Below are 70,391 nucleotides of genomic sequence, written 5' to 3' on the forward strand. Positions count from 1 at the left end.
TGCAAACTACCCTGAAAGTGAGCTAAATATAGAAAAACAGGTAATAACAAGAATTTAGGGAGGTTTCCTTCTTTCCAGCTCACAGAGCATCCTGTTTGTGATTAGCCTGCTCTGCTGTGCATGGACAGGATGATTGCCAGCACTGCTGCTTAAGGCAGGGTCCTCAGTGCAGCTCCATTGGCCACAAACCAAGCCTTAAAAACACCCCAAAAAGGCCAAAGACAGTAATTTTGATTTGTGTAGAAATGGGGTTTGCTTTCTTGGAGAATCTGCTGTCAGCTGTGCATCAGGTACTGCCCTAGTGCTGGCTGCCTTTTTTCCCCTTGGTATAAAGGGATTTCTGCTCCCCCAGAGCTGGTGCTGAGGTAATGGGACAACTTGGAGCACAGAATTCCTGGAACAGGGTCCAGGCAAGATGTTTGCATTGATAATTGGGGTCCTTCCAGCCTCTAAGTGGAACCAGACAATCTCCACAACAAACTCACAGTTGTTATTTGTAGAATTCGGTGCATGAGTTCAGCAACCTCCATCTGCCTTTTTGCTTTTTAAATTCTCTTTAGGGAGAGTTTGAGTGTCTGTGATGTCCCAAAGGTGTAACCCAGGGTGCTTGGCTTGCACTAAGGTCAAATCCAGAAGGTTTAGGCATGGTGTGAGCACCTTGGGAAAGGCTGGTCAGGAAACAACACCCTGAACACAAGCTCTGAAAACAGCTCCAGATTTTTCTGTGTCAGAGCAGGAATTTTTAATTCTGGATCTGAATTCCTTGAAAGCACATGAGATAAGTGCTCATTTCTTTCTCTCCTTCTGCTTTTAAAGAAAACTGCAGCAGCTCTGAGCAACATCAGAAAGCCAGTGGGAATTACAGAAGAGGTAATTTGTGGTATTTACACAAAGGGCAGTGACAACCCTCTCTCCATGGGATACAAAATGTTCTGGGTTTGGTTTTATGAAGGTTTGTTGCCCACTTTTTGCCCAGGGAAGCTGTGGCTGCCCCATCCCTGGAAGTGTTCAGGACTGGGTTGGAGCAACCTGGGATAGTGGAAGGAGTTCCTGTCCATGCAGGGTTTGGAGTAACATGCTCTGTTATGTCCTTTCCAACCCAAATCCTTCTATAATTCTATTACTTAAGTGCTTCCTTAGTGGAAGGAAATATGGAAGGAATAGTGGTTAGACTAACATGCTCTGTTATGTTCTTTCAAACCCAAATCCTTCTGTAACTCTATTATTTAAGTGCTTCCTTTTGGTGTTATCCTTTGGTCTCTACATTGTGATGTTTTTAAGTACTTACAAGATTATAAAACAAAACTACAAAAAGTTAACAAAGGTTTATTTGATGTGCAAAATATTTTGAAAACTATGATTTTTTCCCCATTTAACTTGGCACTTCCAAAGGTATCCATGTTTCCTGCTGAATGGCAATGCAAGTGTCTTAAACCTCAGTTGTGATGGCAGGCTGATGCTGACAGCCCCCGCTGTTGCAGCTGAAAATCTGGCCCCTGTAACCAGAAATGTCACTGTCAGTCACTCCCTCCCGGAACGAGGACAAAATCCATCCGGCAGAAGTTTTGGCACGCTGGGGTCCCTCCCAGGAGCTCCTGGTGCTGAGGATCCCTCCGGCAGGGCTGGATCTCACAGCCGAGGAGCTCCAGCTCACGGTCCAGCCTCTGGCCGTGCAGAACTGACAGATGTGCCTCATTTCCCAAAGCAGAGGGAGCGCTGCTGTGTGTGTGCAGCTGTGAATGGGAGTGAGCGGGGCTGGGCTGCGCTCAATTCATCCCGGCCACTCTCGGGGTGGGAGGGAGCCACCACTTGTTGCTGCCTTCTAGGAAATCAGCCTGCAGCCTGCCGGACAGAGATTTCATTTTATTTCGTTAGCAGATTTATTTTATTTCATTGCTCCTGCCCGTAGGAGCGGCCTCCTGCTTTTCACGCTTCTTTTTGGCCGAGCCGTGCGTGCGGAGAGGGAGGTGGGGGAATCCCATCCCTCTCCCCCTGTTCTCCCTCCCCTCCCCGATCCCTCCCGACCGCTGGAGCTGCGATCTTGAATCGCTCCGAGGAGCGGAGGAGGCGCCAGGGCAGCTCCTGCCCCTGTCCCACGATGTAGCCGGAGCTCCCAACAGGTCTGTGCCTCCTTCCTTCCCCTCGGGGCTGGCTTTGCAGGGATGCCCAGCAGGGGTTTGCTCTTTTGGGGCATGTGTGGGTATGGCAAAAAGGGAATTTCGGCAGGGTTTTGCTGTCTGGGCAGCTGGTGCAGTTCTTAGTGCTGGGCAGGGGGGACAGGACCCATCCTTTAGGGTGAGGTGGCTTCAGGGCACATTCCCTGACATCAGCCTAAACAAACCAGGATCTGGGGCTCTTCAGGGGCTGTGACTGTGAGAAATGCACTTTCTTTGTTGGTTTGATCTCTTTTTTCCTTCTGTTTTGTGGTTGATAGTGCAAAACTGTATTATCCTCTAGGATACTGTAGAATATCCTCTAAAATATTGTATTATCTATCTGAAATACTCTACTATTTAGGATATCCTCTAAAATCTGTACTATCCTCTAGGATATTGTAGGATATCCTCTAAAATATTGTGTTGTCTATCTAAAATACTCTACTATTTAGGATATCCCCTAAAAACTGTACTGTCCTCTAAGATATTGTAGGATATCCTCTAAAATACTGTACTATCTGAGATACTCTACTATTTAGGATATCATCTAAAACCTGTACTATCCTGTAGGATATTGTAGGATATCCTCTAAAATACTGTATAATCTCTCTAAAATACTCTACTATTTGGGATATCCTCTAAAAACTGTACTTTTCTCTACGATATTGTAGGATATCCTCTAAAATACTGTACTATCTATCTAAAATACTCTACTATTTGGGATATCCTCTAAAAACTGTACTATCCTGTAGGATATTGCTGCCAGAGAGTGCTTGGAAGGGTTTGTCACCTGTGTGTGTTTTTCCCACCTGGAGGTGTGGGGTGGGTTCAGGCTGATGGGCTGGGGGAGCCGCAAAAGCTCAGCCTACAAATGGAACTTTTTCCTGACTTTCTTTTCAAGCCTGGTGCTGCTTCCACTTTTGTTCAACAGGGGAACTGAAATAGAGGAAGTTTCCAAGAGAAACTAGAAAGGAGTTGATGAATTTGGGGTTTTTAGTCTGTTTTAGGTCCTTTGACCAGCAAATCACTCAGGGAATGTGGGACAGATTTATTCCCTGCCTCGGGCAGTCCCTGTCTCCTGCAGGGCTGTCCCTGGCACTGCTCCTGTGCCCAGCAGTGAGTGGGACACGAGGTGACATTGCTTCTGTGCAGAGACAGGGATGACATGAGGAAATGTCCCCAAACTGTGGCTGTGGAGGATGGAAATAATTCACAGTGCCTGCAAATCCTCACCTTTAGTCCTGATGATTCAAATATGTGGCTGACTTTTTTTTTTTTTTTTCTTTAACTAAAGCGACTACTTCTAAAATTTCCTGTACAAAAACAGACTGCTTTGACTGCCTTAACCTCCAAATCTCCTCTGAGCACACAACTGGAGCAAGTGGAAAGTGGTGTGCTCCCCACACACCCCTATTTTCCAAGCTCTGGAAATACTCACCACTTGCTCCATGTGCTGCTGTCTCCACATTCCTTCCCTGGGGTGAGTAACAGGAGAGAGGCACCAGCGTGCTGTGGGCTCCCTGCCTGCTGTCCCTGGGCTCCCCTCTGCCCCACACTCAGCCTGGCTGGCTGCTGGCACCACTGAGGGCAGAAATGGATGGGGAGGGACCACAGAGTCCTGGAGTTTGGGCTTGGGATGTGGGAACTCCTCCAGATGTGTGACTTCCACCACTTCAGACAGGTGCATTTCTAATTCCTGATTTACAGCTAGGAAAATGAGTGTTGGAGAAGAGGCAGAGTGGTGATGGGTTTGCCTCTGAGATGGCAGAAGAGGTGAAGTCTCTGTTTCTTGCTTTAATCACAGAAAATATCCTCACCCTGGGGTCTAACTGTGCCCAATCTGGGTTAAAACCAGGATTACTGTCAGGGTGGGGAGCACAGGGTACCCAGAGCAGCTGTGGCTGCCCCATCCCTGGAAGTGTCCAAGGCCAGGTTGGATGGGACTTGGAGCAGCCTGGGACAGTGGAAAAATGTCCCTGCCATGGCAGGAGTGGGATGAAATGAGCTTTAAGGTCCCTTCCAGCCCAAACCAGTCTGTTATTCTATGATAACACTGAACTCATCCATAGTGACACAGCAGGGTGGGAGCTCCTGCCTGAATCAGAGCCTGCAGTAAGCCCAAATCAGTGTAGGCTGGAGAAGTTTATTATTCTGCACTTTGGATCCCATATAACCCTGGTTAACATGAAAAGATCCCACACAATCCTGTGCTTTTGCCAGAGTTTGGTGTCCTGTTTGTCAGCAGTTGCACAGAAGTTTCAAGGAAATCAAGAGCAGTTTGGTGGCATTGCAAAATGAAATTTTAGTTCAAGGGATGTGAAAAATGCTGACTTTTTGCTGCTGTTTGGCACACACACCTCTGCAGCCAGGGCAGGCTCTGCTTTCCTGGAGGTGACAATCAGGGTTCTGAAAGCCACCTATCAAATGTTTGCTGTTTTTTTATAAACAATGACCTCATTTTATTAGCTGGAAAAATAAAGCAAGTGTTTCCCATGGCTAAAGGCTCTGGTTACACTGCAGTTGTTCCATTCATCTTCAATAATAAAAAAAAGAAACCACAGACAGAGAAGGGTGGTTAACAACTCCCTGTTACAACTTGCAGGTTTTTCCATTCATTCTTCCAGCAATTTAGATCTGATTTAAACAGATCATGCCTGGCTCACTCATTCACTCATGTGCATATTTATTTCTCCTTGAAATTGCTACCAAGCTGCTGTGTTTGGGGGAATCAGGCATTTGCCAGGAGCCTCTGCATACCTGTCCATCAAGGTGAAGGGAAGGGAGATGTCCCTGCAGGAGGGGGTGCAGGGCTGGTTCTGCCAGAAGCAGTGAGGCTGAAATGTGGAGCACAGAGATGACAAAAGGCCAACAACAGGCTCTTAAAACCTGGTTTGCTGGGAGCCAGATGAGGGGGTGGCACTGCTTTCATCAGGGGGGTTTTCTGCTGACCCAAAATTCCTGACCCAAAGGGAACAGCGCTGAAATCCAGGCTGGAAAAGCCAACTGTGGGTGCTCAGGGTCCATGGGCTGAGGCTGGCAGTGAGCTTTGGCCACTCTGCAGAGGTTATTTCTGAGTCAAACTGATTCAGAATTCTGATCCTCTGCCATGGGTAAGTCTGTCCTCTCTGCTTTCAGTCTGTTCAGGTGAACAAATTAAAGCACAACTATCCCAACAAATCCTGGATATATCTTCTTGGGAATGAAAGAAGAAGTAACCCCTTCTTTGTAAGCTGCTCACATACAAACTCCTCTGGGTATGTGGATCCTTCCTGTAGCAAAATTGCTTTATCACAGCAAGTGATGTCATTAAATCTGTGGTTTGAGGAGCCTGGCTGCTACAGAGTGCTCCTCTCTGTGCTTTCCCCCTTGTGATTGGTGTGTGCATGCCAGGGATATGAGAAACGTGCTGTCTGTACACCTGGAATGATTGTGGGCATGATAACCACAATTAATTACTTCTGCACAGTTTAAACCAGAGGTTATTCTGGAATCTCTGTGTCCAATCATGTGCCAGGGTTGTTGATTTCCATGGTCAGAGCAGAGCCCATCACTGGGAGTTCCAGTGCTGAATTGTCCTGCCCAGAGAGCAGTGCCCACCCCAGGCAGGGCTGGAGAGGAGTGTTCCCCACCAGGTTTATAAACACAGTTAAGCCCAAGGCACTGAGAGCTATACTGGAGGGACCAAAAAGATAGAATAATGTGTAGGAATTGCAGGAAAATCTGTGTGCTCTTCTCCCCCATCCTTTCAGTGCCATCCATGATGCCCAGAGTTTGCGGTGCCTTAAATGAGGATGGACAAAACCTGGATTTTGATGTGGTGAAACACAACTTTTACTTCTCCTCCCTGACATTTGCCCTTTTGCAGGTCCTGCTCACAATGCTGATCCACACTTGGTTCTTTCTTGCCTGCCTGCCTGTGCTGAGCCATGTCTGGGGACGAGTGGGCCAAGGTAAGGAGCCTGCCTGCCCTGCTGGGGCTGTTCCTGAGGTTTGTGTGCCCTGGGGCAGCCCAGCCCTCCCTGCTGGCAGTGACAGCACTGTCAGGGGCATTCCCAGAGCCAGGCATTATTCCAGGGAGCTGCTGTGCTCTGCTGTGTGCTGGTGAAGCTCCAAAGAGCCTTTCCCAAGCATGAAGAGCAATGAGGGCTGAGGAGCCCCATCTGGGAGAGCCCCTCCATCCCTCCCCACCCTGCCTGGCCTGTCCCCATCCCTGGCAGCAGTTCTGCCCATCAGGGATGCATTTCAGCCTGTGCAAGCGATGAGGGACTTCTGTGATCTGTGGGAGCCTGAGAAATAGGAAGGAAAAGGCTTTTGCTTCTTTAGACACTGCACCTTCCTGCTTTGGGTATTTGTGGTGAGATGTGGTGCAACATCTGGGTGAGAAAGCATGAGGTGATTCATCCTGCATCATCCTGCTACCCAGAAAATGCCTACAGCACCTCAGCACAGCCTTTCTGATGTGGAAGAGCCACCTCTAGGTTATGTCTGAAGAGCACAGAGGTTTCTAGAGAGGTGGTGGCCCTGCAGGGCTGGGACAGATGTGTCTCCCTGCTGTGTGTCTTCCAGACTTCTGCAGTTAAGCTTGGGTTTAACTCCCTGAGAGCAAGGTTACAGCATCAAACAGTGCACATCTAACACAGGGCAAGGAAACAGTGGAGCTTTCATGGCACTGGGGATCATTTGCATCCAGCACATAATGGTGCTTTAGAGGATGATGTCCTTTCTGGTCTGTCTGGGGACATTCTTGTCTTTTTCGCTTCTGGGCTCCTAGAGTGATGCCCAAGGAGCTGGACCACACTTGGCCAAAAGAAGACAGCTCCATGTTTAATCTAACTATGAATTCCCCTCATTGTTCCATGATCTTTTACCATTTCTCTTAGGCGTGATTTTAGGATTTGCTTTTTGCCCTTCACCCCTCTTCCCCCTGTTTTCTTTCTTCCTCTTCAGATTTGCCTGGGGTGAGATGTGAATCTGAGCTTTGTTTCTCCAAAATAGTTATCTGCTTGTTGGGCAGCCTGCAGGAAGTCTCTGCAGGGAGAGGTTAAGGCCCAGACGTTGGGCTGAGACAAGCAGGACCCTCAGTGCCAGCTCTCACTGCTTTCCTGGGGGGTGACATCATGGCAGGGATGTCAGGAGGTGTCAGGGATTAGTGCAGGACCAGATTAGGGAGCTGAGGAGCCCTGGGTGGCAGTTTGGCAGCACTGAGCAGAAACTCCAGGTCACTCTGAGATTTATTTTTTTATGAGTAATTGTAAAGGGAAAAAGATTGGTGACAGCTGCAAATGAGGGGGAGCCCTTGGGTGCAGATGTTTATGGTGTGCTCACTCACTGCAGATTAGGGCATCCTGCTGGAAAGGCAGCTCTGGGCACAGTGTCACAGGGAGGGGAGAGAAATCTGCTGAGTTGCCATCCTGCATCCAGCTGAGTGAGAAACGTTCATATGGTGACATTTGTGTGACAGGAATCGTGGATTCAAAGAGTGACACAATGGGCTCAGCCATCTAGCTGGGTTAACAGATAGCTGTGAAATCTGGAGCTGATAAAGGAATGTTCTCTTTCTTCTCTTTACCTCCTTGTCTGATACTATTTTTTCCCTCAGGATTTGTCATTTAGCTTGCAGCTCCCTGCAGCAAACTGATACAAGCTGGTGCCCATGAGTTATGGTCCTGCCAGGAGCTGTTATTTACACTTTATCAGCTTTTCTTTCTTTTTATTTCCTTCTTTCTAAACCCAGCTGGTCCTTGGAGCTGCCTCTGAAATGATCATTCTGCACAAGTGTGGGATCCATCACCTGGGGAATTCCTGTATTTCTGAGCATCCCAAGCCTATTGAGGAGCCTTGCTTGAGCCCATTTGCTGCCCTGCCATTTCACGTGTTTGCACTGAACACACTTGCTGTAAAATAACATTCACCCTGAAAGCTCCTGGGAGAGCCCTTCAGGGCATGAAAGGTTCAGAGAAAGCCCCCACCTGTGGGGAGGCTGCTTTACCTTTCTGCAGGGGTATAAATGAGAAACTCCTCCTTGCACTGGAGGCTCCAGGCCTGCAGAGGTGCAAGGGGATGCAGGAGCTTCCAGGGGATGCTGAGGACTTGCCTGGGGTGGGGAAGGCTCCCTTTGTACCACAAGCACTGCCATGTCCTTGGGGGAGGCAGCGCAGTGGGGTTTGTGGCAGGAATTGCAGCCACAACATCACGGCCACGTCTCCTCCTCCTCCTCCTCCTCCCCAGGGTCAGGCCGGCTGAAACTCACTGTCCTCTCAGAAGACAGGCTGCAGATGAAGTGGAAAGAGACTGAGGGGAACATCAGTGGCTACAAAGTTCGGGTAAAGCCCATGGCAGGTACGTGCTGACACCCTGGGCTTGGGCCCCAGCGGAGCTCAGTGGGACTGAGCTCCACCTGGAGCACAACAGGACCTAAAAATGAGAAGTGAGCATTATTGAGACTTCAGGGGAACAGAGACAAGGCAGAGGGAGTTAACCCACAGCCTGCTCTGGTTCCAAGGGCTGGTTTCACGGGGCAGCTCATACAGCAGGGACAAGGAGCCTCTCTGGCCACCGTGGGAGCAGTCTGTAGTGCCACCCAATGCAGGGACTGTCCCTTTTTCACTCCTTCACAGGAAAGGGAGGAAATTCAGCCCTCTTCATCCTGGGGGAAAGGTTTAGCCAGAAATGCTGTCCTTTGGGACTCTGTGAGACAAAAATGAAACAGGTTCCTTGCCTGGCTCTTCTGTGGAGCTCCCAGCTCTGCCTCCACTGCAGGGACATGGCATGGGAAGCCTCTGACCCTATTTGTGTGGGTAGGCTCATCCCTCCAGCTCCCTGCCCCTACTCCCTGATTTCAGATATTGAACCTGGTGCTGTAGGAAGGACACAATGTCCCTCAGTGGGGAGGAGGGGCTGAGCCATCCTCAATCGTGGCTGGCATTTGGTTCCCAGTGAGCCGGAAAAGGGAGCAGGAGTGCAGGGCGGCAGCTCCTGTGATCATCCACCCGATTTTAGCTCAGCCCCCACCTGTTTCCCGGCCTGGAGCAGCAGGTTTCTCATTCCTTGCTTGCCCCCAGAGCCTCAGCTCAGCAGAGATTGATGAGCATCCCAGGAATGCAGGGAATCCCCACAGCACATGCCTGAGGCTTTCCCTCTCAGGCTGGGGAGTTTCCAGCCCCAGGCAGGAGCACAGGGATGGCTGGGGCAGGAACACATCCATCTCCATCATTCAAAGCTCCAGACCTTTCTATCAGAGGGGTTTAGGGAGCTGCTGTGCCCCTCTGTGCTGGGCAGCAGTCACTGCCTTGCTCCCTCTGCTCATTGCCCTTGGCTGCTCAAGCCATCCCAGTCCCAGGACAGGGTCCAACAGCTCAGAAACAGCTGTGGAAGGGTCTGGAGGCAGTGCCAGCCCCAGAAATGAGCTGTGCCCTGCAGACAGATGGGGCAGAGGCAGCACAGCTGGGATAAGATGAGTCCAAGGGCCAGCGGTGACCTCCAGAGGCTCCGAGTCACTTCCTCATTGTGTCACACATGGCCTCAACCAGCTGGGTGTTTTCATAAGCATTGCCAGTCTTTGCACTCTCAACACCAGCTTTTCACTCAACAATCCTTGGGAAGCTGGTGAAAGTTGTACTAATACTGGGTAGGAAGTAATTCTCTAATTTGGGCACGTACCAGGGATTTAAAAAACCCACCTCAATCTTCCCAGCTCTACATTGAAGAAAAAGAGTAAAAAATTAGAGCTCCTCAAAATTTAAAGCATGAATAGGAGCTGACTGCAGTCCCTAGGCAGACATTCCCTGCATTTCAGTGCTGCTTTTGCTACTGTCAACTCAAATTTAAGCTCTGACAGGCTCTGAGCTGTGGCTTCATCCCACCTCAGGCGACTCGGAGCAAGAAGTCATGCTGAAAACCAAGACTCCCAAAGCCACAGTGGGAGGGCTGAGCCCCACCAAGGAATACACCCTGCAGGTCTACGTGCTCAACGGCTCCCAGGAAGACCTGTTTGCCAAGAGGAAATTTGTGAGTAAGTGGAGAGGGCTAAATTTCACCACTCAGAGCTGCTGAGGCTCTTGGGGATGTGGCTGCTCTGGCGCACGCCCTGCAGAGTGCTCGGCAATCCCAGAGCCTGGTACTGTTTTGGTTGGAAGGTTAGAAAGGGAGATGGGGAAAATCCAGGGGATGAGGGAGGGAACTGTGGCTGTCTAGATGTGCAATTTCTCTATTTTTGGTCTTCCCACAGTAGAGGAGCTCAGAAATGCATCCCAGACCAGAAACAGCCGCAGGAACGCAGGAGCTGCATCAGGAAAGAATCTCACCTCCTCTGCAGCTGAGCACAGTGGGGTGGCTGAGGACACCCCACCACCCCTGAACACTGCCCTGCCACACTCAGGTGGGTGCCCTCACCATCCTGGAGTCACACAGGGTTGATTTTGAGCCATGGCCTGTGCCATGCTACCATGGCATTCAGCTGTCCCTAAAACCATCCTCATTTTCTCCCTTCATCAGAGATATTCTTACAGTGAGCCTTGCTAGCCTGCTGTCATCCTTTGCACACAATTCTTAGCTACAGAAACACAGTAAACCACCTAAAAATATTTGCCCCTCATTCCAGCCAAGCTGAAAATGCACGTCCAGATATCCAAATTCAGCAGATGCAAACCCATCCTTTGACTGAATGTGGATCCTTTGAGAGCAAGCTGCTCCCTGAGCAGCTGATGGTGCTTTTTCCCCTAAGCTCTGTGTCCCAGGGCTGGCTGCAGGTGCTCTACAAGAAGGATTCCCTCAACCTCCCTGGCTGAGGACTGTATGTAACTACAGTCTCGTGTTTCCATGGGCTCAAAAGGGAATTCCACCTGTTGATGGGAGAAAGATCCATCAGGGCCATTATCCAAAAAAGTCTTGCACTAGCTCAGGGTGTTTGCAGGTCACAGATTGCTGAGCTCTGGAGAGGAATGGGGTATGAGGTGCCATGGGATGTTTTTCCTGATTTGTATTTTATAAACATTCATTGTTTTTCATCATTGATGATAATGGGAACACCACACTTGTTGATGTGACCCATCTTTAATATTAGCTCCTGAGCACACATGCAACCCTCTCAGAGAGGTATGAATGAAGGTGGGGACAATCCACCCACCAATTTCCATAAAATTGTAGGAATTTACCCTTTCTGAGTCCCCTAAACCTGTGCTAAATGTGGCATAAATCAGCTGAGGAGTGGGGTTGGATGGGGATAATACAGTTTGGGACAATGGGATTTTTATCTTTGGAGCACAGCAAAGGACAGAGCTGAAAGGAAAAGGCAGAAGGGGGTTCAGCCAAAGAGCTCAGGAGAAATTACAAGAAACCAGCCCAGTGTGGAGGCCAGCATGACAGAAACAGCATCAACGACCCCAAAATCATCCCAGCACACTCCTGCAAGCACAGAGCGAGAGACTCCAGGAAAAGAAAAACCCCCAAAGGATTCACTGAGACGAGGTGAGAGGGGGTTCAGACATGTCCTGCTCCTTCTCCCCTGCTGTTTTCCCTAACACTCACTGAATTCCAGCTTTCCAGCCCACCCTGTGCCCCCCCAGAGTACAGTGCTGCTGGTTGTGCTTCCAATCCCTAGCTCATGCTCTGGGAGCTGTCAGAGCTCACTGGAGAAATTTGGAGTCCTGTAGAACAACATGAATTCTCAGGAAAGCTGGAGTTGGGCCAGAAATTCCTTCCAGATGATTTAATTTATTGATTTTAATTGATTTGGCACCATTCTCTCTTCACGTTGTCATCTCCCCCTGCTTCTGGCAGATTCATGTAAGCATTTGTGTTCCTCAGCAGAGCACCCCCAGCCATGGACCTTTGCAAGGTGTTTCCTTTCCAAGCACCAGGGGTGTTTGTTACCCAGCCTGCTCCTCCTTCTGGGCTTGTTCTTTGTGTTTCACAGATCCATGAGGATCCTTCAGATTCAGTTGAGATTGTGATGGCTCCCAGCTCTGCTGAAATGGTGGCAATGGGATGGGCCAGAGCATCCCCTTTGGCCCAGTAGAAATCCATATCTGTGAGAGGAGACACACCTCCTTGGAGCCTGATAAATCTCAGTGGGATCATCTGTTTCCCCTCCACCAAAGATGGAAAATTCCCCATCTGAGCAATATTCAAGGAAGATGCATCCAATTAGCAAAATGCCTTATCTTATCCTCTGCTGAGCTGAAGGCCTGGGGTGGGGAGGGAGGCAGAGCTGGAGTATCCATAGTGCCAGCAGGTTTTTGCTGAGAGATTGGATTTAATATAAAGCCATGAAATAATTGTAGCCCACAGGGGATCTCGTGATGGAATGGAATTAAGCAATCACCTGCAATTCTTGGAGACTTAAGCTAGATAAAAGGAAGCAGTGGGCTGGGGCAGAGATGGAACGGAGCTGACAGCTTGCAGAGAGCAGTGCTTGGGTTAGCACATGCTTCCTGACAGCTTTAACCCCTTCTTTGCAGAGGTGCAGCTGCACACCACTCCATTTTGAGGTGCTGAGATGGGTTATCCTTGGCTCCATGGTTTTCACAGGATGCTGACATGTGCCAGACTGGCAGATGGTCCATTCCACCATCCAAACAAGGCCTTGCACAGCAGATCTGATTTTTATCTTAAAGCTGAAGCAGGTTTTCCTCCTTACAACCGCTTCTCTCAGAATCCAACCTTTCCCCTGCAGGCTCCCAGTTTCAGTGTGACACTCCTGCCATGACTGACATTGTCCTGCTTGTGGATGGCTCCTGGAGCATCGGGCGCAACAATTTCAAGCTCATCAAGGAGTTCCTGAGCAATTTGATTTCCCCATTCAGTATTGCAGAAGACAAGATCAGAGTAGGTAGGACATGCTCCTGTTTCCTGACCTTGGGATGCTGATGTTTGAAGGGGCCTTGGTCTCTTGTCCCCGTGGTGATGTGCTCCTCTTGGGAGCTGTTATTTCTCTAGGATGGGGTCCTTGAGCTGCTCTTGGAAGCTTTTTCCATCTGGCAGCAAGCTCTGGCCTCTAGTGGCCATGAAAAATATCTGCACAGTGAGCAGCAGCGCTGTCTTTGGGCAGCCTTGGGTCGGGTGATGATGCTGAGACACTTTTGGGATTTGCTGCCATGTCTGATGAGGTGCTCAGCCACCAGCGCACTGGGTGCAGAGGCAATGCCCCACTGGGGCTGCTGTGGGTTCAGCAGGGCGTGAGGCTGCTTCCAGCTCTGAGTGATGCTGGCAGCCAGGCTGTACATGAAATAGGAAGGTGTAAATCCTTCTCAGCCCTTGCAGCTCATTGTTTGACCTGGATTCACCTTGACACCTTATCAAATACCTGTGATCATCATGATAAGGGTGTGTACCCCTGTACCCCGTGGGGTCTGAGGCATGGCTTTGCTGCCAGCATGGCAGGACCAGAGAATCACAGAATTGTGGAATATTATAATTTGGGAGGGACCCAAAAGGATCATCAAGTCCAAGTCCTGGCCCTGCACAGAACACCCCAAAGATCCAACCCTGTGCCTGAGAGCATTATCCAAACATTCCTTGAGCTCTGTGAGCCTGGGACTGTGACCACTGCCCTGGGAGCCTGTTCAGTGCCCCACCACTCTCTGGGGGAAGAACCTTTTCCCAATATCCAGCATAAACCCCCCCTAACTCAACTTCATGCCATTTTCTCAGAACCATGCAGAAAGTGGAGTTAGAAGCCCCACGTGCTCACCCCCAGTCCCTGTCATTATTTGGTGCCATGCTCCCTGCCAATCCTGACAGCTGTTCCCAGAGTGGGGCTCCTGCAGCTCCCCAGGGCTGGCTGGATGCCCACGGCTCCTGTCTTCCCCAGGGCTGTCCCAGTACAGCAGTGACCCCAGGACAGAGTGGGATCTGAGCGCTCACTCCACCAGGGAACAGCTGCTGGAGGCTGTGAGGAACCTGCGGTACAAGGGCGGCAACACCTTTACAGGTAACTCCACCTGGCAGGGCTCTGAACAGTGGGGAAAGCTGTTCCCATGGATTACGGGCTCTGTGGGGACTGTGGCCACCAGGGAGGAGAGAAAACATGTGGTTTTTTTGGAAGACTGTGGCACAACCTCCATCTCTGCCCCTCTCCAGGTCTGGCACTGACCCACGTCCTGGAGCAGAATCTGAAACCAGACGCTGGTGCCCGGCTGGAGGCTGAGAAGTTGGTAATCCTCCTGACTGATGGGAAGTCCCAGGATGATGCCAACCTGGCTGCTCAGACCTTGAAAAACCTGGGCATAGAGATATTTGCCATTGGTAAGATCACAGCCATTGATAAGCTGTAGGACAAAGCCAACCTATTTTTGGTCATCTTCAAATTGAAGGTTATATTCCCTCAACTTTGACAGAAGCATCCTGAGGCTGTAGAACTGGGGTGGTGGGTGAGACCTCATTACATTGTGGCTCAGATGAAAATTAACTCATTTATTCAGCCCAGGCAGTGTCTTGAAAGGATGTATTATTTTGGGGGAAGGTATTCACATTAGAGATTTCACACCTCCCATCTAACGACCTTTGGGAGCCTCAGGGACCAGTGCCATGAAAACAATATTCTCAGCTGTGGAACTGGGCAAGAGAACATTGTATTGGGGATGGCAGGGGACCTCCTGTGTAATTACTGCCTCTCACAACTTTCCATTTCTCTGAATAACAACATTATCTGCTTTTCACTGTCTGCCAGCAACACTGAGACACAGAATGGCCTTGAGCAGCTCTGGCCTTGAGGAGCACATGAGGTCTGCTGGAGACTGATACACGAGCAATAAAGTTACATAAAATCTCCCCTAAAATTACATTCTCCAAAAGTTTAAGTGCTAATTTATGTTGGGGACATGGAAGTGAGGGTTTATTGCATAGGGTCATGCAGGTAAGTGGAGGGAGGAGAGCTGCTGAGCCTCCTTGGACAGTATTAGGGAACCTTGAACCAAGCTCTGGGAAGCAAAATGAGTTGCACTGTGGAGCTTGGTCAGCAGAGAGTTAATGAGGAGGGGGAGCCAAAGGATGGAGGATGTTGTGAGATGGAGAAATTCTGTTACATAAAAGGGCTGCTTTTTACTCATCCCTGACTGTTGAAATGCAGCGTGATGTTCTGACGAACAACAGGCTCTCTGTGGGGAGCGCTGGCACCTCATAAATATAAAATGGTTATTTGTTCATTCAGTCCCTCATGTTTATGCCAGCTGCCTCTCAGGTTGAAAAACATCTACCTTTCTGACAGCCAAGCCTGCAAGTGGTGAGGAGGCAGGAAAACAGCAGGAAGATCTACCAGGCTGTCTCCAGGCCACTAAAAGTTTTCTGAGCAGAAAGCTCTTCCCAGGCTGGGCTGAGGTGGTTGCTGCAGGAAAAGACATCACTGTGCTGGGAGAGCAGTGTGCTGGTGAAGCCCTGTGTGGGGCGTTTCTCATCCTGGTGTCATGGACGTCTTTTATAAAAAATCCTTGTGTTAGGATCTTTTCTCCTGAGAAGCTGAGAGGCCTCAGAAACGAAATGTAAACAACAATTATCTGCTGCCGTGGAATGCAGCAGGTGCATTTTTGATTGGTCTCGTATGGTTGTTTTTAATTAACAGCCAATCACAGTCCAGCTGTCTCGGACTCTCTGGTCAGTCATAAGATTTTATTATCATTCCTTTCTATTCCTTGCTAGCCTTCTGATGAAATCCTTTCTTCTATTATTTTAGTAGAGCTTTAATATATCATTTTCTTTTGATATAATACATATCATAAAATAATAAATCAGCCTTCTGAAACATAGAGTCAAGATCCTCATCTCTTGCCATGTTGGGGTTGTTTGCAAATTCAAGTTCTCTGTTGGCAGGGGTGAAGAACGCGGACGAGGCGGAGCTGCGGCAGGTGGCCTCGGAGCCGCTGGAGCTCACCGTCTACAACGTGCTGGACTTCCCCCTGCTCAGCTCCCTGGTGGGCAAGCTCACGCGGGTCCTGTGCACCAGGATCAAGGAGAGGAGCCACAAGGAATCCGCAGGTGAAGTGGGGCCTCCCTTCCTGCTGTGTTGTCGTCTTGTTGCAGGGGTTCCATGCTGTTGTCCCCTTATCGCAAAAGTTTCACACCTTCTTGGTGGGCAACTCCTCAGAGCACTGACTCTTTCTTCTTCACAAAGTAGCCAACCAGCTCCAATTCCCTTCTCAACCAACCAACCTACTCTTCTTTTCATTGGTTACACCTGTGGCCTGTTAAAATCAGGCCTGTTCCTAATCTTTGGTAACTGGCCCAGCTGCAGCTCCTTAGGGGTGAGATTACTTTCTGCACTATCTTTATTTTCTTATATTCTATCCCCCCACACCACTGCTCACCATGTCCCTTCCTCTTGGAGGAGAAAATCACCTAATGACAGTAATTACCATTATAGGGAATTACCATTATATTCCTTCCCTCTTCCTTTATCATATGGTGTGGTAAATGTGTTGTATCCGTCTCCTTTTCTGAGTTTCTTCCAACCAAAAAGAGACAGAAAAAGCAGAAGAACTAGTATGAAAATATACGAGGGAAAGAGTATGGGGTAAATGTGGAAGTGGGATAAGGAGATAATAAAACACATATACACTTTTTTTTTAATACACTAAATTTTGAATGTTGGATCTCCAAGGCATTTTCAAGTTCAAATCAAGCAGCCATTTCTTTCCTTTGCTAGGGAGCTGTTTGCATGATGAAAAGTAAGAAAAACCCCTCCAGATGTTAGCTTAGATCCTCAGGAGAAATATCATGTACATATTTCTAGCTCTTTTTGCTCTAAGATTGACCTAAGCAGAATGGGAACATCTAAATTTCAAGCATAATTTTATTTTAATGCTCAGGACATTCATGTAAATAAGTTAATTTATTCTTATTTATTTGTATTTGACATAAATAGACATTTTACAAAGGTGAAGGTTAGGCTGAAGAAAAATGAGCTTCTTCCAAAAGAAAGCAAAGTAATTTTTGCTTGGTAATTTTTGAAAATTTTTGTGATTGAGGAACACAGGCTTGTGTTGAAGAATTATTTGCAGCACCCAGCAAAATACATAGCCTGCTCTTTATGGAGTATTTATGTTCTCTGTACACCCAGTTTTAAAATATTTATTTCAGAGCAGCCTGGAACAATTTCTCTACTCTATAGGGAAGGAGACTACAACTTGATTTGAAAAATGTCACTCAAATTTATGGGCTGGAAAGTATGTTTGGCATGAGAAGTGTGAATGTAAGAAAATAACTGTGTTTTTAATTCCTAGGCAGCGCTGTGAAAGACACCCCTGTGAGCACGGGTCCCCAGCTCAGCCCAACTGACCTGAAAATATCTGCTGTGACCTCCAAGAGCATGCACTTGGCCTGGAGCCCTCCTCTGAGACCACCAAAGAAATACAGGGTTGTGTATTATCCATCCAAGGGTGGGACCCCCAGAGAGGTGAGAGACCTTTCCCTGGACACCTGAGGCTGCCACAGATTCCAGATGGTGGCTGGGAATTAAAATAGGCTGGGGTGGACAAAAAGAGGGTGGGAGCGGGACATCAGCTAAACCAGAGATTAAATTTAATGTACAATGAGTGTAAACGTGATGAGGTAATAGGGTGACAAGGTTGATTTTTCTCTTAGCCAATGTTATCCCCTCCCTAAATCATGTGTTTTGACTCAAAGAGGACACTTGGGTACAGAGATCTGTCCAAAGATACTCATCTGCAATGGATAGGATTTAAAAAAAGCAAATCCAAGTTGTGCATGAATTTCCATTGATTTCAGTGAGAGCATGACTAGAGTTTTGTGCTCAGTGTTTGCACAAATCCCAGGCTTAGAGGACAGCAATCCTTTCTGCCTCTCACCTCTCTGTTTTGGAGAGATTTACCTAGCGCAAAGCACAGAGGGAACTGCACTTCATGTCTTTGGGCACAAATCTGCCACGGGGCAGCCACACTGGCAGGGACGGCCACTTCAGCCGTTCCACTGAAGAGCAGCAGCACTCCCTGCCCTGAGAGCCCTGCCTTGTGCTTGCAGGTGGTTTTGGAGGGAGCAGTGTCCTCCCTGCAGCTGTCCAACCTGACCTCGCACACGGAGTACCTGGTGTCGGTGATCCCCGTGTACGACGGCGCCACGGGCGACGGGCTGAGAGGAGTCACCTCCACCTGTGAGTAGAGAGAACTGAGCTGATGCTGCTCTGACCACCTCACACTGCAGCCTGCCTTGGGTATTTCCCAGCTCAGGTTCAGCCTGCCTACAGCTCTCTTTATCTGTGGAGACGCTCAGAACTCAACCAGACAAGACCCCTGAGCAACCTGTTCTTTGAGCAGCTGGTTGGGCTGGGGTCCTTTCCACCTATGTCATTCTGCAAAGCAGAAAGTGGCAGTAACACACTCTGCTAGAAATATATTGCAAATCTTCGGTGCTTTTATTAAAATTTTAAATCCATGGTCTCCAAGTGAATTAGGCTCTCTGTAGCATAGAGACTGTGTTAGGCAAGGGGTAAGTGCCCACCAGCTTGCAGTAGCTGTTGTAAAGCCAGGTGTCCCCTGGGTTTTAAGTTGTTTCACATCTCATTCACTGCAGGTACCTTTGTGCCTTATTTTTCCCTTTAGTGCCTTTGTCTTCCCCTCGCTCCCTGCGCGTCTCTGAGCGGAGCCACAACAGTCTGAGGCTGAGCTGGGAAGCAGCCCAGGGAGCCACACACTACCTGGTGCTCTGCTCTGCAGCCCCTGATGGAGCAGAGGACTACACAACAGAGGTAGAGTTTGTGACAATGGTGATAACATTGTTTTTTCTCTGTCTGGGCTGAGTTTACTGCTATCTCTAAGCTTTGGCAATTGGTGTCGTGTGGTCAAAGAAAAAAATGTATCAGAACTATTGCCAGAAACAGCCTTCACAGAAGATTTTTTTTTTTTTTTTTTTTTTATGGTTTGTCTCAAAACAATTTCTAACTTTGAGGGTTTCATGTGAGAAATTAAGTCAAGGGAGAGATCTGGCTGCTTCCTGGGGCCCTGGAAACCCAGGCACTGAACTCATATCCTTGCAGCCCCAAGTGTAATCACTGCATCCTCGAGGCTGTACATAAACATCTCGACTGTGTGTATCTTTAAATGTTAATTGAAAATGTGTTAGGGCGGATTTTGCTGACATCTGAAAACAGACCTACGACACTGCAGATGAATAAAACAATGCTTGAAGAATGGAAAATCCTTAGAAACATCTAAGAACCCTTTGTTGTGCATGTTAACGCCTTATCTGGAGTACCTATATGCTGAGGATATGAATTTAAAAAACAAAGTGAGTGGGGAGGAACATTTATTGTCTGAGATTCCCCCTTTGAATGCACAGCAATAGGGACAGGATGGTTTTCAAAACAGAACAATTAATACTCTGCTTCCAGAGCATAATCATGGGATTTTTATAAGATCCAGAACACTTGAAGAAACAGCAACATTCAAATTTGCATTTCAGCATGCCAACACATTTCCACAGTTACCTGACCTACTCCCTGCAGGAGTGCAATGCTCCAGACCTATGGGATGTCTGCAAAACCAGCATTAAAATGTTCCTACCTTTTTATAAGCTGTGCTCCAACGGGCGCAGCCTCCTAAATGTCCCCGTGGTGCCTTTCTGCAGCTCAAGGACCAGGGCTGTGCCCGTGCTGTGCTGGCAGCAGATGGCAGCAGCCCGGCAGCGCTCCTGCCACAGCTTCCCATGGCGCTGGGAAAAGCGGGATCACAGCTCTTGGATGCCCCCCATCCAACCCAGAGCAGCGCTTTGGTGTGAGAGACTCGGGGCTCTGCAGAGCAGGGTTAGCAGGAGGTGCTGTGCATCCCCAGGGGTTGGGTGTCACAGAGGCAGAGCACTGCCGAGCACCTGCCCAGGTGGGGAAGGGGCTGGAGAGGAGGGGAATGAGGGGAGACATCATCGAGGGGAAGGGAGGGGCAGCTCCCATCTCTGCTCTGTGTGCCAGGAGCCGAGGGAGCAGCTGGAGCTGTGTCAGGGCAGGTTTAGGTGAAGATCAGGAAAGGGTTCCTCACCCAGGGGGTGGGTGGGCATGGGATGCTCACAGCAGCAGGGTGACAGAGGTCAAAGAGAATTTGTGCAACACTCTCAGGCACATGGTGGGGTTTTCCTGTTCAGGAACAGGATTTGGACTCTGCTGATCCTTTTTGGTCCCTTCCAGCTTGGGATATTCTGTGATACTACGGTTCTAAGACTATTCTAGAGTGGAGATGTCCAGTTAGTGTAACCAAAGGGTCCTTGATCTGTGTCTCTGTAAGGTCCTGCTGTCTTTAATGCATTGGGAGGTACCTTAGAGCTGAAGGGTACCCTAAACCCCCTCTCTGTTGGCAGGTGAAGGTGACCCAGCCCGAGGTGCTGCTGGAGGGGCTGTCCCCCAGCACGGGGTACTCCGTGGCAGTGTATGCCATGTATGGGGAAGATGCCAGTGATCCAGCCAGCATCCAGGAAACCACCTGTAAGTGCTGCTGCTGCTGCTTACTGAGCTGTTATTAAACACTCAAGGCAGGAGAGATGTGTTCAGTGAGGTGCTTCTCATATTGTGCGTGCGGCCTGTGCACACTCTGCCTCTTTCCTGCTGGATCTGAAGCGAATATTGGTCCCCAAGGGGGTCTCTAGTTGCAGGGTAAGCTGTGAAAAAGGAGTGGTGTTCCCCTGGTAATAAAGGACCCCTGAAAGAGGTGTTCCTTTAAGTCTTTGTTGTCTGGGGGAGAAAAGGTGATCATCTGGCTGTTTCCTCACCTAAATCTATGGCAGCCCTTTGCAGCCTCCCAGATGTGTGAGTGGTAGTTGATGCCTCAGGTTTTAGCTTTTATATTTTTCAGATTCTGTACTGCTTTAGTGTGTAAATCTGAGTTTCATATTAGGAAATAGAAAGCTCTCTGCACAGAGTAACTAGACAAAACAATTCCTTCTCTAGCTGGGGACCAAGGACAAATGATCCAAATCTCAGGTCCAAGAGCATAAACAATGGACTGAAGAGGGAAAAACAAGAAGGATGGGACTTCATAAGCTAAAGCTATAATTGGACAATTAACTCCAATATGGAAATGGAGCAGAACTTATAAAAGTGAGAGATCTTATGACTGGTCATGCATTTTGTGACCATTTTGGTTCATCTTGGGTGCAGCCCTGGCTGAGCTCTTGCACTGCCCAAGCGTTATCCATGGAGGCCTTCTAATAAATCCCTACTTTATTCTTCAACTCTGCCTAGCCTCTGTTCTCGGTCAGCCTTCACAAGGCATCCCAATGAACAAAGGGAATATTTTCCTACATAATGAACGAGCCTCTTAGTTCAAGCTGGGATCATCTAAGAGCAGCAGGAGGCAGTGGGTGGCACTTGTGCAGCCTGTGAAGGCTGGCAGTGCTGTCACTAACAGTTTTTGCAGTGGCCTTGAGTCCCCCCAGGTACCTGAGCTTCTCGGAGCTGAGCCACGCGTCCGTGCGGGTGAGCTGGGAGCCGGCGGCGCCGGCCGTGCGCGCCCACCACCTCACCTATGTCTCTGGCAGAGGGGGCAACGCTGGGCAGGTGAGTCCTCAGGGGCTGGGGGGAGGAAAAGAGACCTGGGGAGTTGGATAATGCCCTGTTCTCCTTCAGATTGGTGCAGGGAGAGCCAGAGTGCTGGCAGAGTTGTGACTCTGAAATGGGTGCTTTGGCTGTGGTTATTGCCGCGTGCCGACCTCTCTGCAGCTGTACCTCTAGAGTCACAGAATGGTTTGGGCTGGAAGGGACATCCATCCATCCATCCATCCATCCATCCAGTCCAACCCCCCTGCAGTGAGCAGGGACATCTTCAACTAGATCAGGTTGCTCAGATCCCCATCTAATCTGGCCTTGAATTTTTTCAGGTATGGGGCATCCACCTCTGGGTAACCTGTGCTAGTGTTTTACCACCTTTGTTGTAAAATTCTTCCTTATACTTCATCTAAATCTACCTCTTTTATTTTAAAGCTCTTGTCCTATAGCAACAGGCCTTACTAAAAAGTCTGTTCCCATCTTTCTAATAAGCTCCCTTTAAATACTGGAAGGCTGCAATAAAGTGTCTCTTTTTCTTCAGGCTGAGCAAGCCCAGGTGTCTCAGCCTGTCTCTTACAATACTCATGCAACTCCCCACTGCAGGTGGAAGTTCCTGGCACTGCAACATCCACTGTCCTGAGACCACTGTCCTCCCTCACACAATACTTCATCAGTGTCAGATCCACATATGATGAAGGGGACTCCTTTCCAATTACTGGCAATGTCACCACCTGTAAGTAAGGAATGGAAATACTTCTGGTCTCAGTAAGAGGTGACAAAGTTGGTTTGGGTATCTCTGAACTTGGATGTTTTGAAGACTGGCCTCAGAAGCTTGTGGTCAAAACTCTTGCACAGAGCACAGATGGCTGCTGTTCTTTGTGTGTGGAATATGTCCAACTGTGTTATGCTCAAAATGAGGTGGAAGGGATAAAGAAAAGAAGCAAATGAAGAAAAGCATGATGTATCACTAACCTCTGCATCCTTGAGAGCCCTCCTATCCTTCTTCCCTTTACAAAACCAATGTGATATCTGTGCTCCCCATAAACGAGATAACCTGTCTTAATTAGGGCTCTAAAAACAATTTACCCCTGTCTGTCCTGATGGCTGCTGTCACATGGGTCTGAAGAAGCGACAGACAGGCTGGCCTCAGACATCTGCCTGGGTGATGCTCTGCTCCCCAGCCATCTGCTCCCACCCTGGCTCTGACAAGGTGCTGTCAGAGCCCGCTCCTCAGCTCTGTTCCTTGTGCTCCCCGCAGTGAAGGTGCCCCCTCCCCGTGCCCTGAAGGTCACTGAGCTCTCTGGGAACAGCCTTCGCCTGCAGTGGGAAGCTGTGGCTGCCTCGGACGTGGTTGTCTATCAGATCAAGTGGAGCACAGCCAGTGGAGAGAAGCCTCAGGAGGTATGAGGGTATGAGCCCACAGGCAGCTCTGGGGAGGCTGGGCTGGCTCTGAGCTCACCTGCTGGAGTGGCAGAGAGCTGTGTGAAACTATTCAGGGCAATGCACTCCAGCGATTGAACAGTTCAGCAGGATCCCTGCAGGGTCTGGCTTGCAGTGGAGCAGTCACCTTGAGGGCTGGGAGCAGGAGGGACAGCAGGGCAGAGTCCTGCAGGCTCTGGGAAGATTGCAGAAGTGTTCTGGGAAACCTCAAGGATGAAATTTAATAGGGACAAGCAGAAAAGTATTAAGCTTAGGCAGGAATAATTAACCATAGGTATAGAGGATGCAGAACAAATAGCTAAGAAGCAATTCAGTAGAAAAAAGATCTGGGGTTGCAGAGGATCACCAGTCCCCAATGTCAAGATGTTGTGGATAAGAAAAAGACAGCACACAAGTATTTATAGCTGGAGGCATTGCTTCTAAGAAGGTGAAGCATTTTCTCTTCTCCTCAGTGCTAGGAAGCACTGATATTTTTGGGACACTGCTCTTTGGGAAGGATGAGGTCCAAGTAAAGAGCACACAGAGGAGAATGAGCAGAGACAGAACTGGTGCAGGTCTGGCAGGGATGGACCAGGTGCCCTCTTCCATCTGAAGCCCCTATTTTCAGTATGAGGTCAAACAGCAGTTTAAATCTAGGCTTAATACCCAAGTCTCTCCTGCAATGAGTGAGACCAAATAATTTCTATTTGGGCTGGAACAGAGAGGTGCTGGGGTTTCTAGAAGCTGGAAACTCAGCAGAGGGACTCTGTGCTCTCTGCCCTGTGTCAGAGCTCTGTGCTGTGGTGCTGCAGGAGCTGCTGGTCATCACTGGGCTGCCATGCACAGGCATCTGCTCTGCATCATTCACAGCTGCAATTTTGCCTTTGCTAACACGTGTGCAACCCCAAACTTTGGCCCCAGAGCCCAGTGCTAACTCATTTGTGCCTGGGGACAAGCTGTGATCCAGGCACCCGGGGGCATGGAGCAGCCTGGGCATGCCTGGCAGTGGGGCTGACCGCTGTCCTCTCTGTCCTTGTGCAGCTCTCCCTGGCTGGAAACGTGGCCACAGCCGTCCTGCCCGGCCTGCAGAAGAACACTGACTACAAAATATCCATCTGGGCCTACTACAAAGATGGAGCTCGGAGTGACACTGTGTCTGTCCACCACAGGACCAGTAAGTGACCATCCACAGCCCAGGGGTGACAGACAGGGCAGGGGACCCCTCACAACCCAGCACACTCCTGCAGCTCAGATTGGTCACCTCCAGCTGTGAAAACACACACACAAATGTCCGAATAAAGCTAGAGATGGTTATTTAGGCTTCTGTGTGAAAATGTTCTCAGTCTGTCCTGAGAGCAAGAGGCTGGACAATCCCATCACACTGATAATCCCTGCACGTGTTCCATGGGGAGCACATTTCATCCCTCCCCTGCCTCAGTGTAGTGCATGGATGGAAATTCTGAGGGTGTCCAGCTGAACATGTCCCTGCGCTGCCTGAGGAATGGTTCTTGTTAATAAAACATTGCCTGTAGGCAGGGTGAGGATGTCCTGAGCTCTGTCATTGCTGTGCTTTGCCTCACTGAGGGCATTTACAAGCATGGGAGGCAATCCTGCAGGCACACTCTGCCTTGGAAGCATTGCCTAAATCTGGCTTTTTACAGGCAGGATATGAGGTTAAAAAGTGGCACTCCCACAGGTCCTGGTAATTAATATTGCCTGTAAAATGGCTTTGTTTGAAATGAATGGAACACTTCAACATCAGCAGTCCTCCCTCTCCTCTCAGATCTCATCCTACTCTGCAGAATAAATTCATTTAGGCTGATGTTGAGCTGATGAAGCTTGAAGTAAGTGGTAATCTTAGAATAAGAAGCTCAGGTTTTATTAATAATAAATAATAAAACCATTTTTATAGGAAACGACCTCAGACAAGTACCTTGGAGCTGCACACTGGCAAAGAAAAAAAGAAAAGCAAGCATCCTACTGATATATGATGACAAGAGGACAATTAGAGCTGTTTGGAAGCTGTAGGAAAATTAATTACTACATTTTAAGCGATGAATTATGAAGTGTCAGAGGAGCTCTCTCAGCCCAGCACAATGACACGTGGCAGTGCCCTTCTGGGCACATTTGCACAAGCCAATCCTTGCTGCTGCTGCTGCTGCTGCTGGCACCCCAGCAGGGCAGGGAAAGCAATTTGATTTCTGCTTGTCAGCTGCTGTCCTTGTGCAGGAGCCTTGGGAATTGTCAGGCTCTGCCTTCTGCATGGAGAAAATAGAATTCTCCAGAAAGCCAGGTGTGATGGTGTTCACAGGGGTTCTTGGATGAGGGAAGAGATGAGGATCTGACTCCATGTTTCAGAAGGCTTGATTTATTAGTTTATGATATATATTACATTAAAACTATACTAAAAGAATGGAAGAAAGTATTTCATCAGAAGGTTAACTGAGAATAGAATAGCAAAGAATGGTAACATAGGTTTGTGTCTCAGCTCTCTGTCTGAGCCAGCTGGGCTGTGATTGGCCATTAATTACAAACATCTAACATGAGCTTATCAAAGATCCACCTGTTGCATTCCACAGCAGCAGATAATCAATGTTTACATTTTGTTCCTGAGGCTTCTCAGCTTCTCAGGAGGAAAAATCCTAAGGAAAGGATTTTCCATAAAAGATGTCAGCGACAGCCAGGTGTGCAGCCAGAACAGGGTTTAGTGCCTGGGAGCTGCTGCCCCTTTGCAGGAGCAGCCAGGACACTGCCACACTCCTCCCAGCCAGTATTTGCAGGTGAAATCAATGGTTTTGATGCTAATTCTTTTCTAGTGTTTAAAGTAAGTGGCACAGAAGGGGTGGCTGGTGATTTCCAGAGCTGCTCTGGGGCAGGTCAGGGGGAACTTGGGGATGCCAGAAAATTGCTGAAGGCTTGAGCAATGAATGTATGGGATGATGTGGCCCTAGGCAGGACTCTGGGGTCTCCTGGGATATGGTTATATTTCAAATATTTAGTGTTTCAAGCAGAAGTTGCCACCCTGTACTGTGCCTTGTCAGGATGTCCAGTGGTGGTGGATAACAAATCATCCATCAGAGCTGGTGGATAAACTCACTCAGACACAGAATGAAAATTTCTGGTGCCATCTGAAAACCCAGACCTCTTGGTCTGGTTTTTGAGCCCTCTCCCCCTTAATTTTCTTTATAAAATGGAATTCTGAGGGCTGAATCAGTGATGAAAGCTCCCTGGATCCCCTCAGGAGGGCAGACTTTGGGTTGCTAGGTGGTGAGCAGCATTGATCAGGCTGTGCTGAACAATACCCAAAGTGTGTGCTAGAGGAGGTTGTGGGAGGGAGGGAGGAAATGCTTTCTTTTGCTTTCATCATTGCTTTTCTCTTTTCCTCTCTTGGCAACATCCCTTTAGGTAAGGATAGGTCAAGTCATGAAGTTTTTCTTAAAAATGTCTTGGTAGAATTTCCAAGAAATGCTGAAGTTTAAGGGCAAGGACTGAAGTGAAACTCAGCAGGAACTGGTAACACAAGATCCTCTCCCTGAAATACTTTCTTCTTTGAAGGTCAAGGGAAAAAATTGCCAGGTCAGAGCAATGCTCCTTGCCTATGGTTTTGTGAAATGGAACCGAGCTCTGCCCCTGGGGTGAGGGAAAAACACCAAGTTCATTTTATTCAGGGCCATAATACCTCTTGTCTCACCTGAAACACCCATTTTGAGACCAGATGTGTTACATTCATGGGACCCTGCAGACACCAATCCCTCACAAAATAAAGGTCACCAGAAACCTCATCCTCCTATAAAAACCAACAACCAACCATCACTGTGATGTGACATTTGGAAGGACTGGCATGAGGTCACTCATCTTTCTGATAGGAGAAGAAGTTGTTTCAAAGTTATGGTTTGAGATTTGTCATTTTATGAACTAGAAATAAGTGAGTAGCTTTAGCTGGAAAAGAAAATTTGGAGACATCGATGTGGTACAAGCTCCTTCTTGTCTTGGAGATATTGGATTTTTTAAAATTCTTTGTTTTGACTAGAGGAAATAAAAAAGTTTGGGATTATTTTTCAGTAACCCAGTTAGCAAACTTTTCCCTGCAGACTTTCAAGAGGCAGAGCAGAAACAAAAGCATGCTGATGTATTTCCCACAGACAACAAAATTGTCAAAATGCGTCTCTTACCAACAGTTCTGATGTTTCTTTTTTTTCTCTGTTATATTTAGACTGAATTCTCATCTGAGCTGAGCTCTCCTTTCAGTCTGTTTTATAAATTGGCAAGTGTAGCAAAGTCCTTATCCTTGACCAAAGGCTTTCACAGTGATTGCTTGTCACACTAATAAACATCTTTAGTGGTGCTTCAAACACAAACCCTCCCAGCAAGCACAGGGAGTGCAGAGGATGCTTTCCTGAAGGAATCTGCTGGGACATGGAGGTGCTGCTGAATGGAAAATGCTGGAAGGGGTAGCTTTGGTCCTGCTAAGCATCAGACAAGCACCTTCTTTTGTACTGAGGGAGAGTTCTTTCATCCGGGCTGGGGAAAAAAAACCTGAGCAAAAGAAAAGAGTCCCTTGATGGTCCTGAAGGACAAGGAGAGGGCAGTTTGGATGGGAGCTGCTGCTGAAGTGTTTCACAAGGTGCTCCTGTGCCCTGCTCCTCCAGCTGAGCTGTGGGGAAATCTCTTTATCCACCTCCTCACTGAGGATACACTGCTCCTGATAGAGTGTGCATGGCAAATAAAAGAAATAAAATAAAAATGTGGGAATGAAGCTTCAACCCATGGCAGGAAAACACGTGGCTTGTAGTTAATACATAATAATCCTTGCAGGTGAGCATTTGGATGGAATGGAGGGTTTTATTCTTATTTGAGTATTTGTGTGCCTGTGATGCTGGTTGGACCTGAGAGCACGCAGGGATTGCTCCTGCGGAGGAGCAGAGGGTGAGGAGGCAAACAAAGCCACAGATGCAGGCAGGGATGGTTCTGTCCTCCAGGGCAGCTTCAGGAGATGTCCTGTCCCCTGTCTGTCAGGTCCAGGCCATCAAACCCTGCCAGGCCTGAGGGCTTTCCAGAATAAACCTGGCTCTAAAGACTTGCCCTAACTCACCCTTTAAAGTTCACTTCAGCAGTCTCCCCTGACCTCAGGTGAAGGAAATCGCCAGTGCAGGCAGCAAAGATGCATCACTGACTGATAAAAGGGCTGCTGAAGTGACTTTGTTCTTGTTTTCTTCTCTGCTTTGCCTCACGGTGGTGCACAGCAACACCTCCAGCCTGATTCAGCTGCTGCAATCTCAGTTCAGCCTCACTAAAATTAAGCTTATTTCCTAAACAAAAGAGAAGAAAGATCAATGAAGATGGAAATGATCTTCACTCAACCTGTGCTTTAAGGTCACCCCAGGCTTTGCTGGGTGGGCAGAACATCCTTACAGGAAAAGTGCAGAATAAAAACCTCATCACCTTAGTGTGTCTCTTTGACTGTCTGTAGGGCTCACCCATCATTTTGAGTGTCTTCTGAATAAATTCTTCTTTTTTTTGTCCAGAACTTCTGTGTCTTCACACCAGCATGACTTCAAGGACAGACACATGATTTTATGCTTGGAAATGCCCCAGGAGCAGACAACCCCATGTTCTTGAGCCTCTTTTTGACCTGATTTAGCCCACTCTGCCTTTCCCTTCTTCCCTCAACCTCTGCTCAGAGAAATCCCTCCAGCACAAGAGCCTCTGTCGTCAGATCCAGTTTGCTGCACAGCAGGACCCCAGGGAAAGAAATGCATTTATGTAATTAAAAATTGCTCAGCTATGGTCTCTGGCAAACTCCTTTCTGGTTGTCTGGCTCAGCCCATCACCTGTTTGGAATCCATCCAGCCATCCTAGGACAGGGCCAGAGAAGAGGGGGTAGCTCAGGCACTGTGTGTGACCCATTCCAGGGATGTGGGTGTTGATGATGATGATATCAGAAGCTCTAGACAGAACTCTGGTGTGCTGGGGGCTCTGGGATTTTTTTTAAAAGAGTAATTTTAAAACAGAAAAAGCTGAAAAATATTAGAAATTATTATGGATTAATTCTGATGTGTGATCCAGGTTTAATTGCCAGTGAAGCTGTTTGTCCAGCTTGATGAAATTCAGTTCCAGTTCAAGCAGCCTTGATGTTTGTTCAGGATGTGTACAATGGGTCTCTTTGCCTTGTGCTTCCAGGACTCTTTCACCTTTGCAAGAATTTTCCCCATGTCCTAGGCTTGGATTTGCTGAATGTTTGAGTTGTGGTGTGCTGTAGCTGGGCAATCCTCAACCCTCCAGAATTATTTTTCCCTCTTTCCTGGGTGCTTGTGGCTGTCCTGAGTGTTGGTTACCTGCACAGCAGAGCACTGGGATGTGATGGTGTTCACAGGGTTCTTGGATGAGGGAAGAGACGAGGATCTGACTCCATGTTTCAGAAGGCTGATTTATTATTTTATGATATATATTACATTAAAGCTGTACTAAAAGAATAGAAGAAAAGGTTTCATCAGAAGGCTAGCTAAGAATAGAATAGCAAAGAATGATAACAAAGGTTTGTGTCTCGGCTCTCTGTCCAAGCCAGCTGACTGTGATTGGCCATTAATTAGAAACAACTCTATGAGACCAATCACAGATACACCTGTTGCATTCCACAGCAGCAGATAATCAATGTTTACATTTCATTTCTGAGGCCTCAGCTTCTCAGGAGGAAAAATCTTAAAGAAAGGATTTTTCATAAAAGATGTCTGTGACACTGAGGCGTTCAGAAAAGGGCCTGGACGCAAACACTGCTGGCCCCATTTACAGAGAATTCTCCCTGCTCTTTGTGCTGCTCACCTTCCATCCCTGTCACAGATTCCCGGAGCCCACCCACCAACCTCTTCATCAGCTCTGAGACCCCCAGCAGCCTCCAGGTGCACTGGACCCCTCCTGATGGCCGAGTCCAGCACTACAAAATCACCTACAGCCCTGTTTCCGATGCTGCTGCCCAGCAAACTGTGAGTGTTCAGCTCCTTTGTGGGGGACAATGTGACCAGAGGAACTCTGCTCACTCCAGTCAGGTTTAAGATATCAGGGCGCACAACCAAATCTCTTCTTGCTGATGTGTTGCTTTGTAAACAGAACTCTGAGACTCTTTTGTAATTAAGATATTTTTCTTCATCAAAGCCACTTCTAGCACAGCTTTCTCTGCTCACTGAACTGGGGAGGGAATTCTTGGAGGCAGAGGAGTGGGGGATAAACCTACTTCCCCTCTGGCTTAGGGAGATTAAATATAATTATTTTAAAAGATTCCCTGCTTAAACAGCTTGATAATCCTGTTATAAAGCACTTCTGCTGCATTTCCATGGGGAATAGCGGGGTCTTTATATGTGAAAATGATTTTCCTCTGGGTATTGCTAGTCCAACAGCCAGGCAGGCTGGCTGTGCTGAGCCGAGCAGGAATGCTGCCCTGAGCCAGCCCCAGCTAACTCTGGGCAGTGAGTGAGAGCTGCAATGAGAGCCCCAATCACTGGGATCTTTTCTTCCCCCATTGCAGATCATGGCTCCAGGCAAAAGCAGCAGTGTGACCCTGCAGTCCCTGCTGCCTGATCGAGCCTACAAGGTGACCATTTCTGCCATCCACTACACGGGAGAGAGTGAGAGCACCTCCACCACGGGCCGGACAGGTACAGGGCTCAGCTGGAATGGGCACCTCCTGCATCGCCCTCCGGCTGCCACCTCTGCTGGGACACTCTGCCTGAAGCCAGGGGTTTGCTCAGCAATAGAATATTGGCCTTGAAAAGTGAAAATCCTGCCCCAATTTCTGTACTCCTGTGAGTTATTGACAACTCTGGGATGAGCGCGAAGGGCTGGCGGCTCTTTGGGTTTCGAGCCTGGCATCACAATCTTGGCTAACAGAGCTCAGGCATGGCCTCAATTGGGCCAGGAGAGGTTCAGGTCAGATATTAGGAAACATTTCTTCACTGGAAGAGTGGCTAAGCATTGGAAAATGCTCTCCATGGAAGTGGTGGAATCACCATCCAAAGTCTTAAAACCAAGCAGATGTGGTCGTGCCTGATGTGGCTGAGTGGGTGTGGTGGTTTTTGGAAAGGGTGGTTAAGCATTGAAAGAGTGGTTTAGCATTGGACAGTGCTCCCCAAGGAGCAATTAGACTCACCCTCCCTGAAAGTGTTAAAAACAAAGCAGATGTGGCCGTTCCCAATGTGGCTGAGTGGCTGTGGAGGTTTTTGGTCAAAGGTTGGACTTGATGGTGTTTAAGGTCTTCTCCAACTTTCTGATTCTATGATTGCTTTCTCTTCCAGCTCCAGTGCTGTCTAAATTCCCCTCCATCCGAGGATTCATCCCACCTAAAGCAGAGGGTAAATCACCTCCTCTAAAGCCTTGCTTTGCTGGTGTTGGTTTTAATTCAGTGTGGGCTCTGCAGAGCAGCAGGAGGGCTCCATCAGCTCTTGACAGATGCCCTTGGGGACAACCCAAGGACAGCCAGAAACCACAGAACTTCTTAACACCAGGCTCAGTAAAGAGGCCAATGGTATTTTAGAGGATTTCTGCACAACTTGACCAAAATGTAATGCAGGGAAGTGTGACATGTTTTAAATTAAAATTCCCTGTAAAGTCCCTTATTAAATTTAATGAGCATATGCTCTCATAGCTGATAGAAAGCAAACTATGAAATGGATTAGTGAGAAATGTTGAATTAATGGGGTTACAAAAAGTTTTTAATAAGTAAATATCACAATGCAGATATTGTGGCATTGCTGGCACTATTTGAAACTATTCCAAGCAAAATTGCAGTTTTAAAATTTATTGAGTGAAGTCGAGATTGAAGAATGAGGCAGCTTAGATGTAAAAAAAATTAGTTTATAGCCAACAAAGGACATAGCAGATTAAGTTTTCAAGTGTTATTGAGGTGTTCAGATCACACTGGAAAAGTCCTGTGAACTTTCAAGCAGAAAACAACCTCTCAAAAGGCTGATGAGTCACCTTGTAGAATTTAATATAGCTGTTTGGCTATGAGAACTGAAAAGACAATGGAAGAAATATTAAATTCCTTCTGTTTTATAAAGTGCCTTTTTTTTTTGAAGAAGGAGAGACAATATGTAACAATGCTGGGAAAACAGTTGGATGTGCAATAAAGGCTCCAGTATTGATATATAACCAAATTATTGAGAGAAATGATCTGGTGCTGCAGGAGTGAATGTTCATTGAACAGTGAATAACTGCATTGGGCTGGGATTTGGGGAGAAAAACAAAAACCAGAGGAGATAACAAGACAGCAGGAATCTTAGGCTGGAAAGTCTGGGGAAAAATCTTCAAAGCTGAAGTGAAACTGTCAGTGTCAGGGATCCTTGCCCTGACTCTGAGAGGCTTCCCACAAGCTGAGCATTGCCTGATCAAAGAGCTGAGAGCAATCCCAGTGCTGCCAGCTGGGAAGGAGGGGGGAATTGCCAGGGATGGAAGCAAGAGGGACTCTGGGGCCTGGGCAAGGGTCAGAGTGAGCTCACCGACTCCCAGACAAGAAACATACCTGGAAAATGAGCAAGTTTACAGCTTGCTTTGGGATCTTTTTTGTTGTTGTTTTTGTTGTTTTTCATTCACCATGCTTCAGTTCTGGCAGAGCTGGAGAGGGACTTTTCTCAAGGGTGTGGAGTGATAGAACAAGGGGGGATGGCTTGAAACTGATAAAGAGCAGGTTTGGATTAGATGTCAGGAAGAAATTCTTCCCTGTGAGGATGCTGAGGTCCTGGCACAGGGTGCCCAGAGAAGCTGTGGCTGCTCCATCCCTGGAAGTGTCCAAGGCCTGGTTGGATGGGGTTTGGAGCAGCCTGGGATAGGGGAAGGTGTCCCTGCCCATGGAAAGGGATGGAACAGGATGAGATTTAAGGTCCTTTCCAACCCAAACCATTGTCTAAGATTTAGAAAAGTTGGTTTCTGGAAGGAGAAGGGAAAGAGCGGTGCATAGGTTGAAGATCCTGCATGCAAGGGCTGGTCAGGCTCAGCATTGCAAGGCTCACGTTTCAGAAACTGATTTTTAATGGATTTCCATAGACCCCTTCCACAGTTTTACACTCAGTTCTACAGGAATTATGGTATATAAAAAATTAAGCATCACTTGGAACAACAGAGGCCACAGCACCTTGTCAGTGTTTGTGGTTTAATCCTGGCTTTAGTGATCCTGTGGCCATCAGAGTCATAGGTTTGGGTGCCCTTTCTTCCCCATGAAGAATGGCATTGAAACTCTTACAGGCTTAGGAATCTCAGGTCTTTTGGAGGAAACAAGTCACCTCCTTTAAATGTCTTACACATTTTACAAAAGTTAGGCTGCTGCTGAGGTAGGAAATGGCATTGATGCAAGAAAGGCAAGGCTATGCTGCAGCCTCAGTACAATGATCTCTTAGATTCTATTATCCTGATGAATGAGTAAACCCCTTGTGAGACAGCCCGTCCTGTCAAGTGTCCTTGGTTTTCAGGGACATTTCTCATTTTGCGTCAAGCATTCCCTTTGTCCCAGCTCCATCTGGCACCCATGGCCTGGGATTTACGTGGCAGGAGATGATTGAAAATAGCATTCATGAGCTGTTTTCTAAAACACCCCTTTACCTGAGCCTTTAAACAGAGTGCTCACAGCCCTGGTGCCTCATGTTCCACCTTCACATCCCCATCTCTTCTCTGGTCTTGCTTTTTATCCTGCAGCATCTCAAAGGATTCATCAAGAGGTTTTCTGAAAGACAAACTGCAAAAAATTTCAAAACTCTCTGTGTTTTCTGAAAGAAATCAAAAGCCAGATTCTCAAGTTGAGATACATTTTTTTGCTGTGTGTATTTTTAATTGCAGGTACAAAATTTGAAACTGCGTATATCTTTAGTTTACCACACTACTAAGGCACTGTTAAAAGAAAAAGAAATGTTTTAATGTCTGTTTTTAAAAAAAAACTTGCCAAAATGATGCTCTCTTGTATTGCATATCATCAGGTGCCAGCTGAGTTAGTCAAAAGAAAGTGATCATGGAGATGTTTGATGATGAAAGACACTATTTTTATTTTGGTGATAGGCAAGCCAGGAAACAACTTTTATGCCTGCATAAAAATCAATTCTCTCCTTCTCCATATATATATATATAAACAAGGTTAAAGTCCAAGCTCTGAATGGAGCTGCAGGATATTCTAAATTTTGCTGTGTTTTTCCTTTGCTCTCTCTAAAGGAACTGTGTTCATTTTGCTGCCATAATCCCCTGCTGGTTTTTCCCCCTCTAATAGATTTCCCCTTTTATTCTGTTCTCACAGCCTGCCCCACCATCACCTCCAGAGAAGGTTCCATAAGAGGTACAGTAGCAGATCCAAGCCCTGGTGCTGCTGGGCTGTGAGTGAAAACACTGCTTGGGAGATATATGCAAGAGCTGAGTGTGGGGAAAATGTCCCAAGGAAAAGGGGAGAAGTGTGAGAAACATGTCTTTTATCAGGTAGAAGAATATTTTGCAGCACCTGAGTTGTTGGTGCTTAACACCAGGATTTTCACCAGCCTTAAGGAGGTGAAGCTTCAAACAGCCCTTGAATTCCAGCAGAATTTGAATTCCTGTCTCACAAAGGCTCCTCAGACTATCAAACTCCAAACCCGCCCTGTGCATCCTCCAGAGCCAGAGGAGCTCTCTGCACTCAGGATTTTGGGAGCAGGAATTTCCCCTTTCTCCTGCCTGAGCCATGAGGGCTGTTCATGCTGATGGGTTTTGGCAAGTGCTGCTTCCTGAGAAAGCAGTGAATTCTGCTTAGAAAGGGGTATCAGCTCCTTCCCATAGAGTTCTGAGTTACAGGTGAGACTGAAGGACTGGATGCAGTTCTCAGGTCTGGTTGCTCCATGGAGCTAGATTATCTTTAAGGTCCCTTCCAACTCAAGCTGTTCTATGACTCTGTGATAATAATGGGATTATATTTCAATATGTTTTTAACTGTGACTCAAGCCTTCTCTGCCTGTGCATTTTAAAGGGAGTCTCAGTGTCCGAAGCTCCATACCAGAGATAAATGGCCCTCAAGTAGGTCATTTATTTTGGCAAACTCCCTTGTACTGCTGGGATATGAAAAAATAATGAAATAAAAGCACCCTGGGCCAACCCCCAGACGAAACAAAAACTCAAGCCAAGAAACTGCAGAAGACTGTGAATAGTGAAGGGAAGTGAGGGAATCCAGACTGAAAGAACCACACTGAAATGAAGCCCTTCCATTTGCTCAAGAAGGAACCATCTCCTTCATCCCAGTCTGCTGCAAACTCTGATAAACTCAAACAGAATCCAAACAGTGAGATCTTGTCTGACTGAACAGAAAACTGAAATGAAAATGACTTGGTGCTTTAATGATGAGCTGGGGGAGAGAAATTAAGCTGCATGAGCCAGAGAAGATGTCAGAGGTGTCAGAGGAGAATCTCTGTAGCCCACACAAGGCAGGTCAGCCATGGGTGTCTCCTGAAAATAGAGAGAAATGGAAAAGTTTGTATTTTAAAGTTTTTTTCCAATTTTTTTCTGTCTCTTACACATAAGGCATTTCAGAGTAGAAATCATTTTCTCTCCCTGCTAGCAATTACTGGACTGATTCCATGCCTTTTGAAGATAATACTTTGTGTGTAGTTGAAAGGAAGAAATCGCTGGAGTAACATCTTTCTCATTGGGGTTTTTTTCATCCCGAAGATTTGAAAACACAGTTGTGAAAGCCTCGATCTTTTGTCCGCTCTCCTTCAAGAGGAAAAGATTACAAGAAATGTGCACACAACCTTATTTTCCTTGGCTGCCATTTGAGGGGTACACTCAAGCTGGTGTTGTGTCATGCAGGGCATTTTCTCCTGCTGCCTTCTCTGTGCTGATTTAACCTGCTCTTCAAACACATTTCTATTGCACTGCTGCCTAACCACTGATTTCTCTGTTCTCCTTTGTTCCAGGATTTGATATGATGGAAGTTTTTGGCTTGGTGGAGAAGGAATATTCCTCCATTAAGGGCGTGGCCATGGAGCCCTTTGTGTTCAGCGGCTCCCGCACCTTCACCCTGTTCAGGGACATTCAGCTCACCCAGAGGACCAGGTGGGAGCACAGCTCTGGCTCTCGCCATACTCATCCTCAGCCTCATGCCCTGTGCACAGCAAAGGAAGGTCATTCTGGGGAGGAATGGTGCTGCCCTGCTGGCAATTTTCAAATGAAATTATAAATACGATGAGCTAAATCAAACCATTGGTAGATTGAAAAAATAGCCAGAGGGATTTTACTTAATGTATTAATAAATAAACCCCTGACTTTCCTCAAGATAAGTTGTCATGTAGAAATTAAGGGGACACAGTAGGGTTTATTATACATTTGTACAGCCAAGCACTTTCACAGTGCTGTTTTTGGTTTCTACAGAATCACTTTTTTCCAGCTTTTCATTTGCTGTGATGGACAGGAGGATCATGTCACGTATGGACACTGCACCAGTCTTTAGGCATTCTGTCCACAGCCACCTGCATTTCAGGGATGGCAGTTTGAGGTCACATTTTCATCTTCAATCCCTTCTCCCAAATATCTCTGGTTTGGAGAGAGATCTTTGCTTTAGAAAATATCACTCTCGTAGCTGCTCTCTGCTGCCTGGGCTGCGCTGATGAGAGGGAATAACCATTAGCTCTGGCTTGTGGCTTGACCTCATTCCGTTGCATATGAAGCTTCTCCACAGGGTCCCAAGCAAGCCAGGCAGCTCCTGTGACCTCATTCCTTTTTTATGATTATGAATCAGGAGTGATCTGACTCCTGACATTCATTGCTACTTTGTTTAAAGCCTAATTACTGAGCCACTGACTCCGCTTAATCTTAGTTAAAGAGGCAAAGCTTCTTAGAGTAAACAGAGTGGGGGAAATTCAGAGAACCCTTTGGTCTAAATACTCAGGAAATGATGGGCAAATCCTTTTGTTCAGCTCTTATAGATGCCTTTCAAGGACACTATCCCTTCAGAAACTGAGTGAGAAAGAAAGACTTTTCTATTATTATTTGTGAATCAGTCCTAAAAAGACGCCTGATGGGCTGTGTTTATGCTGTGCCAATGTGTCCTGTTTCAGATTACAGGCGTGTTTCAGGCAAAGCAATTTGACCTTCCCTTATTGCCTTGTATCCTCTCACTGTTGCTGAGCCTAAATCCTGCAGCTGGGATGGGGGGACCCAGAGGGGGCTTTGCTGTGGGCTCAGTGCTTATCCCTGAAGGGCATTTATACTGATTTAGGATAATAGAATCATTTAAGATGGGAGAATCACGGGTCCAACCATTACCCTAATGCTGCCAGGTCTGCCACTAAACCACATCCCTAAGCCAAGAGTTTGTGCCAAGGTTTGAAAATTTACCCCATGATATATGGCAACCATTCCTCCTTCTTGAAGAGGAGACCTGGGGGAGTGCTTTGGAACCTGGCAGGGATGTTTTGTAAGCCTCCACTGAGCTCTCATCTCAAAAGCATTGGGGCTGCACTGGCTGTGGCTTGGCATTCCCCGAGGCAGCTCTGGCAGTGATGGATTGACACCAGCTGCTCCAGCTGAGCATCCCCCAGGCGCCAGGAGAAGCCCCACAAGGGCTCATCACTCACCACAGAGCTGTCCAGGCACAGCAGGTCCAGGCTCTTTCTGTTCATATCCCCATCATCTCCTGGGAGCAAAGCCAGTCCAGTTCTGGCCCCTCAGGGAAGGATGTTGAGATGCTCGAGTGTGTCCAGAGGAGGCAATGAGGCTGATGAGGGGCTTGGAACACAAACCCTGTGGGGAACCCCTGAGGGAGCTGGGGGTGTTCAGCCTGGAGAAAAGGAGACTCAGAGGTGGCCTGATCACTCTCTACAACTTCCTGAAAGGTGGTTGTACTCAGGTGGGGTTGGTCTCTTTCTCCAGGCAGCAACTGACAGAACCAGAGGACACAGTCTCAAGCTGCGTCAAGGGAAATATGGGTTGGATATTAGGAAAAATGTTTTTACAGAAAGGGTGATAAATTTTTGGAATTGCTTGCCCAGGGAGGTGGTGGAGTCACCATCCCTGGGTGTGTTTAACAAAGCCTGGATGTGGCACTGGGTGCCAGGGTTTAGTTGAGGTGTTTGGGCTTGGATGGACTCGATGATCTTGAAGGTCTCTTCCAACCCAGTCATTCTGTGAATCTTTGGCAGGCCCCCTGCCTAGCAAACACCAGGATGAAGCTGCAAGGTGTTTCTGGGGGTTTAAATCACCGATGTTCCCTTGCTTTGTGCCGTTGCAGTGATGTGCACTTGTTTGCCATCCCACCTGAGCACACCATCGTGGTCCTGCTGCGCCTGCTGCCCGACACGCCCAAGGAGCCCTTTGCCGTGTGGCAGGTCACCGACGAGGACTTCCAGCCTCTCCTGGGCGTTAACCTGGACCGTAAGATTCCTTGCTAAATACATGAAATTCGGGTGCTTCATACATCTTGCAAGCAGCAGGGCTCACTTGGAATGTTTGATGGTTTCCCTACTCAGCAGCAGTTTCTTGGGAAGCTTTGTCGTGGCTGCCAGCCTCATGTTTAAATCACTGCCCAGTGCAATTGGAAGACATGTCTTTATTTTTATTCTGCTTGTAGCACATTCTTTATTTTTACATATTTTATCCATTGTTTAGAAGTAGTTCTTGATAACATAGGAAATCTTCCACCATGTTTAAGGCTAATTATTTACTGCTGTATATATGTGTGAAATCAATTTCTAAGCTGTTATTTGTCCTATCTTCCCTGCAGCCAGTAAGAAATCCTTGACCTATTTCAATCATGACTACAAGGGTGATTTACAGGAAGTCTCCTTTGATGAGCAGGAAGTGAAGAAGATATTCTATGGGAGCTTTCATAAGGTCCTTATCGAGAGGGGGAAAAATGGGGCTCATGATTTTACTCTGGTCAGGGAGAATAATTCAAACTGAGGGGTGATCATCCAAATGCTTTGCATCCTGATCGCCAGAGAAGTGGCCAACCTCTTAGATATGTTGAAATTCATAATTGTAAAGAATTCAGGTGGATCTCATGGCCAAAATATGATTTCCACATATTGATTTTTCCCTTTTCCCCCATACTCCAAAAACTGTTGTCATTATAATCAGGAAAAATTGAAAAATAATTAGTTTTTTTAGAATTAAGAATTTTGGTAACCGTTTCGTTCTGGGTGAAGGAAAAGACAATCCAGCCTTGTGAGAAAGCCACTTTATCACTTATAATAGGGTGGGGATTTGGCTATACATGTCCTCATAGCAAAGGGATTGCACGCAAATGAGCAATGAGCTCTTTCCGTGGGTATCTGTGGGCAGGTTCATTACCCACCTCCAGCAAGGCTTCTCCCAAGGAGAGATGAGGGCATCAACAGGGGAAAGCCAAACTAAAATTCACTCCTGAGCCTCCTCCATCCATTCACTCGCTAAAAACACCCCAGGTGTGCCAGCAGCAGGCTGGGGATGGGGCAGAAGGTGTTGCTGTCAATAGGAGACCCCTCATCCCACCACGGATCTCCAACATGGCTTTGTTCTCCTGCTGCCCAGGTGCACGTGGCCGTGAGCCACTCCAAGGTCAAGCTCTACGTGGACTGCAAGAAAACTGCAGAGAAGCCCCTCAACACCCTGGGCAGCATCTCCACGGCTGGCTTCATCATGCTGGGCAAAGTGACGCGCACCAGAGGGCCCCGGAGCGGCTCCGTGCCCGTGAGTGCTGGGTGTGCTGGCTGGGGTGGCAGTGGGCAGGAGTGCCTCATCACCCTCATCTGAATCCTCCCCGCGCTGCTGGGCTGCTCCCCGTGGGTTCAATGAGCTTTCCCAGCACCGGGAGAGCGTTTCTGTCCCTCGTGCCTTGGTGTGGGGACTGTGATGGGAGTGTGTCCCATATGAGCCTTCTGCTGGCTGCATCCCCCGGGGCTGGGGCAGCACAGCTCCTGCACTGGGATGCTGAAGCAGACAGGAGAAGGGTTTGGGAATTGCTTCTGCAAGGAAACTTGGGCACATCAGCCCACACAGAGCGATGCTGGGAAGTGCTGGTGGCTGGAGGCAGCCGAGGTGGGTGTGCCTCAGTCTCCAGTGTGTTTGGATTTGTCTATCTGAATGCAAATGAGGGGAAAATAATCTCCAGTAGAGAAGCTCTTTATCAGCTTCTATTTGGGAAAAAACCCCAACCCATCAGGGAGTGCTGGCCTGTGGGTGTATCCTCCCTGCTCCACACAGGGGACAGCAAAAGGGGATGTGTGCACTCAGCGTCCTGGCCTGTGCACAGTCCTCAGGGCAAAACCACCCTTCTTCTGTCTGTCTGTTCCACTCTCACTCCCCAAAGCAGGAGTGTTAATTATGTGCAGAATCAGAGGCAAGTTCATCACTCACAAAGGTCCAGTGGGGCTGTAGCAAATCCTTCACCACTGATGTGAAGACCTTGCTCCTTGGCCCTGCTTTTAGATCTACAAGTCCAGGGGAAAATGGCTCATCAGGTGATTTGTAACTCCCCTTGCCTCAAAGCAGCACCATAAAAACACTTTGTCCCATGTGCATCCCCGATTGCAAACTGAGAGGCAGAGGTCTGGGATAAACCCAGAATAAAGGTGGAATTGCCAGTAAGAAATGGGGTCTGCTGTGTAACAAACCAGGGGACAGTGTGTTCAATCAGTATCTACTTGTTTCCTGAATAAATCCTCTGGTAATTTGATCAAAACCTGTGGCCATCAAGGCAGGAATCTGTGCTTTCCTTGTCCCTCCCAAATTCTCTCTGCCAGCAGCTGAGCCAGACAGCTCTGGCCAAATAATAAACAGCCTTGTGCCATCCCTACTCCCACTGCCTCTCAAGCACAGCAACATTTCACATCTTCCACAGCTCTGCTGTCCTTGAGAAGACAGAGTGCCTCATTATTGGTTATCATGGAACCTTATTTAATTTAAGAAATCTTTAAATGCCACTTGATCTGCAGGGCTCATCTGTATCAGTAACCCTCCCTGGGCTGTACAGCTCTCTCCTTGTTAAATGCATGGAGTGAAAGAAAAAAAAAAAAAAAGAAAAAAAAAAGATGAGAAATGGTGTCAAGGCAAGAAAAATTAATCTCTGCCTCATTATTTTGTTTGGCTTTGTGCAGTGTGTGCTTTTTTGTTAATCACAATGGGAAGATGTGGCTGTTGAGAGGGCGGCAGTGAGAGACTGGTTGTGGTTTCTGGGGAGGGGAATCACATCCCTGCCCTGGGAAATGCTGCTGCCACATTTCCCCTTCTCCCCATGCCCCCAAGGGCAGCGAATCAAAGTTTGCTTTCACATTCTGGTGCTGCTGAAGCCCAATTAGTTGAAAACCCGCTGCTATTGCAGGGCTGTGAGTAAATTGGAGGCGTGATGTGAAGCTGCTTTGTTGACTTGCTCAGCAAGACAGAGACCTGAGGACTGTGGAACACTCAGTCTGAGGGTGGTTCTCTTGTTGTGGCTTTTTTGGGGTACAGTTATAATTGGGATAACACAGAAGATTCCTGCCAAATCATCCCTGAAGATTATTTTTATCGTTTGAACTTGATGAAATTTGGGGATGGGTGGTGGGAGCCAATGCCACTTTCTTATCAAACTCTCTCTTTTTTTCCCCCCAGTTCCAGCTGCAGTCTCTGCAGCTCTTGTGCAGCAGTGTGGGGGCAGAGCAGGACAGATGCTGTGATCTCCCTGCACTGGTAAGGCAAGGGGCACTGCTCTGCCCATTGACAGCAAGCTGGGGAGGGTGGGACAAGTCCATGGCACTGAAGTGACACTGCACATGATTTTGATAGACTTAAGAGGGAAAGAATTATTTTCCACTTGGGAATAACATCAGTGTGTTTCTTGGTGAAGCCAACAAAACTATGTTTTCTTCAAAAAGAGTGAAAACTTCCAATCCTGGTGCAGTGAATATTTTTCCTGCCCTGGCAGTCCTAGAGCTTTGCTGCCACCTCAGCCCTGAGGCACAACATCCCCCACTCTTCCTTTCACTTCTCAACACAGACACCTGCTATATGGGGTGTATAAATATGTAGAAAGGAGAAAATTACCTTCCAATATGTGTTTTGCACATTGCAGGCAGGGCTGGTTCATATTTTTTTTTCTACATTTGTTATTCAACAGAAAAAATAAAGCACTCGATTGCTCACAAAAATCTCTCAGTGGAGTAGAAAAAAAAATCTGCTTTTTTTTCAAGTAAAAGATTGAATTTTGAAACACTGAGTGTTGTACTTGTAAGCCATCATGCTCTTGCTGTGCAGCTGCTCATGACTGGTTTTTGGCTTGATTTCATTTCAGAGGGACGAGGACACCTGCCCTAGCTTGGCTCCTGCCTGTTCCTGCACTTCTGGGCGCCCAGGCTTGCCAGGACCCCCAGGGCCCCCTGTAAGTCCACCCTCCCACCCAGTGTATTGCAGGTGCTGCTCTTGCTTCATTTTTTTGTGGCATGTTGGGCATTGGGTAACACTCCTGGGGCTCTGTGGGGTTTTAGAATCACAGAATCGTTCAGGTTGGAAAAGATCCTAAAGATCATTGAGTCCACTCATTAATCAGGGCTGCCAAGCCCAGCTCTAAACCACGTCCCCAAGAGCCACAGCTACACTTTTTAAATCCCTGCAGAAATGGTGACTGCACCCCTGTCCTGAGCGGCCTGTGACAGCCCTTTTGGTGAAGTTTTATCCTCATGTCCCATCTAAACCTCCCCATGTGCAACATGAGGCCATTTCCTCTTGTCCTAACTCAAGGAGCTTTTCCAGGGCCAGGCTGAGAGTTTCCCTTTGGGTTTTGGATGGTGATGAAGTGGGGAGATGGAGAGTTGGCAGAGCAGCAGCTGCAGCTGGGAACAGGATGAGCAGTGCCTGGTTCCACATTAATCCTCTTAGGAGAGGAGGACAGGTCACCCTCAGTGTCTGCAGAGATTTCATGGGTTGGAGGCTCTGAAACTCTGTGTAAATATAAGGAAAAAACAACTCACACAAAAAAAAAAAAAACAACAAAACTTCCTGTCTGGATCTATGTTAAATTGGAGCCAGTGAGTGTCTGTGTGGGTGGACGGTGTAAAGAGAAAGGGGAGACTTTGCTATCCTGTCTGTCCCCAAAGCTCTCTTTCTGTTCAGTGAAGGTCACTTGCAAGAAAACCCTGAAGAAACGGGGGGGAAGAGAAAACAGCCATTACATCTGCAGTGTGCTCAGGAAAAAAGGGCATAAATTCTGCCCTATCCCTTATGGATGCAGGAAAGCTGTCATGGGCTTAAATCCCAGGAGAAAATATTCCTGTTAAACACTGGGAAGTGTTTAACAAAGATTGCTTTTTGAAAATCTGGGGAAGGATATTTGATTTGCACAAGCCAGCTGAAACCTGACAGACAGCCTGTCCAGAGCAGCTCAGTTCAACCACTCCAGGTGCTTTTCTCCTGGAAAATAACCATAAATGGAAACATTTGCCTCCTTTTTCAAGTGAAATGGTCTCAGATCACCTCCTGCACTGACCTGTGGTTTAGCTGTGAGTTCAGCTCTATGCAAGGAGAGTGCCTCATTGCAGAGTAATTACTTGCTCATTCCAGTGGAAGTTTAATTAACAGCACACTCCACTGTCAGAGTTTGCTCCAATATCCTAAGTGCATAATTAGCAGCTTGCATTGCCCTGTGGTTTAAGCATCTCCACAGACAACTCCTTAAAGAGCAGGACTCTTTAAAGCATTAGAGGAAATTGGGTTTTGACACATAACCTTCTCCTCACACCACTGAACCCTTGGTAATTTGCTGCAGTTACAACAGCACTCACTGCTATTTTTAAAATTCCAGTTAGCAAGACATGTCCCACCTTGTCTTTATCGCTGTCCTTAATGAGTGTGTCTAACTAGATCCAGCTGGCTTCTGAAATGAGTTTCTGGGCACTTCTGAAAGCACCTTTCCCAAAGTTCCCTGCCTGTGCGTCTCAATTCAAATCCACGTGGTTTATTTTGGGTTCCAGAATAGCAGTGTTCATATTAAGATGTCAAAAATTCACACAAAATGAGGTCATGCCATGAGGTTGGTTTCTTCTCCCCACCCAGAGTTAGGCAGAGCTAAGCCAGGTTTCCCAGAGCCAGGTCTGTCCCTGATCTCAGCACCTGTCACTTCTCTGCGGTGGAGAGTGTAAAACACAGCTGAGTTCCAAAGGAGTGCAGATGTGAGCATCCCCTTTCTTCCTCCTCAAGTGTGTTCCCACGTCCATATGAGATGTCCCAGCATGGATCCACTCAGAGGGAGTTGGGGGGAGGTTAAACAGGTTGAAACTTCATCCTTCTCTGCTGGGAAAAAATGCTGTGCTCCCAATGCTGGTCATAGGGGGACTGGGCTGTTACTTGCTTCTTCCCTTTCCCACATTTCCTGGACAACTCAATTAATTTTCTTTTTATCTCTATTTGTTCTGAGCTCTGTGGGGCAGGAAACCTTTTCCAGTGTGGGGCAGTGAAGAGCACAGAGGTCTGTCCCCCAGGCTCCTGGTTACGGTGCAATAAATGTGATGCTGTTCTTTGTGTCCCACTGGCAGGGCAGCCCTGGCAGGAGAGGACCTCAGGGGGAGCAGGGGGAGCCAGGACCCAAGGTGAGTCCTTAGGCTGGAGATTATCTCCCTGCACCAAGCTGAGCCCAAACAGAGTCTTAACAACACACAGAGGAGGATGGGATCACTTATTATTAATTAAATGCTCAGTTGGGCTTTGGAGATGGAGATGATGAGCCTGATTGTGCTGAATTAATGCACTGAACATGGTCAGCAATGTCCCCTGAGAGCAGCTGTGCTGTGACAGGGTCAGGCTTTGTGCTGTGACAGATCTCCTGCCCTGGGGCAGAGCAGCTTGAGGAGGGAGGCAGAGAGGGAACACAGCCCTGAGGTGGGCATGGGGAGTGGCTGGGGCTGAATCCCCCAGCCCTGGGACTGTAGCAAGCCCTGTGTGTGTTCACAGCTCCATGGAGCAGCACAGGGCAGAGCCAGAGCAGAGCACTGATCCAGTATTTGGGATGGCATCTGGGAAAGCAGCATGGCTGCAGGGGAAGGATTTGGGGGAAGAATCTCAGAAATGGGCTAAGGAATATTTCCCTTTGAGCTCTGACCACCTTGAATAACAGGAATCACTGCTTGGGAAGGTGAATTGTGCTCTGCAAAGCACCCTCTGCAGCTTTGCTGTCTGCTCTCATGAAAGATGGACCAAAATCCTGGATCTAAAACACAAAGGCAGCTGAGGTTGCTGGAGATGCTGTCAGTGCTCCAATTCAATCTTGAATGCTGTAGATGGTTCATGCTGACCCAGGCTGTGCAGTGCAGCCCATGAGGAGAGCAGGCACCAACCACTCCCTTCCTTTATGATTGTTTCCTTGTTTTTGGTTTCAGGGTGAGCCAGGCCCCCCTGGACAAGTGGGACCAGCAGGTCCCAGTGGCCAGCAAGGCTCTCCAGGCTCCCAAGGAATCACAGTTCAGGGCCCTGTGGTATGTGACCTCTTCCATTGCCTTTTTTTTTCACTCTTCCCAGCTAGAACCTGTCAGAAATGGGTGTCAGTGCTGTGATTTATGTGTTTACATCACCCTCACCAGCAGCTGAACAGCTGCAGAGGGAGAGATGACAATCAGTGGGTTTATGCTGACAAAGCCCTGCACTTCATCATTGTGGCCAAAGCCTGCTTTTGTCCAGACTCCCCTTAATGGGCTTTTATTTCCAGCAGCCCAGTGGGGTCCCTTCCAACTCAGGATATCCTATGAATATTCAGGCATTTCTCTTCCCAGTGATCATCATTGCTTGGCAGGGAGCAGTGGCAAGGGCTGCCACATGTCTGGGATGGCAGAGTCCCTGTGCACATGCTGTGGCTGTAAATTACCCTGGAACACTGCAGGGAGCAGGAACAACCTGGGACATGCATGTGGAGCAGCAGGATGCTCTTTGCCTTAAAGGCTTCTGCCACACACCCAACTGTGTGCTTCTGCTTTAATCCAAGGGGCCACCAGGAATTAAAGGAGAGAAAGGAGACACTGGAATCCCTGGCATGCAGGTAATGGTGAACACCACTCCATCTACTTGTCCCAAAGATTTGCCCACCTTGTTTGGTTTTTGGGTTTTTTTTTTTGGTTTTGGTTTTGGGGTTTTTTTTGTTTTGTTTTTTTTTTGGTTTTTTTTTTGTTTTGTTCTGTTTTGTTTTTTGTTTTGTTGGTTTTTTTTTGTTGGTGTTGTTTTTTTGGGGTGGTTTTTTGTTTGTTTTTTTATTTGTTTGTCGTTTTTGTTTTTGTTCTTTTTTTCTGAGTAACTACTTTAAGCAAGTCTGAAAAGTTGTCGCTCTTGTCTGCTTGGGACTTGTCTGTCATTTTGGAATTCCATCACTTTCTCAAGGAAACTGAGTGTTAGAGAGATAGACTTTATCTGGAAGCTGGATATGATGGAATTAAAGCTGGGATAACAGTCTTTGCTCTATGTAATGAATAACTCTCTGTCTTCTTTGACCTTTCTCTTCTGTCCTCTGTTCCAAGATGGATTAGGGCAGTGATAATCAGATGCTGACTTTACCCAGCCTTTCTGATTTACAGGGAATTCCTGGTGTGCAGGGAGCTCCGGGCAGGGATGGACTTCAAGGTGCAAAGGTAAAACACCTCACCCCTAAGGTTTTATGCATGACTACCTAAAAATCCCAGCAGAGACCCAAAACTTTCCAGTGCATTCAGTACAGAAGTGAATGGTCTTTTAACAAAGCCAGATGGATTGTGGGGAAAAAAATGGGCTCATTTCAGGTTTGGCCCAATTTGAGCAGATACTGCCCATCTTGCTGCTCGACAGATGCTTCTCTTACCCATTTTAGCAAGTTCATGCTAAAAGCAGCACATGGAAAAGCATCTCACTGCTGATGAGGTCTCTCAGAATCCTCTTGTTAGCAAATGACTGGATTTGCTTTGCAGGGGGTGAGGGGACTCGAAGGCACAGCTGGGCCTCCAGGACCTCCTGGACCAAGGGTGAGTATTCCCTGTGAGCGATGCACTCTGAAATCTGCTCCTCAGCAGAGCTTTGTGCTTTCACCTGGAATAGTCAGGGCAAACCCCCTTCCCAGGGTACCACAGGGAACACCTGGCACATGGTGCAGGTGCCCCCTTTCCCTGCCACCCTCAGTGTAAGAAGAAAATCCTTGGCTTGCTCTGGCAAGTCCTGGAAGCTTCATGAGGAAGCTTCATCCCAGCCAGGACATTCTTATTGTGCTGTTTCCACTTTCCTGACACTGCTGTTCTCCAACTGTTGGTTGAGTTGATTTAGTTTGTTGGACTGAAATCAGCAGGAGCTGGAGGATGCAGGCAGTGTGAAAGGTTCACCCCACATCACCGCCAGTACCTGCTGCCAGGGCTGGATGTAGATGGGTGTGCTTGCACTCTGTCAGGCCCAGGGTAGCAGAACTTTAAGATCTGTTGATTCACAGCTCCTAATTAGTAGGCACCACAGGTACACTTCATTTTACTTGGGAAATTGAACTAAATTTGGGGTTAGTTGATGGCTGGTGGACCTGAAAAGTTACTGATTCTCACAACTGAATCTCACCACTGAGTCTCACTGCTGAGTTGTAAGGAATTTGGCAGTGGTTGTGCTAAGTTATTTATCGGAGCCAAGGTTGAATTAGGCTCATAACTTTGACTTGTTCATCCTGGGAATATGTGGAGCTGGCAGCAGCGAGCCTCAGCTTTTTAAATATGAGGAAAGGACTGTCACCTCCAGAGCAGGCTCTGAAAGCTGTTCTGGTGCTGCCTTGAAAACTTTTCTCATTTTCACTGTTCAGAAAAGTTGCTAATATCTACTGAATTCAAATGTAATAGCTGGAAAATTCTAAAACAAAGTTATTTCTGCTAGTTGGTTTTGGCTGATTTATTTTTTCCCTTTATGGCTCCAAAAGGCACAGAAAGCTCACAAAGATGAGATGACCACAGAAGGCACTTCCCACTCTCTAAGCTGCTGGTGGTGTTGTTAAGTATTAGAGGCCAGCACAGGTTTTAAAGGGAAAAGAAAACCATGTGGTATTGAGAGGCTGGAAAAGAGGGTTGTGCTCTAGGCTATGTCTAAATCTGAATATATAATAAAAGATCAAAAGGCTGTAGGGTACAAACTACACTGCAGTTTGTTGGCAAAACTCAGCTTTGCTGGCTTGGCCATAATTGAGATGGTGATGGGAAATGATGTGAGCATGACTCACACACAATGAGCTTTGAACAGTGAGTTTGTGGCTGGACAGGAAACTTGAGGCTGCTGTTCCCTTGCTTGAGTCCTCTGAACTCCCACCAGGGGTGCCCCTGGAGCCCTTGAACAGAAAAAGAAAGTTAGGGAATAACTGGATTGTTAATCTGTAATGTCTGCAGGGTTTCCAAGGAGCCACAGGCACCCGAGGCAGCAGTGGTGAGAAGGGACCTCCAGGTGATGTTGGGCCAACAGTAAGTTTCTGATTTTGGGTCTCAAAGAAAGCCAAGACATGGAATAATTGAATGGGAATGAGCTGTTCCCACAGCAGCTCTGCCTCAGAGTCTGAAGAATGGTTTAAATTCACACTCATCCTTCTTAAGGAGATGTCTGGGCATTCAAAGCCCAGGCTACTGATCTGTTGATAAAGCATTCAACAAATCCCACCTCCCTTCGCCCTCCGCAGATTCACCTGCTACACAAAATCTAAACAGATTTCTGGTGTAATATTCTAGAATAAAGCAAGAAAGTCACTCCTGAGCTGGAGCAGCCAGCCTTGGGCTTGCAGGTGATCTAAATGTCACAGGAATTTCTTCTCCTCAGATGTTAAAAACCACCTGTCATGCTGGGAAATCTGTTCTTAGAGTGCACCTGAGAAATTTCTGCATCCCTGTTGATGGTGCTTATCCCACTGCTCCAGTTACTAATTTATTACTCTTTTTCTTTAAAAACAATGTGTTTGAGTATGAATTCATACTTTTAAGTATGGACTTAAAGCTCTTAAAATCACTGCCATGAGGTCAAGGAAACAACAAGAGTGTGAGGAACAATCATTATGCTCCCACTAATGTAACCCACACCCCCAGTGAATTTATTTGTTTGGTTTTTTCTGTTCTTCCTTCCTTAGACTTATTTATTTTTATTTTTTTTTTCTACAGGGGCTGCCAGGTCCCAAAGGAGAAAGAGGAGAGAAAGTGAGTTTTTCTGGTGCTGGGTGACACAGTCAGTGCATCATACCCTCAAAAGAGTGTGTGTGATAACCTGAATTGCAACTTTTACTTACAATTATGAGCCAAACCTCTCCAGTCTTGGTTGTACCTATTGCTTTTTTCCTTTCACCTGCACAGGCTGGGCTGCAGGGGTATAAATAGTCCCACAGCAGTCAGGAGCTCCTTGGTATCACTTGCAGTGATGAAGCAGAAGTGATGCAAATGCAAATCCATTCTTTGCTGAGAAGGGAAAAACCAAACCCACTTGGCTTCACTTTGTTCTGGTTTAATGTGTTGCTAAAGGGGACGCATTTGTCATAATCATTGTCCATGCCCCAGCGCAGACCTTGGCAGCCAGGACATCCACACTACCTTGGAAGCTTCTTTTGTTGGGAAAAAAGGTTTTTCAAGTTTTTCTCATCCTGACTTCTGGTTAAATCAAACTGCCATGACTTTCTAGGAGTCATTGCCAAGAGTGACTTATGCGAATTTTTCTTCAGACAGGGATGAGGTGCTTTTGTCTCAAGTTAATGCTTCAGAACTATAATTCTTAAGAGCATTCTCCTTCCAATCCCACCAGTTTTTCCTTTTCTAGATTTTTTTTACACTGAAACTTTTTGTTTCCCCCTCCTTTGGGTGTTGAACAGAGCAGTTTTTAAGCCTGGATTATCTGCACTGTGATCCAGCCAGAGATGTATGTTTTATAAACAGTTCTGGAAGCAGGTGCATTAGGTATGAATTTTCACAGTCAGTGTTTATTTTTAAGTAGGTTTTTGCATTTTAATCGCTTTTCCCTACTTCACTAAAACTTTCTGAAGGGCCCATAATATATGATTTATTCAAAATACAGTAAGAATCAATATTCATGGAAGATGGAGTCAAAGATAGGAAGTTGTAATATCTGATCATACTAAATGTTTTACATATCACAGAACACTGAGTTATAGACTTAGCATCTTTTCTGATAAAATTTGAGGGTGAAATTTGCTCTCCCTTTTTTGGTAATTATTTAGATTCGGTCTGGTCCTTTTGATGTGCAGGAGAAAAGCAATTATTGATGTTTCCAATTTCAATTTTCTGGTTTCAGAGCTTCTTGATAAATAAATAGAGCAGCATTTCACAGTAATTAATATCTCTGGAACTCAAGCTGAGAAAATGAATGGGCTGAAAGATCTCATGCATTATGAGATTGATCCTTTCTAAAAGATATTGATACTTCATTTTTTTCATAATTTTTTTAATGATTAATTTTAGGGGGAACCACAGTCTTTGGCCACCATTTACCAGCTCGTTAGCCAGGCCTGTGAGCGGATGATCCAGAGTGAGTAAAACCAACCCAGGTCCTGAGTCTGCTCGTGTGGTGATGGGACAAGGGGGAATGGCTTTAAGCTGAAGGATTGGATTTATATTAGATATGAAATTGTTCCCTGTGAGGGTGCTGAGGCCCTGGCACAGAGAAGCTGTGGCTGCCCCATAAATGGAAGTGTTCATGGCCAGGTTGGACGGGATTTGGAGCAGCCTGGGATAGTGGAAGGTGTCCCTGTTCATGGCAGGGGGTGGAACAAGGTGAGCTTTAATGTACCTTCCAACCCAAACCATCTGTGATTCTATGATCCTATGACTCTCCAGAAGTGGAAAACCAGAGGAGAGACATCCTGAAGCTGCAGTGATCCCAGCAGCTCCATCACCAGCAAATGTCCCATCTCAGGCTCTAAGTGCTACTTTGGCTTTATCGGGTGGCATTAGCACAGAAAAGATCTGCAAAACATTTATTTGCAAAACCCTTTGGTGTTTTGCAAAGCCTCCTCTATTTCTTAAACGGAAAAGCTTGAAACTAATTTGATAGAAATTATTCTTTCAGCAATATGTGCTGATTCCTCCTGAGATGAGGCAGTTTTGCAAAGCTCCTGTGCTGTGATGTGCAGAGAGCAGCAGTGCCTTGTCCAAGGTCAGGCAGCAAAGTCATCACTCAGCTGCCCATCTTCATCTCCTGCCTTTCTCAGTTTGGACTGACAGCTTTTCAGCACTAGCTGATCATTTCAAGTACCTTTTCAGACAAAATCCTTTGATTTTTACCTCTCTTCTGAATTTCTCAGCCAAAGAAATGTTTATTTTCTCTCTTGCCTTCTCAGCTCACGTGTTGAAATTTGACTCATTCATACATGAACATGCAAGGAAGCCAGTTCCCATCTGGGAGGAAAGGTTAAAACCAGGAGAACCAGGACCTCCAGGTCCTCCAGGCCCACCTGGGAACAGTGGAGAAAGAGGAGAAAATGGCAGCCCTGGGCAGCCGGGCAAGGATGGGTATCCAGGAGAGAGAGGTATGGGCAGAAGCGTTCATATGCACTTTTCACTCCATCTTTGGTACTTTAACTAAACATCTCAGTGCCTCAAGCAGCACTGTATAGATAATACATGATATTGTCTCATTTCATTGCTGTTTTCCTTTTGGATTTCTCCATTCTAGGAAGAGACACCCAAATTATAAATCTCAACAAGCAGGGAGAATCCAGATGCAGCCCACTATTTTCAAGCTTTGAATGGAAGGAAAGGCCGGTTTAGCACCATTTGTAGTTTTGGGAGGGATAGAGAGTATAATTTTAGGGGGCAGGAGGTTTTTTCTACAAAAAAGCAGTTATTTGGGTGAAGACATGGTGGTGGAATAGATCATCTTTGGGCAGAAAGGAGGAACATTGGAAAACACTGAGGCATGAGGCAGCTGAAGCAATCTTCAAAGGGGAAGTTTCCGGAGCAGTAGTTTCACAATGAAAGACTCAGACATAACTAAAGAAATAGATTAATATGATCTCTGAAGTGGCCTCAGTTATTGCACATGAATGACTGAAAGGTGGGAAGATGTTTTGCTTGGATTTGCAGATGTTTGTCAGTGGTTCAAGTAATTGTCTGTCAAAATAAAAAGAAAACCATTGGTTTCAGCAGTGTCCTAACACCTCAGAGTAACTGGAAATATTCTGTTTAACTCCTTCCTCCTGCAGTAGTCAGTCTTGGCTGGTATCTGCAGAGCTCATCAAAACGTCACTTCAGAGAGAAGGGAGTAACAACAGATTTTTCCAGCCTGTCAAGCAGGAGAGGGCAGAAGACAGATCTAGTGAAAAACCACCTGAAGGACATGGCTGATCAAAATATTTTCATCTTAAAATAATGAAAAAATCATATTTTGTCAAAATGTATCTGTTTTCTCTGAGAGGTACTAGTTTCACAAGTAATTTAACAGGAAAATATCAATCCTAGCTAACCAGCACCTGGTCAAAGAGACGGCTCAGCTTTGTGATTTGTTTGATCCACATGAAGAGCACAGAGGTGGGCCTGACCCTCAGGCTGGTGCAGAAACACTATTGCTATGAATTTCTCTGTGAAAAATGTTCATTCCCACCCCTTTTGGGCTGCAGATCTGTGCTGCTTGGATCAAAGAAATCAGTGCCCTGCTGGTCAGAGCAAGAGTAGGTGCCCAGAGTGAATGAAAGCAGAAGGATGTTTCTCAGTGTTGCCAAGGGTTGTGACTCCTCTTTGACTCATGGAGAGACTGCAGCAGCCTCAGTTCAGGGTGAAATTTGACATACAGTGAAGCAACACTTATCTCTTATCTGTGAATAGGTGCCCCAGGGCCCAAAGGAGAGAAAGGGATGTCTGGAGCCAGCGAGGAAGGGAGCCAAGGACCCAGAGGCAGAACAGGTAGAGTGACCCCAACTTCTGTCTATTGATCCAGCAAGGCCATGGCATGGCCAGCAGCTCTCAGATTCAAAGCATCATCCAGCTGAAGGACCTCTCTGGTGGGGCTGGACTCACCTTCCCACCACAGCCCTGTTGGCAGCATCCTCAATGGTTTCCTCTCTGCTAAAATGCAAGAGATTATCCAGGCAGCTTCTTCCCTCTGGTACCCATTCCCAGGGGATGATGTGTTTTGAGGACATGAGACTCATCCAGGGAGTTTTGGTTTTGCTGCCTTTTTGCATGCAAGACCAGATGCTCGGGGGATAGAAGCTCTGAAAATTGAGCTTGTGGAGCATGAGGGTTTGTGAGTAATCTGTGAGGATTTGGTGTACTCCTCCACCCTGATCCCTGCTCTTGGGATCTGTGGGAAGTTCGCTACTGGCATAACAAACCATGCACTGTCAAAAGAGTGTGGTCAAACACATTCTTCTTCATTTAATTGTCCAGAGTTGAGATGTAAAGACACAAACCCCAATGACTCTGGGGTGGATCCTGGGGTTAAGGCGATTCTCTGCTTTAACATGTAGGCGGATTTGGGGTTCTCAGGCTCCATTTTTAGCCAAGCTGTGCACCCTTAAGGTCAAGAATACTGGGATTCAAGCACTGGGATCCAGAACAGGTTTTCCAACATGCAGGTCCTGTTTATCCACCAAAATGAGGAAACTCTGCTCAGAAAGTTACCTGCCATGTAGGATGGAGGAAAATACAGCAGAGGTATTACACTGCAAAAGCAGATGTGCCACAGCTTTCTGTGCTTTTCCTTCTGCAGGCCCACCAGGAGAGGTTGTGCAGGGGAAGCCAGGTCCCAAGGGCACCCCTGGGAGTGTTGGTCCTCCAGGTTTCCCTGGTGCCAGAGGGCAGCCTGGGCAGCCTGGGCAGCCGGGGGGCTGTGATATCTCTGGATGTTATGAGGCTGATAGAAGAGGTAAGTCCTGACTATGTCAGTACAAAGTGATGATTTCATGGCTGTCTCTGGTTACTTCTCTTGAGCCAGCAGAGACCTCTGTTGATCCTTCAGGCACCATCAGTCCCGCAAAGCCTCCTCTGCAGAGCAGTCAGGGTGATTCCTGTGCAAACCATGTGGATAAAAGCCAGCTCCATGGGCTGCTCCTTCATGGATTAATACATAATGCAGCACTAGGCAAGCAGGTGGGGAGGGATCATGGGGGATCAGTTCTTCATGTCCCCAGCAACGTTTCCATGGGGGATGGAGAGAGGGACAATTCCTCAGTTCCTACATTTGCATTTCATGGAGCCTCACTGGGACAAAGACCTGGGTGATGAAGAAATTCACTGGCATGGAACAAAAGGTTTACAAGGGAGAGGAATTAATTCTGTGCCGTTCCTTCTCAGACCCTAACACTGATTTATTCATTTGCTCAGTGGCCTCATCCTTTCCACACACAGATTTTGTCCCCTGATGGCTGGGGCGGAGGCAGCTGAAGACATTGCTTTTCCCTGGAAATCTCTGGAAGAAAACTCCACAACTCCAAAAGAAGCAGCAAACCAAACAGCAGATGTGTTATGTTTTTTTAATGCCCCATCATTCCTGTATGGACAAGTCAATCAAACTCCACAGCCACAGCCTGTGTCTGGCTGAGCTGTCTGTCTGCACAACTGCAGTGCTCAAACTCACATCCCACAGCAGGAAAAAGGCACAGCTGGACACTCAGGCTGACAGACTTGTAAGAAAAAGAAATACTGTATTGAAATGCTCAGAAATAACAGATAATTTCTGCCCATTTGTCTGCTTGTGGTTCCTTATTGTCAGTTGTTGTTCTGTGTCCCCAGCACAGAGAAAAGCAGCACCTCACAACCAAAGAAGCAAATCCACTGGAGCACAGCTGCATTTTCTGTTGGCTGCCAAGGTAACAAAGTCTAGCACCATCTTGGCTGTTTCTGCTCTTGGCAGAATGCTGATGGTTTCCTCGCTGGGGTGTTTTGTACACAACTATTGCAGCCAGAGATCACCTCACTGTGATGTGACAAACCACTGTTCATCTCCCCTGGGGCTCAGGCAAAGCCTTACATGAGTCACAGCCCTGTGCTGAGAGGAGCTGGAGATTACCCTGCTGCTTTTCCCACATCTCCCTCCTGCAGGCTGAGAAGCTACTTTGCATTTTATCAGGTGGAATATTGAACAGCTCTGAGTCTGGCTTTTACCCATATAACATGGAGGTAATTGTTGTGTTACACCCCTTTCCTTGCCATCAGCTGAGACGTGCTTGCAACAAACCATGCAGATACTGATAAAAATGTTCCTCCTTCTTTGCAATCACTGCTTCAGGCTGTGCTGGATCATTGTCTGCAACCTGCCCCTGCTTCAGAAACAAACCTTCCTGAACTCTGATTAAACCCTAAGCCTAAAGCATCGGTACAGATTTTTCAGAGCTGTTAAAAGGAAAAAAATGGAGCATCATGCACATTCCTCCACATTTATTCTGGATGTGTAATTTCTGCAGTTCCATACAGGCTGGCAGCCTGGTGTTCATACAGCCAACCTTTGAAATCTTAGCAGCAAATACATCACACTTAGAGAATAGATTGTCACATCAATACCAAGGAGAAAGAGGTTTACCTTAAGAGAACTGACTTTTTTAGACAAGGAGTCTAAATATTATTTCTTCTTGTCATTAAGAAAAAATCCTATGGAGCTAAGAAATTCTGCTAAAGGAATATTGGAACATGTCAGACTTGTGTGGGAACCAACCTACAAGAAAAGTCAGATAAAATATGGTTAGTACATCCTGTAAGAATTTAAAGTTGTCCTTGGCTTTATGTGTATTTGTTCTCTAGAAACTCCCATAATTAATATTTTCACTATGACATACAATCCCTTTGGAAAATGTAGGAAAATGCATAGAAATACCATTCTGATGGAAGTAACATTTCTGTTACTGTGGAGCTCTCTAGAGTTGCTTTGACATATAAAATGGAAACCTTTCAGCTCAGAAGAAGTGTTGCGCTGCAGACAACAATCAGAAGAAAAAGGAGAGGTCAGAGGAACTGAGGGTTGCAGCACAGCAGGAACAGTGTTGGGAAGAGACACCTGCACAGGAACACCCTGCGTGGGTGTTGGGAGTTGCAGTGTTTCTGTTTACACAGGTCAAAGAGCTTTGGAACTGTGCTTTCCAGATTCCTTGGAGATAAAAATTTTTAAAAAACCAAAAAACAAAGCCAAACCTACAGCAAGTTGGTTCAGAATGGTTCTGAATTTAGCACTGAATATAAACTCAAAAGCTGTGATAACTGGCCAGTGAAAGCAGAAAATTATTGTCATGAAATTCTCACAAATTGGGGAAAGTGAGCAGTACAATGAGGACCATCTGCATTTCCAGGTTATTCTGCTTCCTTTCTGGCTTAAACCAGTGCAGCCAAATTCCCAGTCCTGAACTTGCTGTTCTGCCTGTTAAAATTAGTAATCACAGGTGACTTGAGACAGAGCTCCTTAATGTTTCTTTATCAACTGTTTTTGGAAATTGCTCACGTCCCCTCTCTGCCTGTCTTGGGATTTGATCTATTTTGGTGGAATTTCCGGTGACATTTGCTTTTGTCTGGTTATTTCAGATCCAACAGCAATAGTCAGGCTTTAACAAAATTGGGTCCCAGCAGGGCTATTGATTAGGAGAGAGACAACCTGCACAAACAACTCGTCCATTTATCTTCCTAAACTTTATCCCATGAGTGGTTTTATTTACTTGAAATCAAGGATATTTAGTCCATGTAGTGCCACAGAGCCTGTGCCAGTGCTTTGTAACCCAATTCCTCAAGCCAAGGAGCTTTTCTGCTGTGAGATTTTAGGCACTGAGAGTTTGACCCACCTGGTGTAGGTGGATTCTGCAGGGGCTGAGGACCTTTCACTGATAGACATTTTTGCAATAGGCATTTTTGAGGTGTTATCTCTGTCTCAGGAGTAAGATACAACCACTGGAGTAACCAGCAATGCTGTTAACAAGCAGCAGAGCTTGTTATGGCCTTTCTACATGACTCAACAGCTTGGCTGGATCAGAATTAAAGGGCTGGAAACACAGAGATACCCTGGGAGTGGATAAAGTGTCATTAATGGACATCACTGCAGTGGGGGAGAGCCAGGTGGGACTTTATGGGGGTGTTTTCCTTAGGACTGCACATGAATATTGCCTCTCCCATCTGCATCTCTGCCTGTCTCCCTCCACACCAGCGAATTTCCTTGAGCCAAATTGCTTGATAAATGTCTAGAGAAACTTCTCCAAAAGGGAGGTGTTATAAGCTGTGTGGATTGGCTTATTGGGGAATGAGATGGAAATCAGCCCTGGAAATGCTGGGGAAATGGGGATTACACAGCTCATCCTACCAGCCAGCTGCAGATAAAACACCCTGCATCCTCTGTGGCTGGGAAGGTGATCTGGACAAAGTGAGCATTAGGGAAGCAGGAGAAAGGAGATGTAGGGGAAAAAACAGAACAATGGAGGTAACTGAGGTTTTTACAGGCAGTTTTCTTCCATTCATGCCCAAAGGAGCTGTACTGGAGGGAAAGCATCAAACACCATGGTGAGGATTCAATCTCTCCTGCACAAGTGAAACAGAAGAAGATCAACATCCATATCTGCTGTCTTTGATGCCTTTGGGGTCTCTGAGCTTAGTTTTGCCCTCCTGGAAGCTGAAAACCATTTACTTAGCTCTGAATCTCTTCCAAGACATTTTAGAGCTCTTGTTGTGTCCCACTCTTGCTTCCTCACTCTTTTTCTGATGTCAGCTTGTTCACTCAAGTCCCGGGAATCAATTCTGAGCCGGGAGCATTACAAATGCCAACAGTCTGGCTGCATGCATTTTCCTGGAGTCTTTCATATGCTAAAACCTCTCTTTGTGTTCCAGGGGTTTGAAATAGCACAATTATTCATTATTCTACAGTTATAGTCTGGTTCATGTCCCAGTTTTATTCCAGTTTCTGATCACTGAATCCTATGGAGGGATAGCATCCTCCTAAACAACCTCTAAGATGGAATAACCTGCCTGAGAAAGAGCAGTAGATGTTGTTTCCTAATTTCTCCCCTCAGACTTTAAAAGGAGGCACGTCAGAAGCAAAAACAAGAGTTTATTTGAACTTTAACCTGGGAAACTACTTATGCAACATGTGAAGAAAGGTAGTTATCAGTGTATGAAAACTGCTGTGACATTGAAGCAGAGGATGCAGGGACCTGCCCTGTGCCAGCTTCTCCCCAGACGCCAGGAACACCTCTGGAAATGGTTTCAGCTGTCACTCCTCATCTTGTCCCTCCAAACCCGGTGATCCTGCAGTGGCACTGACTCCTCAAAGACACAACCACACCCTGAGCCCTCCTGATCACACCTGGTACCTCTGATGTGCTAATGCAGCTTTTTCCTGCTCCCCCTCCTGCATGGCAGGGCCATTCTGCACTGGCTTTCTTGTCCTGCTCTGCTGCCGTTGAAGTGCCACACTCCCCTTGAGACACTGTCCCACACACAATGTGCCCTGACTGTGATTTTGGGCAGAAAAGGTGAAAATTGGAGATGAGCTCTTTGCTATGAGCAAAGGACAGCCTGTGCCTGTCCCTGCTGAACTCCCCAGTATGTCACCTTGAACATTTGGCTCTTTTTCTGTCCTTAAACATTTATCAGTTCCCCTGGTGCCTCCAAGCCATTCCCTGCTGCCCCCAGGGCCCAGCACAGCTCTGGCAGCCCGGCCACCCTGGCTTGGCTTTGGCTCCTGTGTTTGCTGGGAAATGTGAGCAGACATGTGAGCAGAGACTGGAGCTGCTGCTGCCTCCATCCCAGCTGGAAACTGCTGCTTTTACTGCTAAAAATGTGCATGCCCAGCCAAGCCTCCCACCTGCCCGGCTGCTAGTGATTCCCATGTGGTCAGGAGGAGGAGGAGGGGGAGGCAGAGAGCTCTGAGCAGCTGCTCTGGGCATTGCTGTGATACCATGCCCCTAACCCAGCAGTGCCCAGGGGCAGAAATCTTCCACCTTCACGATCCTTTTGTCAAAATGTGCAGAGGTGCTGGGGAGGGCCCAGCCTGTGCCCCCGTGGGGCTGTGACAGCAATAGGCAGCCCTGCTGTGTCACAGCCCTGCACACACACCACAGCTGTGCTGGTACATTTATGCACTAGACCTTGAAGATGTTCGACTGTTTGTTTTCCGTTCATTGCCATAAGCAAACTCACTGACTGTGAAAAGGGATAAATTAGCATTTCCAAAGGCTGGGTCTCTCTTCATTCTGAAAACAAGCAGCAGCTCGGCTCCCTCATCTCCCTCCCTGCCTCCCACCCCGTGCTGTGCCAGCACAGCTCTTTGTGGAGCTGGCCCAAACCACGGCTGCTCTGCTTTCTTGGTGAGCCAAACAGATTTTAAGCACTTGGCTGAATCTCTGAACACAGAGGTCACTTGTAGTTTCTTAGATGAGGCCTCACAGGCCGATCACTGCATTGATTTTTAACCTGTGCTGTTCTGGCTGAGTGCAGTAACTTGTATTTCAAAGAGGTCTCTAAAGCCCATTGTTTGCGTTCCAGCATTGCTGTCACAGTTCTGAGCAGCTCTGTGCTGCTCACTGAGCCGTGTGGCAGCAACAAGCCTCGTGCGCCAGGCCACCACACATAGGGGTGACATACATCCCACCTGGGCTCTCACTTCTCTGCCTTCTGAAGGACTTTCTGTGCTGCTCCCCAGGCAGCTCCCTGCCTCTCCTGGTGTGTGTTCCCCTAAATTCAGGGCAGGGTAAACTCCCCAGTGCCCAGAGAGTCTCATGGGTGCTGATCCCAGCTGTGGGTGTGGACGAGGTGCAAAGCCCAGATCCCAGAGCTGCAGTCTGGTGTTTGAGTTGTGCTCTCACAACAGGTCCTCAGGCAGCTTTTAGAGGGTTTTTAGAACATGTCTGCCTCTGCTTGCACACACTGTTAAAATGTTCATGAGCCCTTCTGCCTCTGAGAGCTCTGAAGGAAGCAGGGAGACACTGGGCTGTGGGCTGTTCCCAGCAGTGAGGGTGGGGACAGTGAGCCAGGCCAAACGCAGCTGGACAGACTGAAACACAAGAAGTTTCACCTCAACATGAGGAAAAACTGCTTTACACTGAGGGTGGCAGAGCACTGAGGCTGCCCTGGGAGGTCATGGAGCATCTCTCTCTCGCTGGCACCTAAATAACCTGCCCTAGGTGACCCTGGCACATTTTATTATCCTGACATCATCCTGGATTTCCGTTCTGGCTTCCCCATGTCTTACGTATCTTCCCCACCTCCAGCAATTGTTTTACAGCTCAGGGTGACCCTCTGCTGTTTTGCGGAAGTCATAATTTGGATCCAGGAGATTTCCTCTGAAAGTACCCTAAAGAGTTACCAATGTGGTCCCAATCTTAACTCCAAATCCTCCCTCCATTTGCCTGATCCGCATTCAGTCCCAGTCTCCCCAGTTCCAGGAGGGCACTGGCCAAAGTAAAATCTGTATAAAATCTGCATCTGCTGTGCTAATGATCACTGTTGGTCCCAAGCAGCCATTTCAGCCTTTCCAGACTCTCTGCCTTTACCAGCTGAACACAGACCACATCCTGCACAGGTATCCCAAATTTGGAACTTTATTTATAAAATGACTCATACAGGGACACAGTCCTGAAAGACTTGAGCCTGACAGGGCAAAATCACTGGGCAGGGCACAGTGAGGCTGCTGAGGGTGACTGGAGCTATTGCCAGGGGCTGGTTTGTGGATGCAGAGCCCCTTTCTGTGCTGCTTTAGGGACAAGCTCGTGTTCTTACACTGCTGAGTATATGCCAATGAATGCCACCATGCTATGTACAGATTTTGATAAGAACTTTTCCCCTAAATTAGATGGAGGAGATGAAAATGGCTTGGCAAAACAATGTGACCTCAGAAAGGATTCCCCTCAGGAGCAGCTCAGGTGAGGACACGCAGTGAATTATTCAAAGGGCTGCCTCCATTTCTCTGTTCTCTCCTTCCAGGTGAACTAAAATCCATACAGTGGGATAGTGGGACAATAATTTCTTCCCTTTGGTGCTATATTTAGATCATTCCTGCCAGCCAGGGTGGGAGAAAGAGCCCAACAGTTCCCAGCAAGCACACAATGATGAACATCCAGAGGAAGATCCTGTCGATGACCATTGCAACGTACTTCCAGTCTTCCTTCACCTGGAACACAGAGGGGAGAGGCCAATTATTAACATTTACTGGAGACTAAAATTTGTGAAAACTCTTAGAGTTTTACTCCAAAGCAGGATATTTTCATATCATCGCTGAGATAGGAGGGGGAGGTCTTACTCACACTTAGTGGAACTATAAAATGGCAAAGGTTTATTCGTCAATCACCTGAGGGATCCCCAGACTGCAGGGGTGTGCATGTGAAGGCACAAATCCCATGGATAACACAACCCTGTGTATAATTAAGGCCATCTGCACACTCACTCCCCCATTTTCCATCAGCAGCAGCTGTAACTGGGTGTGTAAATGAGACTGTGATTCAGGCTGGGGTGGTGGGGGGTAAGAAATGACTCCTTTCCCTGTGCTCATAAAAAAGATTTGCTCACAGATTAACAAAGCCAAACTCTTCCTGTGAAGGGATTTACAGCTTTGGGTGAATAAGCAGTGAAAATGAGCCAGCAAATAAAAGGACCCTCACCCTCCTTTTCCCCCATTTTTGCCTTCCTGTGGGAGGATTTTCCAGCAATTCCTCTCTGGGGAGTTCTAGTACCATGAGGCAGAAATGGTAAATGACTGCTTCATTAAGAACCCATATATATATATGAAAACCTCTTATTTTACATTGCTGCTAGTAATGTCTTTCCCAGGAAGAGGCCTGATCAGACGGTAAAGTTCTATTTTGTATGACTGTACCCATTATGATTTCCTACAATTTCCCACTTGCTGATTAACAGACCCGAGAGCAGAAATTTGGCACGCTGCCTTGTTCTTTGGGGAAAACATCTCAGCAGGAGCCCACTCAAACCTCCCCAGGGGCTGTGAGTGGTGAAAGGAGAAGGGGACAGCAAAGCTGAAAAATGCATTTTGGTAAAGGAAGCAATCCAGCTATCAGTGCAGTGCCATTTGCAGCACAGGACGTTTCCACAGGTACAGTGGTGCTGCTGAGCTCCTTGGCTCAGTGAGCAGCTTTGTGAGCTGGGAAATGAAACACGCACTGGAGACCATATTATATTTTCCCTGAACAAAGCATTTTCAATTTCAGGAATACCTGAACGTTGTCAAAAGCGTAAGAATGGGTTCAATGTTTTCATTCAATGGATAGATTTATTCCTTTTAAAAGCAGTATTGAGTTAAGCCAGCCTTTACTACTGAATAGGCAGAGAAAACAACCAGGTTCACCCTGAATTTTGTCACCTTCTTGGGAAAAATCTTGTTATCTTATGATTTTACAGCCCTCTGCACAACCATCTGTATTAAGGTAAGTAAAATAAAAATATTGACCCTTGAAACCCAAGATTTTATAATTTCCTTGGTTTGTGAACCATAATTTATTTGAATTTATAAAATCATGTAGTGACAGAACAGAGGGGAATGACTTTAAAGTGAAATGTAGTATTTTACATCAGAAATTAGGAAGAAATCCTTTACAGTGGGGGTGCTGAGGCCCTGGCACAGCTGCCCAGAGAAGCAAAGTTCAAGGGCAGGTTGGATGGGACTCTGCTCATGGCAGAGAGCAGAGCTTTAAGAGCCCTTCCAACCCAAACCATTCCGTGATTCTACAGTTCTGTAATAAGAGCTCAGGGGATAACTCCCTTTTGCTGCACTTATTTTCTGACCTATTCATCACTTGCTGAGAGTTGGAGCCTCTGATGCTTAAAATTCCCCATGAGAAAGGCATCTAAGCAAGCCCTGGATGATTGTTTTTATGGGATTAATGTCTTATGATGTAACCAATGTGTAAAGCAAATCTGAAATTTCCCATCTGATGTTCAGCCGGAAAGCTGGATTGAGTAAATAATGCCTCATTCTGGTGTAATAACTTCCTTTGAATATTTATGCTAGTAAAAATAAGTGCTAGATCACAGAAAGAAAAGAAACTTGATGAGTTTCTCTCTGAGTAAAGAAAAGGAAAGTGAGGGAAGGACAACTTGGACAGGAATTTGCTTTCTAATGTACTGGTGTATGCAGAAATACTGAGCCCATTTTGAAAATGATGGCTGGGACTGCATCAGATGTTTGTAAAATCAATATCCAGCTTGAGACTGGGAACACAGAGGGTGAAATTGGAAATTATGGGGAGATAATAATAATTAAAAAAAAAAAGAGGATGAGGGAGAAAAAATTATTTGGATTTTTTATTTTGTATTCTGCCACCATTGTAGCATTTCCTCGTGGTCCAGCAGCCCATGTGGAGTCTGATCCACAGACATCCCTCTGACATCCATGCAGCTGCCAACATCTGCCAACACAACTCCTGGCCTCTATTCTGATTAGTTTTTAAGAAGCTCACTCAAAATTATTTTTGGGAAACGATCAGGGCAAGAACCAGCTGACTCCCCCACTCTAAATTTCCCAAAAAATGGGAATCTGCAGCTCTGCCCTGGTGCAGCTCCTTGTGGGGCTGAGCCTCAGGATTTGAGTGGAGGATTGAGGGGCCTTGGTGACATCTGATCCCCAGGACCCAGAGTCTGCAACACAGATTAGAGCAGTCCCAGGCGGTTTTATTGTACTTTGTTAAAAATAACCCTGTGAGATTATCCTGTTTCCTCCCCCTCAGCTTTATTCCTTCCCATTTTATTTTTAAATATCTTCATATCAGAGCATTCTGGAGATGCACGCAGCCATGGACAGAACGAGTTCCCAGATGGTGCTGGTGCTGTCTGGTTATTTTGGCTGATGTGTGACATGGAGCTTGTTTTGCCTTTCAGTCTGTAATTAATTTCTAATGGCATTTCCATCTTCTGCTGGGACAATTCCACCATGTGTTTTCCCCAGTGCCCCATTGTGCCTGTATTGTTTGCAGATATCTTTCTGTAACAAACAACTGCCTCTTGCATTTCCCATTTTCTCTTCGCTGGAGCACTTAATTAAATGAGCTATTTACTTTTAATTTAGAAGCACTGCCCCTGTGGCAATGGAGCTTTAGAGAAAAAAAAAAAAAAACAACAAAAAACACAGGAACTTAAAAGAAGCTCTGGGAAGGTGAATGTCTCTGGAAATATTGCCCACAAGACAGCAAGGTGTGTCTCAGCAGCTGCATCAGAGGTGCCTGCTGATAGATTTATGGAAGACTTCCATGAAGAAATGCCACAATTTGATTTTAAGACGAAAGCAAATTCCTGAGCACTGATTTTTTTCCCCAATAAATTCTCATTTTATTAGATCAGTTCTGCTCCTCACAGTATATTTCTGTTCCAGAAGATCGTTTTCCTTCTTCTTTTTCATTTCCACTGGGAGAAAAAAACTGTGCTTTCCTACTTTATGTTACTTGGGTCCAGAGAGGGAAAATAGTGCAGCCCCAGAATGGAGGGAGCATTAGCCCCTCTATCTGAAAACTAAACTCTGCCTTCTGTGGCAACAACAGCTGATGTGGAATGGTGGAGAAAGCTCACCCCAATCCCCAGGGGAGCCCACAAAGCTGCCCACAGCCCATTGCTGGATATTTTCCTGGTGCATTTCCTCACAGCCTGGGCTGGCAGGAGCTTGGTCAGACACCAAAGGCTCAAAGCTGCTCCTTTTCTTCTGCTTTTGATGTTTAGCACTGTAAATAGCTTCCTCCTCAGGATGATCACTTAATTTCGAGCAGTAGAAGGCATCAGAAGAAAATTTGTGGCTTTTGAAGACTGCTTCATTAAAAAAAATTAAGAGGAAGGAACCCGAAATATTAATTGAGTCCATTCTTGTTAACACCAACCAGTTCAGCAGGGAGAATCATTTGAAATGGGAAGTATTATTGGTGTAATATTTTTTCATTTGCACCATGGGGAAAAAATTGAGCTAAACTCAACTGACATCCAAGGGTTTACTTGTGATTATTGCCAGAGGGAGAGAGCAGGCTTTAATTCCTGCACTCCTAATGTGCTTCTGAAGTGCTTTACCCTGGCAAGGAGTTTTGGACTGGCAACTAATGAAGATGAGGATTCACAGCCCATCTCTGCCACAGATTTGTTCTGTGACCTTGAACAGAAAGTTTGTGTTTTGGCTGTAACTCCTCAATACAAGGAATTAACAGTTCCTTCCTCAAAGGGATGCTGTGGAGCGAAATCCATTGAAGAACAGAGGCCCTTAACTATGATACCAAAGAGTATAAAAATGGACAGTAGTATTTAGGCTTTTCTTGCTGCTGCTCACTGCTGTGAAAAATGCAAATAAAAGACACACTCTATGCTCAGGAAGTCTTGTACAAACACACTATGACTTGCACTGATTCTAAATCTTAAGAAATTTAAACTGTAGACAAAGCTAAAAAGCACCTTTTGCATATGAATCTGCCCAGGAAAAGGTAGATAAGGCTTTTCTTTAATAATATGACTAAGTTCGGGTTATCTTGTGCCACCTTTCATTATAGACATAATTACTAGCACACAAAATCCATAGTCCTGGAGGAAAGGATGTGGCATTTGTTATGTGCACCAGCGTCTCCATGAAAAAGCATCTTTTCAGCTTCTACTCCCTTTATTTGTAGCCATATTTACCCCCACAGAATAAACAGGAAATTTGTTCTCCCACATCCCTGCACAGAGCCAACTGCTCCAGTGGAAGTCCACTAATAAATAATCACATCATGATACATGAGAAGAGCAGAACAGACTCTGCAGAATCCCCAGTCTACTACAGCTTCCCACAGCCTGCTTGGGCAATTTGCTTTCCTGGGCTCCGCAGTCACAATTAGCGATTAATAAAAAGCAGAGAGTGTGAATTCCCCATTTGTCAGAGGCTTAAATAGGGAATAAGTCTCTGTTCCTGTGAGATGGCTGCGCTTTGGGTCTCTCACAAACCTAACTGCTTCTTTGCTGCCTAACAACAACTTTATTCCTATTTTCTGCTGGAGAATCCATTGTTCTAGAGCAACCCTGAGCATGACTTGGCTGTGCTGCCCCCTTGGCCATCATTCCAAGCCTCCAAGGACACCTCCAGTGGCCAAAACCCACACCAGAGGTATGGCTGAGCCTGCCTCAGCACGTACACACTCTGCACAGCTCAAGGCTTGCTGTGGCTCCCTTAGCAGCTCATTTCTGACCCTCTGAAGCAGAGCAGGCTCCGTTGGGACACTCACCGAGAAATCTGCATCCTCCGCGCGCAGGTGATCCGCGATGTAGTGAACCCCCTCCACTGCCAGCTTCAGGGCTGGGGACATCAGCACCAGGTGCTGCTCCTTGGAGCCGTGGCTCTTGCTCCCCTGGGCTGCTGTGCCTGCCACCTCACCCTTTTTGCACCGGCACTTGCACTGAGGGGGCCTGTGCTGGGGCTGCTCCCCGTTGAGGTGGCAGCGCTGGGATGCTGGAGAGCCACTGGAGTGGCCGTTGGTCTGGGAGGAGTCCTCCTGCAGGTAGCAGTACTGGATGCTCCTGGACCTGCAGCGGATTGTCCCCTCCTCTGCCTTGCTGGGGCTGTACATCTGCTGCACGCTCAGTGACCTGCCTTTCAAGGCAGAGGTGGCCTGGCTGTCGCTCAGGTGGCGGCAGGAGGGCTGTGGAGAGGAGCAGGTCACCTGTACGGGCTCGGGGTGCAGCACAGAGTACTGCCCAGAGGGGGACTTGCACATGGGCTGAGGCTTGGCTGGCTCCTCGAGGTGGGCACAGAAGGAGGAGGTGGGGGATGGCTCGTTGCTCTGGGGGCTGGGGGAGGATGAGGTAGTGAAGTTGGGTTCCACGTCCATCTCGGACCAAAGCCTCGGCGCGTTGGTGATTTTGTGCATGGACTCGATGAGCTTCTTGCAGTTGTCCTTCACTGTGGAGGGACGTTTCATGAAAAGGATCCGTGGGACCACGTCGAGGAAGACCCTCCTCACCCAGTCTGGCATGGTGTGGGTGCGGGGGGAGCGGTGGTGCACGTTGAGCACGAAGACAGTGATGATGATGGACAAGGTGACGAATATCATGGTGAAGAGCAGGTACTCCCCAATGAGAGGGATGACCAAGGAGGTGGAGGGGATGATCTCCGTGATGAGCAGCAGGAAAACAGTGAGGGACAGCAGAACGGAGATGCACAGGGTGATCTTCTCTCCACACTCAGAGGGCAGGTAAAAGACCAGGACAGTCAGGCAGGAGATCAGCAGGCAGGGGATGATCAGGTTGATGGTGTAGAAGAGCGGCAGCCTCCGGATAATGAAGGAATAGGTTATGTCAGGGTAGATCTCTGTGCAGCACTCGTATTTCTTGCTGTTGTAATTGCCCACAGCATTGATGATGACCCACTCCCCACTCTCCCAGTAGTCCAGCTGGTCCACATGGCTGTGCATGCTCACCAAGTCTATCTTGGCTTTGTCGTAGGTCCAGGAGCCGAACTTCATCGTGCAGTTCTGCTGGTCAAAGGGGAAGAAGGTGACATCGATGCTGCAGGAGCTTTTATAGATAGCAGGGGGCATCCATTTAATTCTCCCGTCGTAGAAGAGGTGAGCCTTGGTCAGGTGGGTGACTGCAAAGTCGCCATCAGCACTGGGGACAGATGGAAGACAAAAAAAGGGCTCAGACTTCTCTAGGACATGTCAAGTCTGGTAAGGAAATAGGATACTTAGTGCCTGGTTTCCAAATGACCTGAGAGGTGCAAGAGGCACATCATGTCCAAACACTGGATCCATCTACTCTGTCCAGTGGATTTTGAGCTCTTGGCTTACACAAGCCCTGGAATTCATGCACATGTCAGCCTTCCCCTGGCATAAGTCCGTTCCTTCATGTGACTTTACACAGGTTTTCCCCAAAAGTGTCCCAGATGTGCTCTGGAATGAGTTGAGTTTGTTTTAGAAGTGGGAGGAAGTACTATGGGATAGTGTAGCTGTGGGCTGGGCAGAATTATTTGTGACAGCTGCTAAAAATGAGAGAGTGTTGGGTAATCACCCAGTATTTTATGTGAAAAACAGCAAGAACATCCTATTAGTAGGAATAATGAGCATTAATCTTTTGATTTCCCAGTTAGGAAGAGAACTGGCTCCTGTAGTGTCTTCTCACAGGAACCCTCGACTGTGGGGTTATCAGATAAACAGATAACAGCTCAGGAGTTTGTATTGGATAAATTGTATTAATAAATTGTGTTTTCCAGACTTTTGGAGGAAGAACCTGAGTTACAAACAGCAGCACTGCCAGACAAAGGACAGGCTGTGCAGGGGAAGAGAGCTTCTGCTAAAAACTTGAGATGAATTATTCAGGCTGATACAGATAGAAAGCTCTCTGCTCCTGCTTCTGGCTGGAGCCAGCCCAGGCTGCAATTGCCAAAATCCCTGGGCCCTGCTCTGCTGCTTCAGTGCCCAGATGTGCCCTGACAGCAGCCAGGCAGTGACAGGGGACACACCTCTCCTCCTCCCCGCCAGCAGCAAGATCATCAGCACACGGGTGATCCAGCAGGGCTCCTCGAGCTGCAGAAGGCACAGGAACTTCCTAAATTCATTTCTTTAGGAGACCATTCATTTACAAGCAAAATCAAAAAGAAAAAAATGATTTTTTTAATAGTTTCATAGACTCATGGAATGGTTTGGGTTGGAAAGGACCTTAAAGACAATCTGATTTCAACTCACTGCCATGGAAGTTTCTTTTTTTTCCCCCTTCCACTAGACCAGATTGCACCAATCTCCATCCAATCTGGCCAGGAACAATTCCAGAGATGAGACAGCCACAGCTTTTCTGAGCAGGCTGTGCCAGGGCCACACAACTCACATCACATATTTCCACTTGCTCTGGGAAAGATCCTAAAAATTAGGCTGGTGTAGTATTAGGAAATAGTGGCAGGATCTGGCACTTGCTGAGAACCAGGTTTTACTAAACTCTTCTTTGTTCTTTGTGTTCTTTGGGGCAGATTTTAGGAAAACCAAAAGAACACAAAAGGACATAGTGTCTTTTGACTTCTAAACTGGATTTTTTTCTAAAGATTTAAAACACTTTGAAATAAAAAAAGTGGAAACTACATACAAAACTCTCACAAAGGTATTAAGACAAAATCAGCATGGTGATCTACTCTGAAGCAAACAAACCTGGGCCATTGTACAATCCATCCAGCTCCTGTCTTACCTCTTCTTTCTTAAATCTAATTTACACTTCAGAATATGTGATTTGGATAAAAATCACTTTTTTTTTTTTCTCCTGGGTTTTGCCAGGAGCACAGTAAAGCCAGATTGAGACATGAAACATGCACAGCAAGTGGCAGTCCAGTGCTTGCTGTTCTTGGTGGTTTTCTTTTTAAATCTCAATAGGAATATGGAATCCAATTCTGCATTTAATGATATCTCTGAGGCATGATTAAATAGCTCATTAATGGAGCAATATTTTTAATTGGATCTTATTAAAGAAAAGGGATTATGAGCATCCACTATGAGTGTTTCCCTTCTTAGGCAGAGCAGTGTGTAAGTGGCTGGATAGGCAACACAGGTGTCCATTTTTCTTTTGAAAAGTCTTGGAAAAAACCAGGCTAAGGTCTTGCTAAAATGGCATCCAGGAATGATAATAATTCATGTAACTGTGTTTCATTCCCAGAAATGCCTTTCCTGGCAGTTTTGCAGTTTCTGTGTGATCACTCCTCTTCTGCAAGCATAGACGGAACCATTGTGATGCTGCAGACCTTGGGTGTCACCTGTTTCTGTAAATTATCTGCTTTTTAATTAGGAACATTTTTTTTTTATTTTTTAATTGCTTGCCTAACAAACCCTGCTTCGTCCTGGCCCCTGTTTGGCTCACATTTTTACAAATAACATTGGCACTGCCTTCCAGGCTGGATTTTGCCTGCAGTGCCATGGCAGGAGTGAAACCAGCTGCAGAAAATCTCCTTGGATTCAGTAAATTATTGACTCTGAGGAGCCACAAAACACCCTGGGATGCTCCTGCCTCACCAGCCCATCAGGACTATGAAAGAATTCCTGAGTTTACTGAGTGTGTTTGGATTTCTCATTGCAGTTCAATGCAGAGGAATTTGTAAGCAGGGTAAATCAGCCATGCTGTGTACACAGAATATACCCCAGCCAGCCACATCATGCAAAGGCAGTATTCCCACTTGTCTCACCCTTCATGCATCCATACATTTCTGCCTCCTTCCCCAAGATTTCCACCCACAAGCATATGTGGACCTTCAAGCATATGTTTAGTGGATTGGGAGCTGTTCCTGCTGGCACCCTGCCCGTGCAGGGCAGCCTGCAGAGATTCTCCATCCCCTCCCGTGTGAGGCTTTGATTCTGCTCCTCTCCACATGAGAGAGGGAGCAAACAGGGTCACCTGACTGTTGAGTGCCTTCCAAAGTCCTTCCCCACCCTCCAAGGGATGAAGGTGAGACAACCAACTGCAAACACAGCCTGCAGTTGGGAGACTGGGGAAACCCTGTGTTCTTCTGGACAGCTTTGCTGTGGGAAAACCCATTGCTGTTCCTGCAGCCCCGAGTGCACCATG

At 47.0% G+C, this 70,391-nt stretch overlaps 2 protein-coding genes across 2 annotated transcripts in view; one reads left to right on the forward strand and one right to left on the reverse strand.

Moving 5' to 3' along the window:
- Positions 1-6,033: 6,033 nt before the first annotated feature.
- Positions 6,034-54,518, forward strand: COL20A1 (collagen type XX alpha 1 chain). The gene is made up of 39 exons (XM_054274830.1): positions 6,034-6,106; positions 8,385-8,495; positions 10,024-10,167; positions 10,384-10,533; positions 11,421-11,621; positions 12,829-12,984; positions 13,966-14,085; positions 14,235-14,399; positions 15,960-16,124; positions 17,369-17,541; positions 18,126-18,255; positions 18,704-18,849; positions 20,448-20,571; positions 21,503-21,642; positions 22,234-22,363; positions 22,889-23,031; positions 24,091-24,223; positions 29,887-30,029; positions 30,569-30,698; positions 31,335-31,391; positions 34,316-34,354; positions 35,955-36,093; positions 38,267-38,409; positions 38,759-38,868; positions 39,547-39,705; positions 41,605-41,682; positions 42,284-42,370; positions 44,520-44,573; positions 45,360-45,455; positions 45,959-46,012; positions 46,542-46,595; positions 46,908-46,961; positions 48,345-48,416; positions 49,101-49,136; positions 50,406-50,472; positions 51,284-51,472; positions 52,767-52,844; positions 53,653-53,808; positions 54,291-54,518. Exons 1-39 carry the CDS (start codon positions 6,034-6,036, stop codon positions 54,302-54,304), a joined length of 4,413 nt encoding a protein of 1,470 aa, XP_054130805.1. The 3' UTR covers positions 54,305-54,518.
- Positions 54,519-60,453: 5,935 nt separating this feature from the next.
- CHRNA4 (cholinergic receptor nicotinic alpha 4 subunit) overlaps positions 60,454-70,391 on the reverse strand; it is a 20,876-nt gene continuing 10,938 nt past the window's right edge. Inside the window, exons 5-6 of the mRNA XM_054274418.1 lie at positions 66,083-67,463; positions 60,454-61,017 (exon numbers count right to left, since the gene is read on the reverse strand). Of these exons, the coding sequence (XP_054130393.1) occupies positions 60,892-61,017; positions 66,083-67,463 (1,507 nt within the window). The 3' untranslated portion in view covers positions 60,454-60,891. The remainder of the gene's footprint in view (positions 61,018-66,082; positions 67,464-70,391) is intronic.

Source organism: Melozone crissalis, unplaced genomic scaffold, assembly GCF_028551555.1.
Source record: "Melozone crissalis strain CALT ecotype California unplaced genomic scaffold, PUWL_Pcris_2 ptg000017l_1, whole genome shotgun sequence".
Lineage (NCBI taxonomy): Eukaryota > Metazoa > Chordata > Aves > Passeriformes > Passerellidae > Melozone > Melozone crissalis.

Bases quoted from the DNA above. Each gene is read 5' to 3' on its own strand.
- COL20A1 (XM_054274830.1), top strand. From the start codon at position 6,034: ATGCTGATCCACACTTGGTTCTTTCTTGCCTGCCTGCCTGTGCTGAGC. The intron at 16,125-17,368 runs GTGAAGTGGGGC...TTTAATTCCTAG, and splicing joins GAGCCACAAGGAATCCGCAG to GCAGCGCTGTGAAAGACACC. The intron at 24,224-29,886 runs GTAAGTGACCAT...TCCCTGTCACAG, and splicing joins GTCTGTCCACCACAGGACCA to ATTCCCGGAGCCCACCCACC.